Genomic DNA, 70,652 nt, shown 5'->3' with positions numbered 1-70,652 from the left:
ACCACCCAGCCCACCCCCAAGTCCTGGGAACCAGCCTCCTTGAAGGAACAGCCTCCTTAGGCCTCAGAGGCCGGTCGGGGCTCCAGCCTCAGTCGCCTGGACACTTTCTTGCTGAGTGAGCCCAAGAGGAAGGGCTCCCAAACGGGGACACTGGCCCTGCGGTTCTCAGCGGCTGGGGTGGGGGTGGAGTGGGGTGGGGTGGTAGTGGTGGAGATGGGGGTGGGGATGGGGGTGAGGTGGAGGTGGGGATGGGAGTGGGGGTGGAGTGGGGTGAGGGATGGGAGTGGGGGTGGAGTAGGGGTGGGGATGGGAGTGGGGGTGGAGTGGGGTGGGGGTGGGGTGGGGTCAGGGATGGGGTGGGGAGGGCAGTACCGAGCTCTAGGGGGTGCTCTGAAGATGTGAGAGAGGTGCGTGGGCTCAGCCACTGCGGGGGGCCCTAGTGGCACCTGGCGCCTGGGGACGCGATGCTAAAGCTGCCCGGCGCCGCGCAGACACCAGCCGCCCGGGGCACGCCCTCCCGGCGCGCATGCGCGAGCCTGGTCCCTAACTCCTGCCGGGGCTGCTAGGGCCTCTGCCCAGCCCTGCGGTCGCGCGTGGGTCGGAGGGGCCGGGGGGGGCTCCACGAGCTGTCCCACTCTGTGGAAGTCACTTCACCTCGCTGGAGTCTGTCCTTCCTCTTTTTTTTTTTTCTTTAAAGCTTTTATTTATCTGTTAGAGGGAGAGAGAGCGTGCAGGAGGGGGGCGGGGTGGGGTGCAGCCTCCCGCTGAGCTCACAGCCCTGCGCGGGGCTCCTCGCAGGGCCCCGGGATCATGACCTGAGTGGAGAGCAGATGCTTAACCCACTGACCCCCCGGGCGCCCCTACTGCCTCTTTTATTAAAAAGGCACAACAGTGTCTCCTCCTCGGCGAGAGCAACGGGGAGAGAGGGGGAAAAGGTTTAAAGTAGGGGGGGCGCAGTAGGGGACGTGAGGGTTAGTGACCTGGGGGTTAGTGACCCTTCTCCCCGCCCAGTTTGCGCGGCCAAGGCGATCCTAACCGGTCCCTGCTCACCAGTGGGGGACTCATCAGGTCACAGGTCGGTTAACCCTGCTTGCCCTGGACCGTAGCTTCGCCGCCAGAGAACGGCCTTCGCTGCACCTGCCAAATAGCAGAACCGGAGGCGACTTGAGACAATCTCAAATGTTATGAGGCGGCCCGGTGCTAGAGGTCCTGCGGGTCCTCGCCCTGTCCAGCCGGCCAGAGCAACCTGCCTTCTCCCCCCTCCCCCGCCTCGGCCCCCTCCTCCGTTAGGTGAGGGCAGGGCCATTGACTCGCCTCCCCCAAAATGTATTTGCGTGCGCGCACCGCCCCCCCATGACCTAGAAGTTCTTCTAAAGAATTAGGGGAGTGTCTGTGCGTCTCACACAAAAAGAAGTCTCATTATGGAGAAGAAAGTGATGATTGCCCCTGAGACGAATTGGGGGGAGGAGAGGGGTAGTGGGGAATCAATAAAAGAGCCTGTTCCTGTCTGCCTGAGTTTGGGGATAGGAAGGAATTCGGGGGGGGGAGGCTGGGGGGCTCTATGGGTATCTGCCTTCCGCTTGGGTCAGGACCCCCGAGGTCCTGGGATGCACATTGGGCTCCCTGCTCAGCAGGGAATTTGCTCCTCCCTCTCCCTCTGCTCCTCCACCTGCTCAGGTTCGTTCTCTCTCTCTCTCTCAAATAAATACAATCTTTTTCTCCTAAGTCACTTAAATAAACAAAATCTAAGGAGGGAGAGGAAGAGGAGGGGGAGGGGAAGGTGGCTTGTGAGTCCTGGGAGGACTGGTGAGGATTCCAGGCCCTCTGGACCCAGGAAGCAGAATAAGTAGGACCTTCCCTTCCCTCCATTTTCCCCTAAGAAGGAGTAAACCATCATTTAAAGCATTAACTGGGGGGATCCCTGGGTGGCTCAGCAGTTTGGCACCGCCTTTGGCCCAAGGCGTGATCCTGGAGACCCGGGATCAGGTCCCACATCAGGCTCCCTGTGTGGAGCCTGCTTCTCCCTCTGCCTGTGTCTCTGCCTCTCTCTCTCTCTCTGTGTCTCTCAAGAATAAATAAATAAAACCTTTTAAAAAAATAAAGCATTAACTGTATAAATAATAATAGTAAAGCATTAACTGTAGGGGCGCCTGGCTGGCTCAGTCAAAGAATGAGTGACTCTTGATCTTGGGGTCATTAGTTTGAGCCCCACATTCCGTGTACAGATTTCTAAAAATAAATAAGTCTAAATTTTTTTAAAAAAATTTAGAGCATTAACTGCAAAAGTGTACCAGGAGGCAGACACCAGCTATCATTTCTCCCTCCCCCTTCCATTCCAATGGCAAGCTCCCCCTCTTCTCTGCTCAGAGCCACTTAGCCCCAGGTGGGCTGGTGGGGATGTTCCCTAACTTACAGAACCCTTTCTGAGTGCAGATGAGCCTGTTTCTCGGGCAAGGAGTGTGAAACCTCACTTCTTCCTGCCCAGGGTTTGAGGGGGAAGGTGAGAATGCAGAATAGTTTGTGGGGTCCTACCAGCAATGGAACCCACATAAAGTAACTTCTGTTTATTCACCTGTAAAATGGGAAAATAGAGAAATGGCCCCTCGGAAGGCCTGAAAGACACCCATGCCCCTCGTCTGCTCTTTATCTCTACCTTATTCCCACCCGCTTCTCTGTCCCACCCCCACTCCCATCTCCCCTCCTTCCCACCCTGTTCCCCAGCTCCTTCATTCACAAATATTCCACTTCCAGGAATCCTAAAAGTAGAACCTCCCATGGAAAGTATTCCCAACGTTGATGAATAAAAGCAACCTTCACTTTTCTTTTTAAAAGTTACTAATCAGATGAAAAAAATAAAAATAAATAAAAAGTTACTAATCACAAACGATAAAGGTGACCATTTCAGTAGACTTCATTACAATGAATTTCAAAACAGCATAAAAGGGACACCTGGGTGTCAGCGGTTGAGCATCTGCCTTTGGCTCAGGGTGTGATCCTGGTCCCTGCACGGAGCCTGCTTCTCCCTCTGCCTGTGTCTCTGCCTCCCTCTGTGTCTCCCACGAATAAATAAATAAAACCTTAAAAAAAAAGGTCAGCTTCTGAAATAACATTTGCTTCTAGAAAGGGTGAAAAATCACAGCAAGGCCAATTAACAACAACAACAAAAAAAAAAACCACAACACATTGGCCTGTAACAATTTTGCAATTTATAAAGCAATTTCAAGAGCACTTTTTTATACTTATAATAATCCTGTAAAGTAGATGATACTTGCTTTCTTACCCCCTTCTAACAGATGTGGGAGCTGAGGCTCCAAAAAATTAAATGACTTCGTCTCTTGGTCACAGGGCTAATGAGCTTGAGAACAGAATGGAAAGCTAGTTTTCTAAGGGCCACAGGGAAGAGGAGGGGAACAGAGATGGGAAGGCCCGAGGGGCATGCTCGATGTGAATGGGATGAAACCAGATACCACCGAGTAAGCGGGGTGGGAAAAATACACTCAGGACAGGATGCTAATGGCATTTGGGCGTGGAGACATGCACCTGCATGTTCTAGATGGAGCTTGTGTTGGGCTCTTGTGGGGCCAAATTCAGTCGACACCAAGCAGGCCCTTTTGAGGGACTTGTAGGCTCCCGTGATGATACCCAACGACCCTGGTACAGAAGCCCTCTTTCCAGAGGACTGGCTTCTGGGGTGCCCAGGCTGCACCCATTACTACCCCATATGCCACCAAACCATGAAGGTGCTGGGTGCACCGCAGACAGAGGTATGCCTGGTGCACAGACGAGTGGGGTATTTTACCGACCGTAATACATGCCCCAGCATCCCAGGAAGTGATGTGATGCCAAACTGTTGAGAGTAAACATTTGTGACAGTTGTACAGACAAAGCCCCTTTCTGCACCGCAGTTGCTGGCTCAGAAGGATTCCTCTGTCTTTGGGGCAGTGGCCTGCTTCTGAACCCTCCAGGCCCAGGGCCTGGCTCCCCAGGGCGAGGCCCTTTCCCTGTTCCTACAATGCCCTTCCCCTCACCTTCTTTCACCCATTCTCCAGGTTGACACCAGCTCCTCTGTGAACTCTTTCTTGATCGGCCCTTACCTCCCTCATTGCGCTTTCCACCCCAGATACAATCAGTCTTTCCATTCTCCACGTTCCCAAATCTGATCTCCGGAACACTCAGTCGATAAAGAGGATCTATGGAAAAAGGGTTCCCTGCTCAAATAGGTTTGAGAAGCCCTTTTCATACAGCGCTCTCCTCTCAGGAACTCACCAGACATGCGGGCACAGTAAAGGCCCTGAGGAGTCCTGCAGTAGAGGAGAAGAGGTCCAGTTTGCATGGTTATGGCCGGTGTTCCCCAGGCCCCTGTGATCTCGGAAATCTTTTACTTCCTGTCTATTATTCTGGAAAGTGCTTCCATAGCCCTGTGTACACAGTCCTATTAGCACTTGTCACACTGCACTCTGATTACTTATGTCTGGGCCTGCCTCCCTGGAGAGACTGTGACATCCCTGCGGCCGGGACTGTCTCTGCTGCACCTGAGTCCCCAGTGCCTAGCGGAGCCTGGTGCCTGGTAGACAGCAACAAATATTTGTTCAATGCAGGGATTTCCTGTCTGGGACTAAGCTTCCGGGCAGTGCCTGGGAGGAGGTCTCTGGTGACAGTGGTGATGGGAGCAGGGTGACACAGATTCGCTTGCAGACTGTGGGGTTCTAGGCCTTCTGGGGATATGATCCGTCCTGAGGGGTCTGGGACAGAGGGTGTCCAGCATCTCTGGGGGTTCAAGCCCCACAAGTGGCCTCTGGGGCTGCGGTGGCCCAGGAAGGGCAGGACCCTGTCCCCGCGGTGTGGGTAAGGCAGGGCCAGCTTGGGGGGGGGGCTCCCTGACTCAGCCACTGCCCTGTGTAGCTCCCTGGACCCCGGGGCGCTGAGGGCTGGTTCTGTGAGGAGCGAGGCCAGGCGGGCGATTTCATTCCTTCTCCTGAGAGGAATCAAAATCCCCGTGAGGGCTCTTGAGGGAGGTGTTTGTGGACCAACCGGGAACCTGCAGCCCAGCAGGCGCTGGGGAAGATGGGCCAGAGGGAAGCAGGGAAGGCCTGGCCTGGGGAGTCAGCGGAGAGCTGCGGGGGGGGGGGGGGGGGGGGGGGGGAGCCCAGCAGGAGGGCCTGGGGAGGCCCTGGAGAGGAGGACCCATGCTGAAGGTGGGGAGGGGGGCGGGGGGGCAGGAGTGGGGGGGAGCCCAGAGGAGGGGCTGGGGAGGAGGGAGCGCGGCATCTGGTGACCCAGGGCCCAGGGTGGCTGGTGGGACGAGGTGGGCTCAGCTTGGGGCTGTGGGGGGGGCTGGGTCCTGCGCACCTGGGGGGCGGGGCCTGAGGACGCGAGGCCCGGAGGGCGGCGCGGGGTCACCGGGAGGGGCCCCGGGGGAGGTGGAGAGCCCAGGTGCTGGGGGTTGGGGGGGCGCCAGGGGCCGGGCCACCCCCGTGTTCTCACCTCCGCGCCCCAGCGGGGAGCCCCGCCCGCCGCGCCGCCGGGGTTAATCCAGCAGCTTAGGGGCGCTGCCCCCGCCGGCAGGGGCGCGGGGAGGGGCGGGGGGGACACGGGGGCGGGGCGGGGGCGGCAGCTGTCCCGCGGGGCCACGACAAAGGGCCTGCTGGCTGCAGCCGAGCCATTTTCATGCCTGTTGGGATTAGGCGCCGGTCCTGCCTCCCCCCCGCCCTTTGTGCTGGGGGCGGGCTGGGGAGGGTGCCAGGTGTCGGGCCACCAGCCGTCTCTACCCCACTGCTCGCATCCCATGGCCCCAGCCCTCCCCCCTCCCCGGTGGGGGGGTGCAGGCATCCGGGTAGCCCTGACCCTATAGTGGGACGAACCCCCTTTCTTGTAGCGGTTAGAGGGCCCTAAGCCCGAGCCCGGCGCAGGGGTGAGGTGGGCGGGAGAAGCCCCCAGGCCCTGAAGAGAAGAAGACCCCCTGGGAGGGCACCTCTCCCAGGCCGGGCACCCTCTTTCCCCTGAGAGGGGGGAGCACGCATGCAAGGTCTGTGGCCAGAAGTGTGCATTTGTGAACGTGAGCGGGTTTGTGTGTGTGTGTGTGTGTGTGTGTGTGTGTGTGTGCTCGTGCATAGGTGTGCGCCTCTGGCCTCTGTCTGGGGGCCGCCTGGGAGGTGTGCTCTTGTGTATGAGTGTGGGTTTGAGGTCTGGCTCAGACCCCAGAGCACCCCCATCCCCTGCTCCTCTGCTCACGGCCATTCATTAAACTCCCGGGGTCTGGGATTCCAGGCCCTTCAGCAACACTTTTCATAGACAGCGCATGGCCCAGCGGCTCCTGCTACCTCATGCCCATCCTCTCCAGCTCAGGAGCAGCTCCCAGTGGGTGGGCTGCTAAGGGCTCAGGTGTGAGCCCTTTCCATGTGTAAACTCGTTTATCTCTCACACGATCCTGTGAAAGTACAAATTATCCCCATTTGAGACCTGACAAAAGTGAGGCACAGCTAGTAAGGGAGGATCCGAGACAAATGGGTCCAGTCTGCACTAGACATCACCATCCTCTGTGGCTCCAAACTTTTACTCTTTCTCTAGGCCCTTCTTCCTCCAGGGAGCCTTCCTGGATCAGGGGTTCACAGATTTCATGGCTTCCTGGTTCTGTCACCTATTCACAGCGAGATTAGGAGCTGCCAAAGGCTTATGGGGCCCGGAGACAGGTCCCAGGCTGCCACCAGGGGGGTGTTGGGCCTCCAGAGCCCCGCGGGGGGGGGGCGCCCCCAGCACATGCTGCAGCCTCCTTATGCCCCCAACTCCTTAGGCTCCTCCCTGGTGCACGCTTCCGTCCCTGCACCCCAGTCTCTCACCGCATCTGCCACACGTAAGGTAAGGGCAACAACCTATTAGAAGACATTGCGGTCACGGAGCTGGGCCTCTGTCTCTCCCCGAGCACCCAGGCCGGACTTTCTCCCCACCGGACCCTTCCACACCTCACCCTGTCCCTGGGGCCTGCTCAGGGGCGGCCGTGGCCCTGCCCCTGTGGGTCTGGGGGGTGCACCCCCAGCTCGTCCCTCCTTCCTCCTACCAAGCAAGACTCCTCAGGGAGCCCCAGAAACCCGGTTAGAGGTCCCTGCTCCTGGTCATGGGACTGGCTCCCTGGCGGGCGCGGGTGACTAACTGGCTAACTCGGTCCCTAGAGCACAAGCCTTCCCTCCTGTCACAGTCCCAGGGACTAATCTCCACCCAATGACTTTAAAACAACCTCCCAAGGAAAGAAGCTTCTGGCAGAGATCTGCACAGGGGCCCGCTTCCCCTTCCGAGGCCCAGGGAGGCTTGCGTCACCCCTGGGGTGTTAGGCTCCTCTGTGCGCTCAGGCTAGGCCTGCTCAAGGGTGCAGCGGGCTCCACAGGCCCTGGTGTCTTCTAATGCCCACGAAGCACCTCCAGGTTCATTTCCTCATTACAGTTGGCACTGTGAAGAGTCCGAGGCAGCCTAGAAGGCCTCTGGACCCTGTCTGCCCCACACCAGAAGTAGAGCAGAGGCGCCAGCACTTCCCGCCATCGGGCCTCCAGCCTACCTGCTGGATGATGGCATCCACTGGGGTCCTGCCTCAGTTTCTCTGCCCCACACTCTGCTGGCCTGGCTGCGGCTCTAACTCCCTGCTCTCGGTCCATTTTCTCCTCTCACTTCCCCCCCACACCAGGGGCTGGACCGACAGGGGCCCCATACAATTCACCACACTGGTTCCTTGGTCTGGCTTTATCTTTTTCTTGGTTCAGACAGCTTTTTTATGGAAAGGAATACTAGGCAGCTTTATTTTTAAAAAAGCCTTTATTTTTTTAAAGATGCCTTTCAAATTTTAGACTCCAACTCCATAAGGAAAAATTTGATTTCTGTAAAAGAAACATTTAAGTGTGCATCACAAAAGCACTATTTATAACAACTCTCATTAATGCGGTTTACTATGTGCCAAGTAGAGTTCTGAGTGTTTTGCATATTATATATTCATTTAATCCTTGCAGCAACCCAATGAGGTAGCTGCTACTATTGTCCCCATTTTAAGATGAGGAAACTGAGGCACAGAGAAGTTAATTCACTTGCCCAGGGTCACAGAGACAGAAAGCAACGGTGCCAGCATCCAAATCCAGGGCCTGTGCTCTTAACCCCTGCCTGTGCTCATGAAGAGCCTTCATACATTGAAGAAAGACCCCCTTCTAGAAATTCACTATCTTGTGCTCTGAGAGCTTGACGCTGTCTCCTTGTTTAGAATCTCCACGGTTAAAGTTGTTAACCTTAAAAATAAAACTGTCAGTTATTTTCCCCAGAAAGATGGGCCTATTTGACAACAGCAAAGAATTGCCATTCAGAATAAACAAGCTTCAGCAAACCGTAGACAAGTTCGGAGACCCAAGGAGAAGAATGCTCCTTTATAGAGGAAAGGGGGGAGTTGGGTCAAGACCTGTTAGAAACAAACAATCCATTGGCCTCACTCTGAAGGTTGAAGTGCAGTGGCGGCCACTGGGTGAGCAGTGACAGTCTCTCACTGGCTGGGCTGTTGCCAGGCAAGGAGAAAACCTTTCTTCCTTCTGCTTGGGCAGCAAAGTATAGGCTTCTTCCTGTTGGGAAAGCCCCGGTAGATCCTTCCTGTTGGTGATGGAATGGACTAGGAGAGATGGGGGGAGCTCCCCCTTCTGGCCTCCCTCCTCCATTTTATTTATTTATTTATTTATTTATTTATTTATTTATCTATCTATTTATTTATTTATTTAATATTTTATTTATTTATTCATGAGAGAGAAGCAGAGAAGCAGGCTCCACGCAGGGAGCCCGACATGGGACTCCAGGATCACATCCTGGGCCAAAGGCAGGTGCTAAACCGCTGAGCCACCCAGGGATCCCCGCCCTCCTACAGTTTAAATGAGGTTTCCTTTATTTTTATTTTTATTTTTTTAAAGATTTTACTTATTTATTTATTCATGAGAGAGAGAGAGAGGCAGAGACACAGGCAGAGGGAGAAGCAGAGAAGCAGGCTCCATGCAGGGAGCCTGACATGGGACTCCAGGATTACATCCTGGGCCAAAGGCAGGCACTAAACCGCTGAGCCACCCAGGGATCCTCACCGTCCAACAGTTTAAATGAGGTTTCCCTTATTTTTATTTTTTTAAATATTTTATTTATTTATTTATTCATGAGAGACACTCAGAGAAAAACGCAGAAACACAGGCAGAGAGAGAAGCAGGCCTCCATGCAGGAAGCCGGATGTGGGACTAGATTTCGGGACTCCAGGATCACGCCCTGGGCTGAAGGCAGGCACTAAACCACTGAACCATCCAGGAATCCCCAAGGTTTCCTTTAATTAATTTTCAATTATTTCTGGATGGCTGGGTGCCTCAGTGGTTAAGCGTCTGCTTTTGGCTCAGGGAGTGATCCTGGGGTCCTGGGATCAAGTCCCACATTGGGCTTCCTGTGGGGAGCCTGCTTCTCTCTCTGCCTGTGTCTCTGCCTCTCTCTCTGTGTCTCTCATGAATAAATAAATAAAATCTTAAAAAAAATTTTTTTCAGTTATTTGAATTTAGCTATAGCTCTCTGCTGGAACAACATCCCTCAATAAGTGAGATTTGTTAAAATTGGTTCAATAATTTTGTTTAAATGGCAAATGTCAAGGTGACAAGAATTATTAAGAGTTATTAATACCTTGGGGCTCCTGGGTGACTCATTCTGTCGGTCGGCCAACTCTTGATTTCAGCTCAGGTCATAATCTCAGGGTCCTGGGACCAAGCCCCCATCAGGCTCTGCACTCGGAATGGAATTTGTCTAATATTCTCTCTCCCTTTCCCTCCTACTCTCTCTCTCAAATGGATAAATAAAATCTTTAAGAACAACAACAACAACAAAAAATACCTCGAGTCATTGTTTCAGTGAAAAGTACACTTTGTGAGGTTTATTTATTTATTTATTTATTTATTTATTTATTTATTTTTCTTTGTGAGGTTTAAAATACATGTATCTTGTTGGGGAGAAGTATAGGGGAACATTAGATTTCTCTGAAATGTTTCAGTTTACATAAGTAGAACATAATTTTTATTTGTGTAATTAAAAAGCAATAAAATGTGCCTCTATTTAATCAATCAAAAAATGCCTTCATGGGATCCTTGGGTGGCGCAGCGGTTTGGTGCCTGCCTTTGGCCCAGGGTGCGATCCTGAAGACCCAGGATCGAATCCCACATCAGGCTCCCGGTGCATGGAGCCTGCTTCTCCCTCTGCCTGTGTCTCTGCCTCTCTCTCTCTCTGTGTGTGACTATCATAAATAAATTTTTTTAAAAAATGCCTTCTGTGGTAGGCAGCCTCAGTAATTGCCTCCTGGCGATTACAGCCTTATAGACTGTAATCCCTTTGAGTAACTTGCTTTTTTTAAAAAAAAAATTATTTAATTATCTGAGAGAGAGAGAGAGAGAGAGAGAGAGAGCAAGATCATGTGAACAAACGTGGGTGAGTGTGAGGGAGGAGGGCCCGAGCGAGAGAATTTCAAGTAGACTCCCTGCTGAGCACGGTACCCACGTGGGGCCCCATTCCATGACCCATGAGCTCATGACCTGAGCTGAAATCCCGAGTTGGATGCTTAACCAACTGAGCCACCCAGCCACCCCTTGAGTATCTTGCTTTTAACCAATAGAATATGACGACATTGAGAGGTCATCCCTTCCATGAGTAGGTTGCAGAAAATCCTGACCTCTGCTTGCTGTTGCTCCATCACCTTCTTGACTTGCACGCTTTGGTGGGCGAGCTGCTATATTGGAAGAACCCATGTGGCAAGGAACTGAAAGTGACTTCCCTTGGAGAACTGAATGCTCCAACAAATAAGACCCCAGACCCTAGGCTGACACTTTGGCTGCAGCCTTATGAGAGATTCCTACAGAAATTGTGAGATAACAAATGTGTATTATTTTATGTCCCTAAGTTATGGGGTAATTTGTTATGCAGCAAGAGATACTTTATACAGATGAATTTTTGAGAAGCTAATTAATAAATCATCATACAAACCAATGTAAGACAGAAGGTCAGGTCTAGATTGGCACAGTGAGTCTCGGAAATCATACGCATGTACCTAACCCCATCTGTCAGAACCATCTGAGGACCCTAACTCAGTCTTTTGCAGTCAGGGCACCCTTCAGGAAGTGGTGGCTCTAGGGCAGGGTTGAGTAGGATTGTGGTGGGGAGGGAGGGAGCATATGAATCCCTCACCATCGATGCCTACCGCCCCCTATCTTCAGGCCCAAAGGTGCCTTAGGACAAGGGTAATCCCGTAAGGTGCTGTCAGGCTGAGGCCAAGTCTCCCCCGTCAGACTGAGAGGTCTCTGAGGAGAAACTCTTTGCCACCCCCATCAGCCACAGCAGGCTGGATTCCTCCTCCCCGGTGACTCCCCCTCCATCGGTCTCCTCACTCCCAGCCCAGAACCCTGCTCATAAGTGCAATTCAGATGGTATCGAAAAGGGGCCACCACACACTGGGTGCAACAGAGACACAAACTCAAGAAATGCATTTTGCTGCCCCAGTTTATTGATCCTGGTTTGGCCCAGAGACCAGGTTCATACACAACATGCAAGGGTGAGACACAGAAGTCCCTAGGACCATTGCTTCAGCCTCAGTCCCAATACCCTTCACCCCCTCACACCTGTCAGGGATAGAACTCCTGAGAGGCAAGAAGAGTACCCACATTTTGCAGACAGGGAGACTCAGCATCATGCTTCTGCTCATCCACCAGGATCCTGCATCCTCATGGCTCCCAAAAGCAAAGCAGAGGCCCCGGCTGCTTTAGTCCTTGGTTGTCCCCAGAATTCACCCACTCTCCATTTCATGGGAGCCTGTCAACCCCCGCTGAAAGGGCCATGCAGTGACCGAAGGGTGATGACCCAGTATCCTGAGAGTTTCCAGGGGCTGCGCTGATGCCGGCACCCCTGCGCGCCCTGGAAGGCCGACCACGGCTCCTCTGGGCCCAGGCAGCCCGACCGCAGGAAAACAGGCCAACGGAATCTGACCTCCCGCGTCGCTAAAGCTGGAGGGGGACAGCAAGTAGAGGCACAGAGACGAAAGGGAGCTTTCCTTCCCCGGCAGTCTTGGAACCCCTTGTCCGGCCCTCACAGGCACGTCAGCACATTCGCTCTCATCAGAAGCTTCAATCGATATGACCTGCAACAGCTCCTTGGACGTGGAGAACATGGAGAAGCTGGTTTGTCTCCAGGTGGTAGTTTAGAATCCGCATTCTCCTAGTCCTCACAGGGTCTGTGGCTGTCATCTCCCCTCCCCATCTCCCCCCCCAACTCCCCCGTGCCCTGAGGCAGAGTCCAAGGGGGACAGTCCTTCATCTTCTCTGATCCCCATCCCCCCCGTCCCTGCCTCAGTGGCCATCACCACCCCCAGCACCCCTCCCTCATCCTAAGTCTCTACCAGTTGCCAAAACTGTGGCCAAAAAGCCGTGGCAGGCCGGAGCAGCCCCCACACCTCCCACAGCGACTCTACCATCGGGGGACAATGGCCCTAGTAGAGCGAAGTCAGGGGGAGAGAGCAGGGGGTGGCCTGGGAAACCTCAGGGGCCTGGGTCATCCACACCTGCACATGACTGCAGGCGCCCCTCCTCTGGACCGATGGGACCCTGTGGAGAAAAGAAGGCTGGGGTTGGCGATGGGAAACACAGGGTGGGGAGGCCCCAGAGAAGCAACTGAGTACGAATCTGTAGACACCTGCTTAGGAGTTGGCCTGCAAACACACGTGCTCCAACTATACACTTCCTGGGCCTGGCCCTGCACACGCAAAGGCACTTTCACATACACCCACCACAAGCCCACACACTCAAACTCACTCATCTGTACACACACCTTTTGCATATATATCCTCGCTCATGTACACATATGCACACGCATACCTGTTCACGCCTACGTATACACACTCACACCTTCCTACACATGTGCTGTACACACATGTGTATGCATTCACAAGTAGGCCTGCACCTAAGCTGGCTTTGTGGACACACGGTACACAGGTGCTGATTCACACAGGCCTGCCTGCACATTAGCACATACATCCTCACTTTTGCTTACCTGCACTCATGCCAGCCAAGGATCATGTACTTACTTGTGCGCAACCCCACACATGCCTGCAAATATATCCATGTACCCCTGCCCCCCTGTGGAGGCACACCCTTAGCCCTGATCCTGGGGCCTGGATGGGGCCGCCCTCTGTTGGAGGCAGCGGATGAGCTCCTTCCGGTTGTCTAGGATGGTGTCAAAGCTCTCTTGCAGACGGGTCTGCTGGTCAACCAGCTGGTGCTGCAGGCCACGGATCCACTGCAGCAGGGCCAGGCGACGGTACATCACCAAGTGCACATGGTGCTTCTCCTTCTCCTGCTCTTTGTAGCGCTCCTGAGCCTGCAGCAGCCGCACCGCCTGGGCCACGGAGGGCAGAAGGGGATCCTGAGGGCCCGGGTCCTGAGGGGTGCCGCAGGCGGGCTCAGGACTGCTGCCACGGCTGCCGGTGCTCAGGGAGCTGCTGGCGTAGCCGTTGTCCTCCAGGGGGGAGCAGACGGTGCTGGCCCCACTCATCTTCTCGAGCTCGGCCCTGGGGATCTCCGCCCCCTCTGGTGGGCTGCGCACCTCCCCCTCGGCGAGTCCAGGGGCCTGGAAGGCCTGGTTGTCAGAGGGCAGCTCGGAAGAGCTCCTCATCAGCACGGGCTCCCCTTGGCCTGGCATCCCATGCCAATTCTCATTGGCGTCTTTGGCACTCGCCAAGAAGTTCGAGTTGCTGTCTGGCTGGAGCTCAGGCTGACATCCTCCAGGCGGGGCCCCGAGGAACTGGGCCCCCTCGGCTACCCCTGGCCGGATGGCAAACATCTGGTCTGCAAAGGGGAAGCAGGAGAATGAGTTAGAGTAGGACGGGGTCGGGGGTGGCGAATGGGGTGCCCCAAGTCGTGGCAACCTAGCTGCCGGGGTGCAGGGGCAAGGCCGCAGGTGGGGGCCAGAGGCTCCACTTCAGTCCCTTTCCCTCTGACAACACCTGCCCTTGTGGCTCTCCTCCCCTCCCCTCTCTCTGTTGGCTCCATCTCCAGTAGAGGCTCTTCTCAGCCCCCTGAGGCAGGTTGTCTGCCCAGGACCTCATCTTCTGCTAGAGCTTTAAGGACCATCAGGTGTTGGCGACTCTCAGATGTGTCTCTAAGCCCCGATCCAACTGCTATCCGACTCTGCAACCAACCACAGGCTCCCCAAATTCTGCGTGTCCCAACCAGCTCTCCCTCTCCAGTGTCCTCAGCAAAATGGCCCACCCTCCATTCAGTCACCCTAGCCAGAAACCTATGTGCATCCTGGGCTCCTCACTCAGCTGCCTTCCCCCATCTCACTGGCCACCAAATGCTGACAATTCTTCCTCTAAAAACCTGTGTGTCATGGCCAACATGCACATGACAAAATGCTCCATGTGGCTTGGCATCAGGGAAATACACATCAAAACCACAACGAGATCCCACCTCACACCGGTGAGAATGGCTAGAATGAACAAGACAGGAAACCACAAATGTTGGAGAGGATGTGGAGAAGGGGGGACCCTCTTGCTCTGTTGGTGGGAATGGAACTGGTGCAGCCACTCTGGAAAACTATGTGGAGGGTCCTCAAGAAGTTACAAATAGAGCCACCCTACAACCCAGCAATTGCACTGCTGGGGATTTACACCAAAGATAGTGATGTAGTGAAACTAAGGGACACCTGCAGCCCGATGTTTATAGCAGCAATGTCCACAGTAGCCACATTGTGGGAGGAGCCACGATGTCCATCAACAGACGATGGCTAAAGAAGACGCGGTATGCAGACGACGGAATATGGCTTAGCCATCAGAAAGGATGAATACCCGCCATTTACATCGACGTGGATGGAACTGGAGGATGTTGTGCTAAGTGACATAAGTCAACCGGAGAAAGACAATCATCATATGGTTTCACTTGTATGCAGGGACCATAAGGGAAGGGGAGGAGACTGAGTGGGGAAGATTTAGGGAGGGAGACAAGCCATGAGAGAGACTCCTGACCCTGGGAAACACACAAAGGGGTGCGGAAGGGGAGGTGTGGGGGCATGGGGTCACTGGGTGACAGGCACTTGATGGGATGAGCACTGGGTGTTATACTTTATGTTGGCAAACAATTTAAATAAAATAAACAAAAATAAAAAATTGTATGTGTTCGCAGAGGTCAACCCTCACTTTCTCTTGGTTCAGGCCATTTCTTACCCGGACCTACTGGCTGCCACAGCCTTTTCACTGATTTCTCTGCCTCCAGTGAAAAATGTAAACGTGGTTTGTCGTAGCTCCGAGCGCACTCTCTAAACTGCTAACCGTCCAGGTGGCCTACGGGCTGCGCTTCTAGGCCCTTGCTCACCCCTCCAGACCAGCCCCTTCCACTCTGCCCCCCTCACCACCCAGACTGCTCCGAATAGGCCGTCATCCGAATAGGCCGTCATCCGCTTCGCAGGATTCCCTGGCCTCTGGTACCCCACCCTTCCCTTCCCCTGTAAGCTCTTCCCTTGTCCACCCAGCAAATTCCTTTCTGCACCTGAAAGCCTGGCCCTCCTCCCCGCCCCTCTCCAGGCTGCAGGGTCAGCCTCCCCCACCGCTCCAGCAAACAGAGACAAGCCCAGTTAGCCAGCTCCCCCCCCTCCCCAGGGGGTCCCCGCTGCACCCGAACACAGGGCTTGGTTTCGTGTCCCTGGAACATCGTTGATGGTCAGTTAACTGCCTCTATTTAGTTGTCTCAGTTTTGGACAATCTGGAGCTAGCAGCCCGAGCGCGAGGCCCCCGGACACATGGGTTCTTCTATGTGCCATTGTCCCGGGAGCCAGAGAAGGGGTACCAAGCAGGTGTCCTCGCACAGCTGCAGAGGGACTCAATGGGGGAGGAGGACTGCAGCCAGAAGAGGGAGCCAGCTGAGCAGGAGTCTCCAGCCCCCACCCCCATTGCCAAAAGCCTCTCTCCTGACCTTGTGCACGTCCCTCCACCTGTACTATCTTGTGACCCCTCCAGCTCGCCCCATCCCAAGGCCCCAGAGGGAGGGCCTATCACCCCACTCTTTCCTCCCCAATAACCACTTTTACCAAAATTAGGGTTTCAATTGACAAGAGGTTTCTGTCCACCGCGAATTGGCTGAATTGGTGAGGATTAGAAAGCTAGAGGATGATGGGCAGCCCAGGGCCTGACCCTGGAGACCCGGGGTGGAGTCCCACGTCAGGCTGCGTGGAGCCTGCTTCTAACCTCTGCCTGTGTTTCTACCTCTCTCTCTAACAATGAATAAATAAAAAATTAAAAAAAAAAAGGATGAGTGAGAATGAGGGCCAGTGTAAGTACAGAGGGTACGAGGAGGTCTGTGTGGGTGGCAGGGCCCTCCTTACACCCCGGGGGTGTAGGATGGTGCCTGTGACCTAGCCCCTGCTCCCAGCAGTCTTGGAGATCTTCCCCGCCCCAAGGTTTTCTCTTTTCCTGGGCTGGGCAGGACCACGGGGGAGGCTGAGAGGCGGTGGCTGCGGTGCTAAGGCTCCCGGAGTTCTCAGAGATGGCAAGATGGGAACCCAGACACCCCAGGATCAGGCTTCCCTCCAAGCTAATCTGCCAGTAGGCGAGTGTGGGGGGGAGATAGGGGTGGGGGGACAGGCGCTGGGCTGGGGGGGCCTCCCTTCCTGCCTCGCCCTGCGGGAGAGGGCCTCTCCGGGAGTCTGAGGACAGAGACCACCCTTCCCGAAGCTTCCCGCGGGAGGCAGCCTGGTGGAGGCTGCGACACCGCCCCCTGGGGCTGGGCCCCCAGCCTCCCCTCCCCGCCCCTCTTACCCCCTCCCTCTCCCTCCCTCCCCTATCCCCCCTCCTGCAGCTGGGCCCCAGCCTCCCCTCCCCGCCGTCTCCCTCCCCACCCTGGGGCTGGACCCCCAGCCTCCCCTTCCCTCCCTGACCCCCCCACCCTGGGGCTGGACCCCCAGCCTCCCCTCCCCGCCCTCTCCCTCCCCACCCCGGGGCTGGGTCCCCAGCCTCCCCTCCCCGCCCCCGCCCTCCCCTCCTCCCTCCTCCCCTCCTCCTCCTCCCACTCCCTCTCCATCCCTCCTCTCCCCCACTCCCTGCATCCCCTTTCCCCCCACCCCGGGGCTGGGCCCCCAGTCTCCCCTCCCCTCCCCCAGACTCACCGCCTGGACGAGCGGCCGGCGCTGCTGGCTGTGCTCCCGGGCCGGGCGGCGGAGCTCGTCCCTCGGGGCTGGGGGCGCGGCGGGGGGCGGGGGTCCGGGGTCGGACCTGGGGGCCCGCGGGGCCGGACGCGGGGTGCGGGGCTCCGGGGCGGCGCGGCGGCGGCCCAGGCCGGGACTCGGGAGGCGGGGGGGCGGGGGGCGGCGGCGTCAGCGCGGCGGGGCGGGGCGGCTCGGCCCACGTGGGCGGTTCGGGGTTCGGGGTTCGGCCGAGCAGCCCGCGCCCCGGAACCCACTCCCGCGCCGCCGCAGCCGGGCCAGGCCTCCCGCGCGGTGATGCATATGGGCTGACTGCGCCCCCGGGTCCCTCCGTCGCTGGCGTCACCGCAGATACAGGGACATCTTTCAAAAGGACGATGGGGTCACGTCAGCAGCCTCCCCGCAAAGCCGGTCAGACCCGGTACACCGAGGCGCAGCTCGGGCGGGCGGCAGGTGCGCGCCCCGTTCCCTCTGCCTCGACCTCTCGTCCCCTCCCCACGTGCGCAGCCCTCTCCAGATAGACCCCTCTGACCTCCTGGGCCGCAGCTTGGGCCTCCTGGACCTCCTTCCTTTTTTTTTTTTTTTTTTAATTTTTTAAGTTGGATTTTTTTTTTTTAACATTTTACTTATTTATTCATGAGAGACACAGAGAAAGAGAGGCAGAGACACAGGCAGAGGGAGAAGCAGGCTCTGTGCCCTGAGCTCTTCCCGGCTTCCACCTGCTAAGGCCTGCACCCCCTCACTCCCCTCATCCTAGGAGGCCACGGGAAGGGTTGGGACCTGGTTTCCAATCCGAGAGGGTGGAGCTGGATGGAGTCGGTGCTGACTCTAATGATGAGAAAGCACTAGCAGGTGTTGGGGAAGTTCCAGCTCCTCAAAATAAGTCCTGGGACACATTTCGGCCTCTGGGCATCCACATGAGATTCTAGGGGGTCCCTTCCATACCCCACTTTACCGAGCAAAGCAAGCAACTGGCTACACTTCCTTCATGTCCTCCCCCATTAAAAACAAAATAAAACTAATATAGATTCATCTTTGAATCCTAATACCTTTTAAAATACTCTTGTCTTTCCCTCATCTCTATGACTCCCCCCCCACCGCCCCTCCATCGTTTGCTATTTTTCAGACCTCAGCCGCATTTCTACATTAGGTGCTGAAGCCTAACTAGTCTTGTTTTTTCCCTCACTCACTGCAAGCTCCCCTTGCCTTTAGCCAGGTGACCAAGGGGTCCTCGCTCCTAAAGCCACTCTGGGCCTCGGCGGTCTGGAGTCATGTGGGTCTTCCCGCACCATACAGCTGTGTCAGGTAGATAGTTGTTCCGTGGGCCCAGAGCCACTCCCCCTGGCCTCTCCCGTGGACTCCATCTCTCCCAGATCTAACCGTGTGGCTCCAATGGAAGCCTGATGAGCCCAGGGATGGGACTCCCACTCCAGGTGGGTTAGTGTCCCTCTCTGGGACTTTCTGAAATAAAAGGAAGAAGAAGCGGGGAAAACATGAGGGCAGGGCTGCAGCAATCACAGTCCCTGCGTGGGAGTCAGTGGGCAGTAGGAGAAAATGATGCTTGCACACGGAAGTGGAGACAAAAGGTGGAAGTCCTGGTGATGTTCCGGTCCCTGCTTCCTGAGGCCTTTCTATATATTCCCATAAGGTCCCTCTTTTGCCAAGCCTAACTTGAGTGGAATTTCCTTCACTTGGCAATCAAAGAATCCTGAGTAACACAAGAGCACACGGTGCTCAAGGGGGTGCCCCGTGGGTCCCTCTCATAGACCTCTCAGCCCTCATTCCAGGGTAGCCACTCTGCTTCCCCACGGAGCCCTTATCAACCCAGCTTACACTGGGACCTCCTTTGAAATGCAATGGAATCATGGGGGTGTCCTGTCCTTAGAGACATTTCCCCCAAGCCACTGAAACCTCCTGGTCTGTAGGGCCTACAATGGTGGAGGCAGGAAGCAAACTCCTGGAAAAAGTCATCAGGTACAACCACACGTACCTCTGCCTTTTCATACAGACTCTGGCTCCAGATGACCAAGAAGTCTACGCTGATTGTTGACGTAGAGTCTACTGTACTCTGTGGGGCAGCACACGGCCTGGCTCAGCTGACGCAGCCATTGGCCTTTGCGGTGTTCTAGAAAGCTACTCCTTCCTAGAGAACACGATCTCTGCACAGTCGGGTGAATTCCAAGGGCATCGGATTGTGGTCTCTCTCCTTAGTCAAGGGTAAAGCTGTGGGACAGGCCAGCACCGTGTAGTTAGGGCCACAGGTGCTCAGTGGTCCTGGGCAGTCCATTGTTTACAAAAGCCAGGAGCCTTGAGAACCAAAACCCCCAGGAAGGCAGGGCAGCCACGTCTGCGGGATCACAGACAAGCAGATGTACACATGTGTGTGATTCATTCACCAGAAGATTCCACAGTCAGGATGCCAAGGCATCAGTCATTCGATGTTAAAAGCGAGCATCTGTGGCTGTGTCCCCTCGGCTACATAGATGGCAGGGGGCTTGATGGGCAGGGATACAGAAATCCCCAGAGATGGCCAGCAGCGGCCCGAATAAGCCAGCCCTGGGCAGTGGGGACAGGTCCTGGACAGGCAGGCAGATGTCAGAGCCAAGAGAGGCTAGCAGGGGGTAAGTAGCCAGATCCAGGTTCCAAGGGCCTAGAGTGTCAGGCAAGGGTGGGGAGGAGTATTTCTACCCCTGGAAATAGGATGGCCTAAGAGCTCCTCCTGTGGAGGGTGAGGGTAGGATTAAAGGGTTTCAACCTCCAGGACTTCACTCCTCTTGTCCATTCACCCCCTGTAGCAGGGTGCTCACCTTTGTGCAGGGTGAGGGTGGGGGGCTGTGCTGAGGGGGGACTGGGAACAGAATCAGAACTGGCAGGTCCCCCACAGCTCCAGGCAAAAGGAGGGAAGGAAAGGCTCCACAGAGGGCCTGCTTGAGCCAGGCTTTGAAGGATAAGCAGAAGCTCCCAAAGAGAGAGCGGCCAAGGCCCGGGAGACCACGTGGTGTGTACACCCGGAGTGTGGCCAGGGTGGCCCCGGCGGGAGGGACGTGGGGGGAGGACGTGAGGCTACAGTGGGCCCAGGTGTGAGGGGCCTGGCCCCCTGTTCCTGCGGGCAGCAGTGGAATACCCCACAAGGCCGCAAGGCTTTGGCGTCACAGCAAAGGACAGGCATCTGTGGGGCGGGAAGCTGTTGCTTCCTGCCTTGTCCTGTTTCCCTGGGCCCCCATCACCCCCTAGCCGCCCCGGGGATTCGGCAAATCAAAGCATTTTCAACTTTGCAGATTAAATCAAGACGATGTGCCTTGGACACGGTAAAAGCACTGTGATGTGAACATTGCCCCTTGCACTCCCGGGCTAGGCCCGGCCAGGAGGACCCGCTGGACCATCGATGTACCGGGCAGTTGGGAAGGCACATGAGAAGGAAGCTCTCAGTCCCCCAATTAGCTCTTCCTGGGACAGAGGCCCACAGCGCTGGTGACCTCCTTGTTCATGCATCTCTCTGCTGCTTCTTAAAGCTACAGTGCTGCTCTCGTGTCAGGAAGCCGCTGTGTGATCACTTTAGGGAACTCGCGGCCACCTCCCTAACAAGGCTGTTTTCTCAGCTGTCAAGTGAGGGGCAGGTACCTCAGATCTGAAGTCTTAGGGTGCTTTTTTTTAAGCCTTGGAATCCACCCCACCACCCAGAAAATCTATGCAGTAAACCCAGACGGAGATCTTGTCCCCTCCCTGAACCTTCCACCCTAAATGGCTCCTGAGGAGGCTCCCCGAAAGCTTCTTTTTTTTTTTTTAATTTTTATTTATTTATGATAGTCAGGGGGGGGGGGCAGAGACACAGGCAGAGGGAGAAGCAGGCTCCATGCACCGGGAGCCCGACATGGGATTTGATCCCGGGTCTCCAGGATCGTGCCCTGGGCCAAAGGCAGGCGCTAAACCGCTGTGCCACCCAGGATCCCTCCCCAAAAGCTTCTAAAGCTCCCTGGGGCACAATTTCAGATGCCCGGGCCCACAGGAACCAGGAGACCCGGCGCTCACCACCCCTGCCTCCCCTGGGGCTGGGTAGTGGACACTCTCTTTAGGGCACCCCAGGGCTGACCGGCCTCTTGGGAACCCTGCTTCTGCGGGGGGGAGGGGGGCGCGGGGGGCAGCCGGCCGCATCCGAGAGCCCCGCGGCTGTGGGGATTTAATCCCAGAGCCCACGCAGAGGGGGCGAGCTGGAGAGGAGGGGAGGGCTGGGAGCGCTGGGAGGACTGGGTGCGCGCTCCACGCCTCCCAGCAGCTGTGCGGGGCCCTAACCCCGGGCCTCCCCCATTCATCAGCCTCACTGCAGCCGGGTCTCGCAGGGCCTCTGGGGGCGGGGGGCGTGCAGCCACTTAGGCCCCTGCACAAAGGGCCGGGCTGGGTGCGCTGGGCGCCAGCGGCCTGCGGAGGGGAGGGGGCTCAGGATTGGGGAGGGGGGCGGCCGGAAGCGCTCCGCTCCAGCAGCGCTCAATGCGGGAGCCCGAGTTAGGCGTGGGGCAGCGGCAGCTGCATCTCCCCCTCCCCCGCCCCACAATGATTCTTCACGCTGCGGGCACACACCGGAGGACCTGCGGGGGACGTGGCCCCGCTAGTCACTGAGTCGCGGCGCCCGCAGCAGCTCAGAGAGCCCCTCCGACTCCTCGCCCGGTGCTCCCGCCGGACCCCCTCCAACTCCGCGCAGTGCTCCTGCCGGCTCCCCTCTGACTCCTCGCGCAGTGCTCCCTCCAGCTCCTCGAGCAGTGCTCCCTCTGACTCCTCGTGTAGTGCTCCCGCCGGCCCTCCTCTTCCCCGCCTGCCAGCAGGTCCAGGGCCCTGCGACCTCGAGAGGCCTGAGGTTCAGGGGCGTGCTCTTTGAATTGGCTCCACCCAATGTCAGCTGCTCTCCCTCTGAAACCGTCCTGTTCAGGTTTTGTTCAAACCCATTGCACAGGCAGAGAAACTGACGCAGAAAAATAAATAAATAAATAAACAAACAAATAAATAAATAAATAAATAAAGGCGCGCAGCTTGACCGCCGGAGGACTGCCCCAGGGCAAGGGCTGGAGAAGAAGCTGGGCTTGGGGTTCAGCCTGGAGCCAGCTGACCGATGAGGGGCCGCCCTGAAGTCTCACGTGGTGAGCTAAGGGCCACTAACCAAAGGGGTCCTACTTGCTGTCCAAGCTGCTCCCCTTAGCGCCGTCCTCCAGTCACATCTGGCTGACTCCTGGAATGATCTGAGGGAGAAATTGGGGATCAGAGAGAATGAAGACAGCTAAGTAGAGGTGCTAAAACCACTAGGTTAAAAAACGTGTTGGGGGCTCCTGACTCAGGGTAGAGCCCACAACCCTTGATCTTGGGGTCATGCATTCAAGCCCCACGTTGCGGGGGGGGGGTAGATTGTACTTAAAAAAAAAATCTTTAAAAAAAGGGTGGTGGGTTCTGAGAAGCTAAATTGTGCCAAGAATAAATTTGTTTTTGCCTTCTGGCCTCCACACCTCCTGTCGCCAAAGCCAGATCAAAAAAAATCATAATAAATAAAACTAAAAATCAATAATGCTAGCAGAACAGGGAGAAGCAGATTGAAGTGACCATCCTCAGACGGCCCCGGGCCTCCTGGCCCCGAGCTCATAATTACCCTGTCACCCAGAAAACAAATCTATTGTGGGTGTTAAACGTGGAGAGGCGGGGGTCCTGGGTGAGGAGCTGGCCCCACTGGAGGGGAAGGGAGTAGGTGGGAAGACAGGTTGGCCTTGGGTGCTGGGGGGGACGGGGAGGGGGGATGCTAACCAAAAGTAAGGCCTTGAAAGTTTCCGAAAGTTTTTTTCAGACGGGAGGGTAGACACCTTGAGGGAGGTGACGCTGCCTCTTAGGGGACAGTAGTGGTGGGAAAGCAGAGGTCCCCAGCCCTCTCCCAGGCCCACAGGTCGGCCTGCTGTGCTGCCCCCTGGTGGACCCGAGCCACAGCAGCAACCCCTCCAATGCCGGAAACCTTCTGGAAACTCCGGGGAAGTCTGTCCTTTCCCAGGCTGAGGCCTAGGCCGCCAGGACTAGCAGTCCCCAGGGAGCGGACGCTGAGGCGGTTTACAGGCAGGACGCTCGCTGAGAAGTGCCCTGGGGTCAGGGGGGCTCAGTCGCTTGAGTGTCCGACTCTTGATTCCGGCTCAGGTCAGGGTCTCAGGGTTGTGGGATCGAGCCCCACGTGGGGCTCTGTGTCCAGAGCGGAGGCTTCTTGTCCCTCTCCTTATGCTCCTTCCTCCACTCTTCTCTCAAATAAATAACATTTTACAAAGGGGGGGGGGATAACCTGGGTGGCTCAGTGGTTTGGCACCGCCTTTGACCTAGGGTGTGATCCTGGAGACCTGGGATCAAGTCCCAAGTCTGGCTCGCTGCAGGGAGCCTGCTTCTCCCTCTGCCTGTGTCTCTGCCTCTCTCTTTCTGTGTCTCTCAAGAATAAATAAATAAAATCTTTAAAAAAATAAATAAAAAATAAGAGATAGAGAGAGGGCCCTTGGGATCAACATTGGTGGAAGGGCTGGGAAAGAAGCTAAACAGCCATTCAGGGCCCCCCGATAGTCTCGGACAAGCCCTCCGGGAGCTCTGAAGTTGGACGGCCCCTCAGGATGGTCCCAGAAGGAGCAGACAGGGCCAGCCCTTCATCCCCCTGTCAGTGGACGGGAGGCCATGCCGCAAGGGCCCTGACCTCAAGCAAGGGGCTGCAGAGGCGGCACCCCCAGGGGCCGGCCCTGAAGTCTGTCTGCAGACGGTGCTCCCAGAAACTAGGTCAATGAGGTCTTCCTGGAAGGGTGATGGGGCAGCGCACCGCACACAGCACTGATGCTCATTAAAGACATGTTAAATGAGCCGCCGGGTTAGACCGTGCGTCAGGTTCCCGGGCACAGCCTGCGAGTCCATGATTCAAGCAAGTGGCCTTGGGAAACGGTCAAAGGAGCCTTGATGCTCGAGCCCATGGAGCCACTCGCTCAACCAACACTCGTGGGCTTTACGGCGTGCCAGGCCTGGAGGGAGGTGCTTTACCCACGTTTTTCTTATTTAATGCAACTGTGGGGCTACTATGAACTTAGATTATTCACATGAGATCAAGTTGTTCAGTGCCTCCCACGGGGCAATAACACTTTCAAAAACAACACAATGGGGGACGCGTGGGTGGCTCCACGGTTGAGCATCTGCCGTTTGCCCAGGGCTGACCCTGAGGTCCTGGGATTGAGTCCCATGTCGGGCTCCCTCCATCGAGCCTGCTTCTCCCTCTGCCTGCGTCTCTGCCTCTGTGTGTGTGTATCTCATGAATAAATAAAATCTTTAAAAAAATAAATAAACAACACAATGGAACACGTGCTCTTGCTGCTGTCAAAGGTCCTTCAGACCACAAAGGAGTCTTGGCTTTGTTGTGTGTGTGTGTGTGTGTGTGCGCGCGTGCGCGCGCTCGCGCGCGCGCAGAAAGGACTCTGCCTCCAGCCAGATGCTTCCTCCCCCACAGGCAAGAGTCACGCCTCCGTGGCTTCTTGCTCCAATTCCTTTCTTTCTTCTTTTTTTTATTTTTTTTTATTTTTATTTATTTATGATAGTCACAGAGAGAGAGAGAGAGGCAGAGACACAGGCAGAGGGAGAAGCAGGCTCCATGCACCAGGAGCCCGACGTGGGATTCGATCCCGGGTCTCCAGGATCGCGCCCTGGGCCAAAGGCAGGCGCCAAACCGCTGCGCCACCCAGGGATCCCTCTTTCTTCTTTTTTTTAATAGCAGAAATGTTTATTTCTCATTTTTTTTTAAATTTTTTTTAATTTTTTTTTAAATTTATTTATGATAGTCACAGAGAGAGAGAGAGGCAGAGACATAGGCAGAGGGAGAAGCAGGCTCCATGCACCGGGAGCCCGATGTGGGACTCGATTCCGGGTCTCCAGGATCGCGCCCTGGGCCAAAGGCAGGCGCCAAACCTCTGCGCCACCCAGGGATCCCTTCCCTGAGTATTTAAAGAACACTCTTCACCCCCTGCTCTTCGGCCATCGGATCATTAGAAAGTCATGAAAGGATGAGTCCGCCCCTTGATGTCCAATGTCCCCTTGTACATGGTCATCTGGGGATCACTTTGATGGGACGGGTGGCGGAGGTTTCTGCTCCAGAAACTTCTCTGCACCCCGTACCTCTCACTAAGCCGGCTCTGTGGGAGGCGAGGGCTGGAGGGAGAGGGCAAGGCCCTGAGCCTGCTCTCTAACAACCCTCCGCCTTCTGTCCTTGGCCCATCGAGGCTCCCAGCCGCCAACATACACATGTTAGTTTTCTCATTTAGATTCCAGTCGTAAGGAACTTGAAGGAAAAAGAGTTGCGTGTGTGTGTGTGTGAAGGGGGAAGCTTGGATGTCATGGGGCAATCTCTGGGTCTGACCACAGTGTCCTCAATATTTCTCACCCCCCCACACACGCACATGCACGTGCACACACAGGCCTTTCCTCCTGGGCCCCAGAACCTAATTTTTCACATTGGAAAACCCAGATGATTTTTGCCTGGGTCCATCTGGTTTTCCAAATAACCTGTCTTTTTGATAAATAACATAAGTTAAGTTAGACAAGACAGAGAGAGGGGTCGGGCAGTGTGCAGTTTCCCCTTCCATCAGCCTCAGAGAGCAAAACCTTGGCCGTGCCCCCCCCCCCCCCCCCGCCAGGCCTGCCCCAGCGCTTGGCAGCCGTGGAACGGGCCCAGAGGTCCCCTAGGCCGAGCAGGCCCCCCGCCAGCCACGGAGACTGCCCGGCGGGGCCGCTTGTTCCCAAGGAAGGGGGGCCAGGCGCTCCACCCGGGCTGCCCCCATTCCCGGCCACAGCCAGCACCAGGCGCCGATCAATAAGCTGAAAATGAAACCGTTGAGGTGAGAGGAGAGGACCGAGGAGATGGGGACGCGCGACTCAGACGGATGTGGCCCTTCCGGGGACGGAGACTCAAAGGCGACCCAGCCTGCTCGAAGCCAGGCCCGCCCGCTCGGCCCCCAGGCCTGGCCCAGCTGCTTCCAGCCGCAGGCCCGGCCAGGCTGGGGCGGGGGAGCGCCCACTCCACGCGTGCCCCACACCGTACCTCTGATCCCAAGTGCAACCCTGTGAGCCAACCTCCTCCTTTCGCTCAGGGCTCCTTTTGGTGACAAAGTTCAGAGAGTGGCTTCTCCGAGGTCGTGCCACTTGTAGGCTGCAGAACGGGGACGGAAGGCTGCACACCGCTGCCGCTTCTATGTCCAGCCCACCCTGCAGAGCTTCCTCGTGGGCACTTCCGCTCCAAGCTTTTTCCTTCTTTAAAAGATTTTATTTACTCATGAGAGACACACACACAGAGGCAGAGACAGAGGCGGAGGGAGAAGCAGGCTCCCTGCGGGGAGCCCAATGCAGGACTCGATTCTGGGACCCCAGGGTCACACCCTGGGCCGAAGGCAGACGCTCCACCCCTGAGCCACCTGGGCCCCCCAACTCCAAGCTTTTCACCATTAGTTCTTCCAGGCTTCAAATCAATCACTCCTTGCTCAGTAAGTATTTATTGATTCTATGTGCCAGGTATGCTGCTACCTATAGTTTTGTTTTATATTTTTTTAAAAATAAGACTATATTTTCATAATCTTATATTTTTTTATATTTTAAAATATAATTTTATATTTTTATTTTTCTCTATATCCAACATGGGGCTCAAATTCACAACTCTAAGAGCCACATGTTCTATGGACTGAGCCAGCCAGGCACCCCTTTATGGTTTTTTTTTTTTTTTTTTAACAAAACAGATATGGTCAGTGGATCCGCTGACTGCACCAGCCAGGCCCCTCCCAAAGAAGATCACATTTTTTTTTTTAATTTATTTATGATAGTCACACAGAATGAGAGAGAGAGGCAGAGACACAGGCAGAGGGAGAAGCAGGCTCCATGCACCGGGAGCCCGACGTGGGACTCGATCCTGGGTCTCCAGGATCGTGCCCTGGGCCAAAGGCAGGCGCCAAACCGCTGCGCCACCGAGGGATCCCAGAAGATCACATTTTTAAGATGTTTTTAAGATCTCACATTTGAGACACATAGGAGAGTATGCGCCTTTTAAGGAGTTGTTCACAAAGCATGATACAGTTGGGACGGTGGCGACTTCTTACGCTTGTGGAGCAACACTTGACATAATGCATTCATGTTCATTTTCCAACTGAAGCCTCAGAGCAACCCCGAGACAGGCATGAATTACGGTCCTCATTTTATTTTTATTTATTTTTTTAAAGATTTTATTTATTTACTCATGAGAGACAGGGAGAGAGAGAGAGAGAGAGAGAGAGAGAGAGAGAGAGAGAGGCAGAGACACAGGCAGAGGGAGAAGCAGGCTCCATGCAGGGAGCCCGACGTGGGACTTGATCCCAGCTCTCCAGGATCAGGCCCTGGGCCGAAGGTGGCTCCAAACTGCTGAGCCACCCGGGCTGCCCACGGTCCTCATTTTATAGCTATAAATGGAGGCTCGGAAAGGTGTGGTGTTATCTATTCAGTCTTCACTAGGCAACACTACCTTCCAGGCTGCCTATCAAGGAGTGAGTAGAGGGGGCACCTGACTGGCTCAATCGGTACAGCGTGCAACTCTTGATTTTGGGGTTGTAAGTTTGAGCCCCACAGCAGGGCATAGAGAATACTTAAAAATAATATATAAAAAAACCCAAGACAAATGGGTAGACTACAAGGCAGAAACAGAATGGCATCTCAAGTGTGCTATGATCGGATGGTATCATGACACTCCTCCCAGAAACGCGCTCCGCATCCTCAGGCGAACGAGTCTTACGACAGGAAGCTTCAAGAGTTATTAAACACGTATAGGAGATAAAGAGCAAACATGCCCAGTGTGAAGCACGGGAGATTCTCAGAGGGTACAGTTGTGGAGAAGCAGTTGAGATGAGGGATTGCAAGGGAGCTGAGCAGCTTGTCCCCATGGCTGCTTTGATGAACAGAACCTAATGCTTTATGCAACAGGCCGTAGGACGGTTTGTACAACTGTGGACTGAATTAATGAGATCAGAGACCTGTTCGCATGAAGTAAATACACGTGTCCCTACCCTGCGGCGTGGAGCTAGGAGGGGGTGAAAGGGCTGGCACGGAGCGAATCTATCTCACAGGCCACGAGCTCTTACCCCTCCGGGTACATCGGTTCCAAGCTGGCAGAGCTAAGCCCTAGCAGGAGCCGCAGCAGCGGGCCCCGGGGCCTATTTCATCAAAACGCAGCTGAAGCCGATGGCTCAACGTTTTGGGCGCAGGCATCTGGGTCAGGAGGCGACTCTCCATGTCAGTCCTGTTAGCAAGGTCAAGGCTCAGCTTGCTGTCTGACAGCTATACCGGTGAGGGGAAAAGTGACCCAGAGCTCAAGACCCAACTTCTCTTTCTCCAAAGACTGCTTTCTTTCCAGAGCCTAGAGCCTAGGACAGAAACCATTTGTTCCCTGGAATTTCTTTTGCATTGCATTTCTTTTTTTAAAAAGATTTTATTTATGAGAGACAAGAGAGAGAGAGGCAGAGACACAGGCAGAGGGAGAAGTAGGCTCCCTGTGGGGGGCCCGATGTGGACTCAATTCCTGAACCCTGGGGTCACGACCCGAGCCAAAGGCAGCTGCCTAACCGCTGAGCCACCGAGGCGCCCCCCTCGCACTGCTTTTCTTATCCTCGATGGTCAATTCCAACCATCTTCTCCCTCTCTCCCCCCAGAAGGGATTTGGGAAAGCAAGAGGGGAGAAATATGTCACCCTCCTTCCCAGTTCTGTGTAGCAAAGGCTGCCCACCTGGTACACCGTTTAGAGGGCTCCGGGGGAGGGGCGAAGCCCTTACCTTGGACCCAAGGCTGCTGATCAAAGAGCTCTGACAACAGGTACCGTTCATGTAAACTTCCCGCTGAGAGGCCAGGGAGGGACAACTGCAGCAGGAGGCTTCCCTGGGGGGGGGGGGGTGTGCAACCTGAACATGAGGCTCCTCAACGTCAGACAGGCAATGACCTAAGAACGACCACCTGATCTGGACGGCAAACCCTGCCTTCAGGCCTGGAGATGTATTGAAACACTACATATAGGGGATCCCTGGGTGGCGCAGCGGTTTGGCGCCTGCCTTTGGCCCAGGGCGCGATCCTGGAGACCCGGGATCGAATCTCACATCGGGCTCCCGGTGCTTGGAGCCTGCTTCTCCCTCTACCTATGTCTCTGCCTCTCTCTCTCTGTGACTATCATTAAAAAAAAAAAAAAAAAAAAAAAAACTACATACATATTAAAACATCTTTATATACATTTTCCCCTTTCCAAGATTACAAATATACAAATCCAAAGCATCTTGTGTATTAGAAACAATTGTAGAGAACCTACACCCTAACTGCAGCAATTACACTGGCATTCCCCGTCTGCCAATAAAAAGTTGGCATGATTCGCCCAATTTCTCAAGTCCAGCTCCTGACGGCAAAACCACAGGATTCACATGGAACGTGTTTCCAAAGCAGCAGTGACACTCCGTTTGGGGCGTGGGGGGATGGAATCGGTCTAGAATTCTGAAAGCTTCATGATTGTTTGGAGAAAACGGGGACTGAGGGCAATTCTCTTCAACAATGTTTTGATCATCAACTCAATAGTGGTCTTCTTTCTAAATAAGTCATGAAGTATTGTGCTCGGACTGGTCAGGGCAATAGACCCAGGTGAATGCAATAAATAATGGTTATATTTCTGTCAGGAGAAGGGAGTCCTTGAGCAACACTGCTGCAGTGAAAATTTAGTTCCAGAAGAGAGCTCTCCCTGCCCCATGGAATATGTACTTTGGACAGGCACCGGTGGGTGTAAACCCTTGTCTTCATCCTCATCTTCCAGAAAATCCGGGCCACGGTCTTTCTGCCTTGAGTACCAACGTGAGCCCTTACTCTCCGGGAAGCAAAGGTCAACCGGCAAGCTGCGTCTGCCTTGGCAATAGGGAAACAGAAGGGGCAAGACAAATATAACGGCCTGTCTCTTGGTTCCGAGGTCCTCCAAGACACTCTCTTCCACAGAGTCCAGGTCATCGTGGGGCACATCTTCGGGTGTGAAGGATTCATTCCGGTATCGACATCCCTTGGGTTCTCTCATTTCCATAACGCCACACTTTTTCCTCCTCCTCCTCCTCCAACCACCCCTTTCACAAAAAGTCTATCAATCCAGGAGGCTGCTAGGATAAAATGTCAAATATATAACGGAGGACGTGAGCCTTCATTTAAGCATCTGTGCATTGATTTTGTAAACGCTGCAGAATTAAGGTTAGTGGCCAACCCAGGAAATAATACTAGGAAAGGAAAAAGATGTCCAGAGCCATGCAGTGGGAAGAGCTGGATGGAATCTCTGTCCGTAACCTTAATGCGCGGACTATAAAGGAAGGGGAGGAGGGGAGATCAATCATCCCCACGGACATCGATTCCAGCCTTCAACACTACAAACTTCTCAAAGTAGTCTCAACAGGTGCCAGCACCCTCGACGATGTTAACTTTCCAAGTATCTGAAGATGCTTTGCTTCAATCCTGAAGTGCTATCATCTGTCTTGAGGCGCTTAGGTGAAGAGGATGTCTTTAAAGATGGACCCCTTCTCCTTACCTGGAAAGCAGAGAAAGAGTCAGGACCAGCTCAAGACTCCCACACAAGTACTTAGGTTCAGTTAGCTCTTAAGGCACTCATAGTCAAATCACGGACATTTAGGAAAAAAAGAAATACGAACTTTTTAGGAAGCTTTCAACGCTGATGACCTCCTGGGGGTAGCAGTCCTCTTATATTTTATTGGGGAGTGCAAGAGTGAACACCACACCCTAAGCCTTTAAGCCAGAATCCTCTATCTATCTAATTTTTTTAAGATTTTATTTATTTATTCATGAGAGACACAGAGAGAGAGAGACAGAGACAGAGGGATAAACAGTCTCCATGAAGGGAACCCGATGTGGGACTTGATCCCAGGATGGCAGGATCACACCCTGAGCCAAAGACACACACTCAATCGCTGAGCCACCCAGGTGTCCCTAATTTTTTTTTTTTTTTTTGAAAATCAATCCATCAATCTTGCTGGGGACGGCCACATCAGTTCTCAAATTCCCTACCTGAGGTTTAGACGGTTCCTTCACTGCCTCAGCCTTGACAGGAGAAAGTGTATGAAAGACAAAGTTTCTTAAATTTCGAGGTGCATTGGGGTTCGGGTCAGAGAGGGCAGCCAGTTTCTGAAGCACAGCTTTGGGCTGGTTTAGCAGGGAGCCTGTTTTCAGCTGAAGAGAGAAGAGTCATCAAATCCCAAGTGCCAAGGGAAGAATGAGAAGTCCGTCCCTCCCTGGCACCCCCAGATCCTGAGGGGACATATTCCTGCCCCACTCAAGCAGAAAGCAATAGCAGGTGCCCTTGACACCTACTGTCTCCTGTAGCCGCCTCCTCCCCCTAACGACAAAGTAACTCCTCCCTTAGCCTGACCTGGGCCGATGTAACCTCGCAGATCCTGACATCAGGCTATCCATGTCCCCAACCAACCTGGTGGGCACTCTCTGGCCTGATGGCTTCAAAGGGATTTCTGAGTAAAGACTTTGGTTCTTGAATAACCACGGTGCGATTGGCTGAAAAGACAAGAAAGGGAGGTTTGTTCTGGGCAGAGCTGGATAGAATTACCTTTAAATCTAACAAGCTAAGAAGCCTCTAACTAAACCAATAAACTAAGGCTTAAGAACCCGGATTATTTTATCATGGTGACTTGAAACTCTTGTAAGGAGTGGCAGGAAGATAGACAACCAGCTTGAATGTTGACCATTAACAGTAGTAAGCAAAAGCAAGCGTGGTAGGCTGAACACAGATGGTGTCTAAGAGCCCCATTCTGGAATTAGCGCCGGGTTCAATGTCCAGCTCTAACACAGTCTTGGGCAACCAAATAAAGAAGCTAAAATTCCTACTCTGAGTTGCCTTAGAACCATCTACGTCTACTCACAAGTACAACGTCCACTGCCCAAAAGTCTAACATCCAAGAACACTGTCCTTTCCCATCTCGGAGGGGCCTCTTTAGCACAATATGAGACCAAGGCCCCGGCCTACAGGGCAACAGTCCCTGAGGCTGGAGTCACTTCCAAGGCTCCTGCATGAACCATCCAGGGGACTGGGCCCGGAGGAGGACGAGAGCTCACCATTTTTCTGTAGTGCTTTGGCTGTAACTTTCTTGGCCAGCATCATAAACTGACTGTCTTCTCCGATGTCTTCCTCTTCAGCTGCAATTTTCCCCTGCTCTGCCTGAAAATAAAAATCAGACCGCATTAACATCAGTCTACTGCGCCCCCAAATGGTTAGCATGGCCTGGGTTGTAAAGCTAAGGTACCTGGGATAGCCTTGGTTTTCCCTTCTGCAACCTTTGTTGCTACAGACCAAAAAAAAAAGGATCTTGGACAAACAAACATGAATTGAACTGCCCGTCGTAATCTTCTCAGAACACAAAAGAAAATTCAAGGATTAAAAGGGACAGCAATATGCTGCCCAGGATCTTGAGACTATCCTGACAGGTGAGGTGAGTGGGTCCCCTCCTCCTCAGCAGCCAGGAACACAAAAGAGGACTTCCTACCTGGTCCCGAAGCCACTGTTCTCGTTCAATTCGCTCCTTCCTCCAACGGGCTTCCGTTTCATCAAGCTGCTCTTCCATCTGATCATCATCAGAGTCTCTGTGGAACAAGTCCATCTGGGAAGCATCATCTAAAGCAAAGAGTCAAGGCCATGAGCATTCTGCAATCTCCTAGGAGAAGGCGCTCGGACAGACGCAAGGGACTCATCATTCATCACACACCGACACAAGCTTTTCCGTTCACTAACATAAAGTCACAGTTACAGCCAGGTCCTCCTCAGTAGCCTGCTGCAGTTTGGATTTCCACTCGTCGTCTTAGACGGGACACACACGTACAACGTACCATCTGTTTCTGAAAGCAATGACCAAGATACCTATGTTTTTCCATCGGAATTTCCTCATTCGGCCAGGACCGTCACTGTGCAGATCCCCATCGGCGAGGTACCTCTCTTGGTATAAACGTAGCTGTCGCTTATCATCATCCAACATCGTTTTCCTGCAGGAAAGATACAGGGTTCAAAGCCAGGACCACTCTGGCTGGTTTTGGAAACGTCCCATCACTCAGAAGGGCCTGCTGGGATACTGACATGTGTATTTTCTTGATTTGATTCTGTAGCTCCTCATCAGAAGGGAGTACTTCATCAATTTCGTCCTGTTCATATTCGTCGATATCTTCCCCATCATACTCATCTTCACTTCCCACATCACTCCCCGACACCTCTGCCTCATCCTCCAGGTACTTCTTCAATCTCCTAGGAAAGAATTTTGAAGATTAGAAACGCAACAATGAATACAGACACAGACTATGGATGCAGTGAGAAAAGCAGAACACGGAGCCACTTAAATTTTAATGATACACTTCGGTAATACTTAAAGTCTATCATTTAGTACACACCGTATGCCAATACCTATGCTTCCCAGGCTTCATGGCATTATCTCAGGAGGGAGGACTATTATTTCCCTTCAATTTACAGTTGAATGACAGAGACTCAGAGAGTAAATAAATGACCCAAAGTCACACAGCTAGGAGGTCAATTAGGTTCTCTAAAGTCAGAACTCTCAATCTCCTCTGTACATCTGGGACATACCTGCTGGAAGGTTCAGATTATTTTGTTCCGTATTTAAGCTCACCAGGATCAGGAGACAGGTTAGAGATGGTATGGTAATGGAAGGTAATAGCCTGGGATTTCTTAGCAGCTGCCAAGTCTTGACCCTCAAGTTAGAGGCACACCTGAGGCTCAGAGTAACTGGTAGGTAAAACCACTACTTCCTAAGTTTTTGTGACCTCAGTTCCTACTGAGAACAAATCTGCTGTCACTTTGGGTTCAAAGTCCTGTCATCTATCATCACAAGTGGCAAAAGTTTGATGGCTTTCTGAAGGATGATTTTTATCAAAGACTTACATTATTTTTTAAAAAGCTGAGTTCCTCTAAATGCTAGGGATCCCAGGGAGTTCCTTCGAGGGCTAAAAGCCACTGAATTCTCTAATCTTCTCATTTACCCACTTGGAACAGCACAATTTTAGCTGTCATTCTTTCTAAGATTTCTTTTGGACAAAGGATTCTCCAGTTAAGTAAGGTTTAAGAACCACTACCTTAGAAAAATCTATAGATGACCCCAAGCTGTAAGAGACAGTTAATTTGACAGGTGACAGATTAGAACCCCAAACTGATCCTAATAGAATGGAATGACAGGCTAGAAACAATAATATAAAGCTAGTAGGGATCAATATGATGTCCTATATGTGAATTCCAAAAGTCATCCGTGTACAATATAATAATGAATACCTATTAAAATGGTCTTTATGAAACTTTTAATATCATGGGAAAATCATTATGGATATGCCAAGTGGGAAAAAAGCAAGACGCAAAAATATACATACGAAAAAAAATTGCACAGATCTCAACTATATGAAAACATATGCATAAAAGTGGTTATGGAGCAATCTACCATCCAAAGTTTCATTAGATACTTGGATGGTGAACACAGATGACTTTTTATTTGTAGCTTTGTCTTCTTTTAAATATTCTAAAATAAGTGGTTTACTTTCATGAGCAGAACAAAACATTAAAAAGGAATAAACGGGAGGTCATCTGCCTAAGACTAGGATGAGGGAAAACCTGAAATGACAGTAATCCATAGGAAAAAAGACCCTATTCCTTAAAAAAGGAATTTTTTTTTTTAAATTTTATGATAGTCACAGAGAGAGAGAGAGAGAGAGGCAGAGACATAGGCAGAGGGAGAAGCAGGCTCCATGCACCGGAAGCCCGATGTGGGATTCGATCTCGGGTCTCCAGGATCGCGCCCTGGGCCAAAGGCAGGCGCCAAACCGCTGCGCCACCCAGGGATCCCCAAAAAAGGAATTTTCATTGTCTACTAACTCCTCAAAATCTACAGCGACTCAGTTCTTAGGATCCCTGGTTACTTGACGAGTAGTATGCATCCAGAACAAGGACGTGGTTGTACCACCGTATACAGCAGGAGGTGGACCACACCTGAGGATGAAGAGAATATCTGGTACGTGAGGAGTCAGGAAGCAACGCCGTGTGAGAAATAGCTGAAGGAACCAGAGATATTTAATACAGAACTCACCTAAGGAGTATATAACCATTTTTGAACGCTCAAGAGATACCACATGAAGGGGTGTATTGGATTTGTGTTGACCACGAAAAGCAACAGAACCGGCAGACTGAGGTAAACGGTGGCAAGCTACAACTCAACTGTGAGAACTTTCTCCAGCAATGGGAGGAATGGACATAACACCTACATTTGCCTTCTCAACTTCTCGGACTGCTTCAGGACCTCTTCCTCGTCGTCATCTTCAGGGTCTTCCAATGCCAGATCTTCGTTATCAGAGTTACTGGGTTCATCCTGAAAAATCAGGGAGTATCACACACAAAGTTAAGCTGAACAAAATGTGTCCTCAACTAAGACAGGATTTATGAACTTCTGCCCAAACATCTCAATCTAGGAAATGGCTTCTGATAACATGCCAAACTTAGAATCCTTGCCCACTCAGATTAGGAAAAAGACAGGACGGCAGCAGCAGTACCTGGAGTTCAGTTAGGATTACTTTGTTCCCTTCAAGACTCACCTCATCGCTATCCAACTCATTATCTTTTGGAACAAGCCGAAAGTCTCCAAATTCCTCCTCTTCACCTTCTTCTTCCCTAAAGTACAAATCAAACCAATAGGTTGCTGAAACAAACTATGGGGAGTCAGCCAACTTACAAATTGAAAATATTTTACTAGCACCAACCATCTCTTCAAGAGATAGGAAACAAGAGACCTTGCCTTTAGAAAAAAATTGTGATAAAATATACATAACACAATCATGTTGTGCAGCCAACCTCCAGAACTCTTCTCATCTTGCAAAACTTTTTATTATTTATTATTTATTTTTTTAAGGCAGGGAGGGGCAGAGAGAGCATCTTAAGTACGCTCCATGCCCAGTGTGGAGCCCAACATAGGGCTTGATCTCACAACCCTGAAATCATGACTTGAGCTGAAATCAAGAGTCAGATACTTAACTGACTGAGCCACCCAGGTGCCCCAAAACTCTATACCCTTTATTTTTTATTTTTAAAAATATTTTATTTATTTATTCATGAGAGACACAGAGAGAGAGAGAGAGAGGCAGAGACACAGGCAGAGGGAGAAGCAGGATCCACGCAGGGAGCCCGATGCGGGACCTGATCCCGGTCTCCAGGATCACACCCCGGGCTGAAGCCGGCGCTAAATCGCTGGGCCACCGGGGCTGCCCAACTCTATACCCTTTAAACAATTCCCCACTTTTCCTTCCCCTCAGCTCCTGACAACTACCCTTCTACTTTCTCTATGAATTTGACTACTCTCAGTACCTCATCTAAGTGGAATCCTACAGTATTTGTATTTTGAGGACTGGCTTATTTCACCGAGCATAATGTCCTCAAGGCTCATCCATGTTGTTGCATGTGCCAGAATTTTGTTCCTTTCTAAGGCTGAATAATCCATTTGTGCGTGTGTGTGTCCACCATATTTTGTTTATCTACTTGGGATGCTTCCACCTTTTGATTATTATGAATCATGCTACTATGAACATGGGTTTACAAATATCTGAGACTCTGTTATCACTTCTTTTGTGAATATGCTTGAATCATATCATATTCTGTTTTTAATTTTTTGAGGAACTGCCATTACGATTTCTAGAGAAGCTTCCCACCAACAGTGGATAAGGGTTCCAATTTCTCCATATCCTCACAAAAACTTATTATTTTGTGTTTTTGTGGGTTTTAAAAAATTTTTTATGGTAGCCATCCTAATGGGTATGAGGTAGTATCTTACTGTGGTTTTGATTTGCATTTCCCTTGAACACTTTCATGTGCTTATTCTTTCCCTTAAAAGAGATAGAGAGATAGAGAGAGAGAGAGAGAGAGAGAGAGAGAGAGAGAGAGAAATGTTGTGTTTAATGGTGAAGCTTAGCACACTTTTAGCACCATATATGGCTTGAAGTTGAAGCAGCAGGGACAGGTAGGCGACTCCCATTAAGTCTCACATGGCAAAGAGGATGAGGAAGGCAACCAGCACACAGAAGAGCCCCGTGTCCTCAGGTCAAAGCCCAGAACGGCAGAGAAGAGCTGCTGCTTGAGACGGGTTCCTGGCACAGCCAATGATCAGGACGCCAAACACTATTCCAATGCCAGCCCCTGAACCAGCCACACCAATAAATGTGGCTGCTATGGCAATATCCCAGGAGACGACACTGGTCTGGAACTCCATCGGGCTACCTGGAGTTGGGGAGTTGCTCTAGGATGGCTGTGTAGATGGGATCGCTGGCCTACTCAAGGAGGCAGACATAGGCCTGATTGGGCCCCTGGTACAACCTGAGATCAAAGCCAAAGGAATGAGCAGTGCCCAGTGGGCTGCACTGTCTGCCTCCCAGCTTTAGCTCTAGGTCTCTATTCTTGGCTTTTTTTCCTTTTTCTAAAAGAATTTATTTATTTGAGAGAGAGAGAGAGAGAGAGAGAAAGCATGAGTGGGGGCAGAGGCAGAGGGAGCAGCCTCCCCACTGAGCAGGGAGCCCGACGTGGGGCTCGATCTCAGGACCCTGGGATCATGACAGACCCAAAGTCAGACACTTAACCGACTGAGCCACCGAGGCTCCCCACCTTCTTTCTTTCTTTAACCCTGTTTTCCACCGACTAAAGGAAAGCATTATAATTTCCTTACTTTGCAAACAAGACTCCAACGTATCGCAAGACTCCCAGACAGGATATGAAGCCCCTAAAATGGCTCATTATTGTGGACCTCAGGATTTTATCAGAAGACGAGGTCTTCCTAAGTTCCCTTCAATCACTGAGACTCACCTGTCTGTGGGGAAAGATCCCGAGCAAAGAGCAAGTGCTTCTTCCATGGGATCACCCAAGCTGCTCTCCTTCTCCAGCTTATTTAACTCTGATGGAGCCAGAGTGGAGGCATCTATATCACAACAAAGAAAAAGATTTGTCACCAAGAAATAACAGCTTTATCCTCTCTCCCCAGCCATCTATAGACACTCCAGCTCAATACAGTTCTAAGGTAAGCTTGCCAAAAAGAGCTTACCATCCATTCATTTCAACAAATCCTTATTTAGTGCTTACTATGTGCCAGGCACCAGGGATACAGTAGTGAGCAAAACAAAAATCCCAGCTCCCACAGAGCTGACATTCTAGCCATCGGGGAGACAGGAACATGCAGATGGAAATAAGTAGGCATTTATAGGAAATTTACTATTACAAGAGCACTCTTTAAGCTCTGCATACATATTAACCATAAATGAGAAATCGCATGGCAAAAACAGAAGCTTAAGTTGACATTTTACCACCTTAAGAAAGCAAAGGCTCTAAACATCAGGAAGCTAAGAATTCAACCTACACACAAGAATATGTCACACCCTTGTTTTCTGTGAACTTTTCACCCAAGGGTAACAGGCTTCTTCTCAAGGACACTGACAAGATATTTGGTTGTGGCGAGCCTGACACTCTCTGTTGGCTATTTACCCTGAGAAGTGAATTTTCCTGAACAAAGATTCAGAAGTTCCTCCAGGTTTTCTTTCTTGTCATTCTTCCTGGGCAGAGTCTTTTCAGTTTGAGATGTGAACTTTCCAGTACATAAATCCAGTAGCTCATCCATGTTAGCATCCATGGCATTCTCATCCATACTGGCCAATGGCAATCCAGGCTTCAAAGCTTGGTACTGATTTCTGTGGTTTCTAACATTTAAGAACCTACAAATGCAATGAAGAATATAAGAAATTCTCTAGGAGAAACAACAAAGTAGTGGCTAAAACATTTTAAAGAGTTTTTTTTTTTCTTTTTTTTAAGAAAGAGTGGGGGAAGGGGCAGAGGGAGGAGAGAGAAAATCTTAGGCAGGCTCCACACCCAAGACAGAGCCAAAGGCAGGGCTCTATCTCATGACCCTGACATCATGACCTGAGACAAAACCAAGAGTTGGACATTTAATCGACTGAGACACCCAGGCACTCTGGTATTTCTAATAAAACCAAACTTAAAAGCTGAATCTCAGGGGCACCTGGGTGGTTCAGTTGGTGAGGCGTCTGCCTTCAGCTCTGGTCACGATCTTGGGGTCCTGGGATCGGGCTACTTGCTTGGAGGGGAGTCTGCTTCTCCTTCTCCCTCTGCCCCTCCCCACTGCTCATATTCTCTCCCTCTCTCAAATAAATAAATAAAATCTTAAAAAAAAAAAAAGGCTGAATCTCAAACCAGCAAAGGATCCAAACTGCAGCCTTGTGATAATCTAAAGAGGGACGGAGTTTAATAAAAAAATAAGTGCTATTTGAAAGGTAAAGGGCAAAGGATCATTTCTGCTTTCAGACAGTGTCAGTGTTATGGCTGTGCAACGTGCCACGGGTCTGTCAATCCCCAATCCACACAACAAGCCTAACACAGCAGGACAGGTCATCCGATGTCCTTACACGAGCTGTGCATTTCAAGTAAAGCAGAGATCAAAGGATCAGAATGCCAGGAAAGACTATTTACGTTTTACTTTCTGGAGAGCTTTTGTTCAAACTTGCAGAATGTAATCCTAATGGTCTGTACACCTTCTCTTTCTCAGAAGAGAGAGCACAGATGGAGTAACAGAAGCTCACTTTATTTTTAAACAAAATTAAGCAGTACCCAGCACCATCCCACCCACAGAAACATAAAACTACCTACCCATCTGCATCCAACAGTTGGCTCTGAGTGTCATCTTCTAAACAGAACTGGAAGTCTCCTGCTCCTAGGAAAAGTGTCTTAGGCTCTGGGGAGGCGTTATACAGATCCTGGGAATCCTCTATGGGAAGTGAAGGCTCAGACAGCTTTCCTGAACTCTGGCACCAAAACAAAACCAAACAAAAACAAAACATTTTATAATTGTCATTCACTGTCATGACAACAACAGAAGTTGCTATTTCCAAGATTTTATCTACTCTCAGGCAATTGCAGCTGAGGAGGACAATGCATAGCCAAGAGAAGGATAAAGAAAAATATCTTCAGGAAAGTAAGAACACTGGATGAGGCTTGTTTTTAATACACAAAGGGGGTGGTTTCTTTAAACTGAGCACACATAACGTGGTGGGAGTTGGTTGGCTCAGATGCATTTTATTTAGCAGTGTGGGAAGTAAAAGGGGGAGGAGATTAGAAGACCATTACCATCTTACCTTCGAAGCTGAGCTGACCAAACTGGCTCGAAATAGCCCAGGGGAGGGAGATCTGAATCCTCCCACTGCAGGGAAAAAACTGGTCCCACGGCCTGTCTGTCTGTTGCAAGGCTGATAGGATGGAATCGTGGAGCCAATCAGCTCAAAGCTGCTATTGTGGCTGCTTTCCTTTGTTAGCAACGAGCATGAATCATCTTCATCTAAAGAAAGAGAAATAACTTTTAAGTGTATGATTCCAGAAATAAGGTGGATCTGTTTAGGAAAAAGAATGGAGAATGCAACTGTCAGGTAACATTCATAGGCAAACCCCTCAAGTTATGTGTCTAAAACATGAAGTTGAAGGTAAATTACAGTAGCAAGAGAGCATTATACAGTCAGGGTTTATCATTCTGAGCTACGTGACACCTGAAAGTTCCCAACTTTCTCTCACCCTGCCTAATGCCTATGATCACTCTCCCCATCATCCAATCATGTCTACATCTTCTTTTTATCTACTGTAACATAAATGTTCTCACGGCTCAGTTAATCAACACACACTACTAAGGACATATTATATGTCCATGTTTAACTGTGAAGAAACGCAATACAAAATTTCAACACCAGACCCGAGAAAAATCTTCTAATTTGTTAATTCCTTTCAGAAAAATTTTCTAACTCATAAATTCCTTTCATTGCCACAGGGAAGACGGAGAAAAGTCTCCTGAGTTCAAAAAAACGCAAATCTTATGGAATTGTAGGCCTTCAGTACCAAAGCTAGAGGAGCTAAGAAAAGTCAAGTTCTGCATAAGAGTCATGACTTACCCAGTTTGCTAGACCTTTTGCCTGAGATTTCATCTGTTTCTGATTTTTCTTCATTAGGAAAGTAACTATGAAACAAGAAAGAAAATTGTTTACCTGTTTCTGCTACTTATTTTTTTTTAAAGATTTATTTATTTGAGAGAGAGAGAGAGAAAGAGAGAGAGAATGCACACAAGTGAGGGAAGAGGCAGAGGAAGAGGAAGATTCTCAAACAGAATCTCCACTGAGCCTGGAGCGAGATGTAGGCCTCGATCTCACCACCCATGAAGTCATGACCTGAGCTGCAGTCAAGAGTTGGACGCTTAACTGACTGAGCCACCCAGCCACCCCATGTCTCTGCTTCTTATGAGAGAGCCAAACCCAAGGGAGTCTTATCTTTCCCTTGAGAGAATTACTTACCCCATCTTGGAAGAGTTGTCCTTAAATAGAAGCAAGGTAGAATCAGATGACAGAGGCTTGGGGACAGAGAGGCCAATGGACTTGCTAATGTCACTACTGCCATCACTATTGTCTTTATCCATTTCTTTCTCTTCTTTGGTTTCTATTTCTTCACCACTGAGAAGGAATTCTGCATTCTTCATCAATCACATTGCCCAAAAACAGAAAGTCAAAAAATTTAAAAGCAAATAGGCTGTTAGCCTGACATATAGCTGCTTGGTTACAGTTCACATCTTAAAGCTCAAACGGTAGACCTGAAGGAAGCTTGGTGTAATCATTGTCAGTAACATAATTTTCCCTGACACTCCAGGAGCTCTTTTGTACTTATTTTACCTTTTACCCTCCTCAAATTGCTAAGAGATTGTGAAAGAAGACTGGGTTATCACTTTACCAAGGCAATGAGAGGTTAAACAAGTAGCCTGAGATTGCAGGACAACTAGTGGCCTCAGACCAAAAACAGGCTGTGACATGCTGCCCAGTTCAGCCCCTGCTTTCTTGCTATACCCAGGGATAAACGTGAACCAACTCTTACAGTGACTGCAGAGTTCCAACAAAGGGGCTTTTCTGTTTCATTATTATTATTTGTTTTTCTTGGTGGCTTTTTTCTTTTTATTAATACCCCAAACCCTACCATTATCTATCTTACCTAGGCAGAAAACAACACGATGGAACAAGGGCAAGAGGCCCTTTTACAAATACCCTTCTCAGTGAAAAAAGAAAGAGACTCAGGAAGGTCTCAGCCTGCCTGAGAACTTATTCCAGACCTCAACCTGACCTAGGTTAAGACTGCTGTTCATTCTGAATAGAGAAAACTACATAAACAACGAAGATAAAAGTATCTATTAATATAAAGCCACTTCCATTTTAGCCTTAGATTTCAATAAGTAGACTAACAGAGCCAAAGGTAGGGCTCCGTGAACTGCAGGTAGCCAAAGGTGCTGACGGAACTGAATGCATTTGGACTTTGGTACATATGAGCTAGTTACGCAATCTCTGCCCCTGAAATCTCCTACACAATTGAACATACTTACTTTACTCTCATTCAAATCTGATTTTCTCTTTCCCTTATCTACCTTGACCAAGTAACAAAATTAAATAATTGTCAGAACCTCCTGATTGCCTTCTTCCTCCTCTTCTTCCTCTAAATCTCCCTCTTCCTCCTTTTCTTCCTCTAAATCTCCATCTTCCTCCTCTTCTCCATCTTCCTCCGATTCATCCGTCATTTCTTCCTCCTCCTCCTCCTCTTCTTCAAATCCATCCTCATTATCTAATTTAAATAAGGCTTGGCGCTTTTGGCGTTCCTCATGCCTACGGAGTTTCATCGCTTCCTGCAGTTTGGCTTTCAGCACCTGAAGCTTTTCACCTGAACAAAAATATGAAGAAACACGTCAGACATAATGACCGATTACCTACTGCAATCATGGAAGTGTGCATTTCAGGGAACTCCAGAAGTGTTGCAGTCACATCTTCAAAGGAAAAATCAGAGACCTTAGTACTCTAAGCTTTTGTTATCTTAACAAATAAGATTATGAACTAAAGTGTAAAAGAGAACTTCCATAGTGATGTCCTACACCCTGGGTCAATAAACTGTACAGAAATTATAAAGTTATTAAAGAAGGCAAAAAAGGGGAGGAAGAGTAGGACTCTGAAAATCTCTGGCTCAGAAGCCATGAAGGACAACACTGATAAACTTGCCTATATTAAAGAAAAGAAGAAACAATTCGAGAGTAAAATGGGCAAAGGTTATGTTCAAAGAAGAAACGAGCATATGTGGTTAATAAACAAAAGTAATGCTTAACCTCATTTCTTTCTTAAGATTTTATTTTTAAGTAATCTTTATACCCAACATGGCACTTGAACTCACAACTGCAAGATCAAGAGTCACATGTTTCACCAACTGAGCCAGTTGGGCATCCCTCACTTCAGTTCTAATTAAAGAGATACAAATCAAAATAAGAGATCGCATTTTTTACATATCTGGCAAAAATTAGGTTTGATAATATCTCTTACTAAGAGGAAACTGGAACTCTTTTACACTGTGATTCAGCGGGTAAGTTGGTGCAGCTATTTTGGAGGACAAAGGGATGCTATCTATCAAAATCTGACTCAATGATTCCACTGTAAGTAACTCTGCATCCACTACACCAATGTGTACCTGATACTGAGGTGCAACACTGTATGAAATGCCAAACACTGGAATAAACAAGATGCCCAGTAACAGCAGTATGGTCAAACAAATCCTGTTACAGTAGCACAGGGGAATATTATGCGGCTATTTTTAAAAAACCCTCAAAAGCAAAATAATGTGTATCTGAGCTCTGAAGTTAGGTACTATGGATGAGGCTGCTGGTTCTACTACTTACGAACTGTTTAATCTTGAGCAAGTTGTTTAAATGCTTTGCCTATCAGTTTCCTCATATATAAAATAAAGATACTAATATTATTTACAGTAAAGCACCTAGAGCAGTGCCTGGCGGAGAGTAAGTATCCAATGTCTATCCGTCTGTCTCTCCCTCTCTCTCTCTCTCTCTCTCTCTCTCTCTCACACACACACACACACACACAACGGTGTATGCATATTAATTTTCTTCCTAGGACACAAGAAATTGTTAACAGCTGCCTTTAGGAAGACTTATGTTCCATTTCATACATTTTCCTCAGTGTCTCAATTTTTTCTATGTGACCTATTTATTGTACTTTCAAAGTGGGAGTGGGGACAACAGACATTGTTAAAACAAAAAAGCAGATTAGAAAGCAGAATGCATAATATGATCAATATTATTGTTTGTTTCTAAAAACATATATAGGGCAGCCTGGTGGCTCAGCGGTTTAGCGCTGCCTTTGGCCCAGGGCGTGATCCTGGAGACCCGGGATCGAGTCCCATGTTGGGCTCCCTGCATGGAGCCTGCTTCTCCCTCTGCCTTTATCTCTGCCTCTCTCTTTCTCTCTCTTTCATGAATAAATAAAATCTTTAAAAAATAAAAAAATTTTTAAAAAAACATATATATACATACATGCAAAGAGTTTTTTTTTTTAAAGATCTTATTTATTTATTCATGAGAGACAGAGAGAGAGAGAGAGAGAGGGAGAGAGAGAGGCAGAGACATGGGCAGAGGAGGAAGCAGGCTCCATGTAGGGAGCCTGACGTGGGACTTGATCCCAGGTCTCCACGATCACACACTGGGCCAAAGGCAGGTGCTAAACTGCTGAGCCACCAGGATTTTTTTTTAAGACTTTATTTATTTATTCAAGATAAACAGAGAGGCTGCCTGGGAGCCTGATGTGGGGACTCAATCCCGGGACCCTGGGATCATGACCTGAGTCAAAAGCAGACCCTCAACCACTGAGCCACCCAGGGGCCCTGCAGAAAGAGATTAAAAGGATACACAATAGGGATGCCTGGGTGGCTCAGTCGGTGAAGTGATAGACTCTTGATTTCAGCTCAGGTCATGATCTCACAATCATGGGATCGAGCCCCGTGTGGGGCTCTGTGCTCAGCAGGAAGTCTGCTTGACATTCTCTCTCTTTGTCTCTGCCCCTCCCGCTGCTTGCATCCATGCTCTCTCTCAAATAAACAAATAAATAAAATTTAAAAAAAAAAGGATACATAATTATAGGTGTCCGTGATAGAGGATAGTAGAGTTTTTTCTTTATTCTTTCTTTGTATTTTCTACAATGTTTATAGTTTTTTATCTTTTAATTAATTTTTAAAAATTATTTATTTTTATTTTTTTTAAACAATCTTATTTATTTGAGAGAGATAGAGCAGGGAGCCCGATGAGGGATTTGTTCCCAGGACCCCAGGATCATGACCTGAGCTGAAGGCAGACGCTCAACCACTGAGCCACCCAGGGGTCCCCACTATAGTGTCTTCAGTAGCCACAAAGACCATCAGTGTACAAAGCATAAAGCAATCAAATAAACAAAAACATGAACCCAAATACCTGGCTTTGTGTGGCTTGTTCCATCCAGCTTCTCAGATGCCAAAGTCACAGGCACCACATCTGCCTTCAGCTCTTCCTTCCCATCAGTGCCCAAGCCTTTCACTATGATGTTCACATTCACCTTCTGACCAGCCCTGGGTTTGACTGCTGGATTCGCATGCTTCCAGAAACGCTGCTTCAAGGCTTCCAGTTCTAGATCCAAACACCAACCAGTATGTCAGTTTGCCACGCTTAAACTCTTTCCTTTAAGATTCCAGTTAAGACTCATAGGTTAAGTTTTTAAGATCAACAAAGTTGTAGGCGGAAAAAAACATCCAAAGACACCAAAAACTCCTTTGCTACTAACACCTCTGTCAAATTCATGTAAGTTAACCCAGACTAATGAAATGTTGCAACTGTTCTTCCTCAAAAATCATTTTAGGGTAGAAATTTATAACTGATGTTTCTAAATGTATGCAATTCTTTTTTTTTTTTTTTTAAAGACTTTTAAGGACAGCCTGGGTGGCTCAGCAGTTTAAGGGACGCCTTCAGCCCAGGGCCTGATCCTGGAGACCTGGGATTGAGTCCCACATCAGGCTCCCTGCGTGGAGCCTGCCTCTCCCTCTGCCTGTGTCTCTGCCTCTCTCTCTCTCTCTCTCTGTCTCTCATGAATGAATAAATGAATGAATGAATAAATAAATAAATCTTAAAAAAAAGACTTTTAATTATTTATTTGATATAGAGAGAGGGAGCGTGAGCACGCACAAGCAGTGGGGGAATGGCAGCCAGAGGGAGAGGGAGAAGCAGGCTTCCTGTAGAGCAGGGAGCTTGATGTGGGGCTCGATCCCAGGACTCCAAGATCATGATCTGAGCTGAAGGCAGATGCTTAACTGACTGAACCACCCCAAGCACCCTAAATGTATGCAATTCTTGAAAAAAAAATATTAAACTGGTAGGACCATTAATAATACCATAATTATTAATCATCCAATGGCTTAATTTTTCATAAGTTCCAGCCTTTTAAAAAAAATTCCCTATTCTGAACATTTCACTATTTATTAGCAATCTTACTAAACACAGGGAAGGTCAATTAAAAAAAAGGGGGGGGAGCAGCCCCGGTGGCGCAGCGGTTTAGCACCGCCTGCAGCCCAGGGCATGATCCTGGAGTCCCGGGATCGAGTCCCACGTCAGGCTCTCTGCATGGAGCCTGCTTCTCCCTCTACCTGTGTCTCTGCCTCTCTCTCTCTCTCTGCATCTCTATGAATAAATAAATAAAATCTTAAAAAAAAATTAAGAAAATATATATATCATATATAAAAAATGACAATTCATCCAGTGATGTAACCTAGCAACAGGACTAGAAAAGTCTGTTGGTGAGACTGTTAAACTTGTACAATCAATATAATCAGAAAGGAAATTCTATTTACAGGTGGCCTTTATACCACACTTATCTTACGGAGGGGACTATATATACTGGGAGCAGTAGGTTCAGTGGTCCAACGGCAATAGTGCCTCTCCTCACTTCCCCATTGCTGTAATAGCTCAGAATTTCTTTCTCCTTTCTCCCTCAGCTAGCTGCTATCTGGCACCATCACCTGCTGCCTCTGTGGGAGACATCATATCACTGGGGGCTGTTTTAAGAGAGCTGACAGTTACAAAGAGAAAAGATTCCTTTGGGGTCGAGGGATGCTGGATATTTTCACAAGCTTTCTCTTCTATATAAGATGTCCAGAACACTCCACGTTTGGTTCTTTTTCTAAAATGCACTCGAATTGTATTTTAGTGGTTTTACAGTTACCAGCTAGATGTGGTTCTTCCTTCCTTAAAAGGGAACAGAAGAAATGGAAGGAAACCTTTTCTTTCTGAGTTCCTAGTATAATCAAGTAGCAAAAATCCAGCTCCAAAGGATGATATGTTTACCTAACAAACAAAAGTGTAAGGAGAGAAGATGTGAGTTTGCACCCGCATGGTGGTTCAGTGAGGCTGGAAGCAATGGCGGGATGGAAGTGGAAAGCCAACAGAAATAGGCAGGTCGTTATTGGCACCAAAAGAATAAAACAAATGGATGTGGAGCAAGACTTGCTTGGGACCTAAAGTAATAATGAGGCAGAGGAGTTGCCTTCATTCTTCTAGAGAAAGCCAGGGTCCTTAGAGCTCTTCCTCTCCAACACATCAGGACACCTCCTTTCCTTGCCCCTTACTACATGACTCAACCATCTTCCTCCTTGCCCTAGAAATCCTGCTCAGGTTCCTCTCCGTCCACGAGTCTTTTTCCAGGATCCGTTCAGCTCCAGGATCCGAGCTGGGTCTCTGCTCCAGCTTAGGTTTCCACCAGCAGCATGAATCTAAAACTATGCTCATCCCCATTGTTCTTAGTCCAGAAAAACAGAGGAATTAAGGGCAGAGATGATCCTCTACACTATTGCAGGCAGCAGGAGTTACACATTTCTAGTACCCCGATGTTTAGATCTACACGCGTTTTCTCATGGAAACCCTACTCTATGTGAGGTTAAGGAAACTAAGCTGTTCGTACTACTTTTATTCTTAATTCCTTCCAATGTGTCCACCATACTTGCCACCAGATTGACCTCCCCAAAATGAGTATCTGATTGGGTCATTTCCTTTGCTAAAAGTTTTTCAGTGGCCCTCTACTAACAAAAGGCAAAAGTCCAAGCTCCCACCATGGCCTCAAAGCCCTGTATGATCTGGCCTCCAGTTACCCATCCTCAACGCCTTTGCAATCTTCACTCCAGCTCACCAGAACACCCTGTACTTTCTCTTGTCATTGTTGGATCTTTTGTGGGTCTCTTCCCTCCGCCAAGAATGCCCTCCCTCACTTCTCTGCCTTGGTATCTCTACTAGGCTTTCAGGACTCAGCTCTGGTATCAGTTCCTTTCGGAAATGTTCCTGACTCCCCAAGAGACATTCCAAGTGAGGTACCCTTCCTCCAGGATCAGAGAATACATGCATTTACTATCCAGTCGTGTAATGAATGCCCTGTTTGCCTGTCTGTCACTACTACCAGGCTTTAACTTCCTTGAGAGCAGGGACTATGTCTTGTATACAAAGCATCCGACACCATGCTAAATAAAGGTTTATTGCACAGATAAATAAAAGTTGATCCTAACTTCAGAAATATGGAACTGGCTGGTATGGAAATCCAACTTTGATGTCAAATACTATTTCTGAAGGAAAACATATTCTGACCTAAAAATAAATGCCTACTATGTGCCAGGCACTGTGCTAGTTCCCTATATAAGCCAAGTAATGTTGGAAAAATTACCCAGCCTCTCCAAGTCTCCGTCTCTTCACCGCAAAATAATACCTGGGGCTACGAGAATTAATAACAATAATAGAGAATCTATCAGTGTCTAATGTAGTAGGTACTCATGAAAAAGTTTTCTTCCCTTTCCTGTCTCAGTCCAGAACTGTTTAGAGAGCTTCAAGTCCCAAATAAAAAAAAAATCTCACAGTGTCTAGTATTGTTAAGTACTCAAGAAATGTTGCTTCCCCCTCTCTTACTCTGGAGCTGTTTAGATAACTCCCACACCACAAAACTTTCCCTCCATATTCCAGGCAACAGCTTATTTCCCTGCTTCTCTGCTAATGGAGCTATGTTAGTTCTGTTACACAAACCTTTCACTCCACGTCCTGCTCTGGTTAAAATGACTCACACATCCTCCCAATATGCACCATGCAGAGCTCTTCTTGTCCCTTCCAAGAGTGTCCTTCTCTCCACTTCCAAAAAGCCCACTCATTCAATCAACAGAATCTCTGGGCATAATTTACACACCAGATACTGTCGATGACAGAGCACCTGCCAACCATAAGCTGTTATGGTTATGATGTAAATAATTTCACTAATAATAGAAGTAGGAGCCACTATTTGAGTGCTTCTTTATGCATTTCTATGCCTTATTTCAACAAATCTTCACTATATATAGTCCTGTGAACTGGATTTTCTTTTTTCTTTCTTTCTTTTTTCCTTAAGTTGCCTCAGAAAGGTCAAATGGCACACTCAAGGTTAAACAATGAATAGCACAGTCTAGATTCAAACGTTGGTCTTGCTACAGAGTCTAAGCTCTTATCACGCCATATGGCCTCAATGCAGAGGAGGGAACACCCAATTCCGCCTACTAATCAGGAAGTCTACCTAATATGGTAATATTTAAACTCTGTCTTAAAAAAAAATAAAAAATAAACTCTGTCTTGAAGGAGCATTTATTCATTCACTCATCCAATATAAACGCCTATAATATGTCATCCACTATGGAAGCACTGGTGATAGAGTAAGGAACAAGCTAGAAGATCCCTATTCAAAGTATAAAAGGAAAGGCAGTGAACAAGTAATTACACCCACCTACTCTTCAAGCCTTCTTCTTACCCACCTATTGGAAGAAACTAATCCTTCCTCTAAACTGCCCCAGCACTTTATTCTAAATGTTTCTTTTGGCAAAGACTACTTTTCCCTTTTGTTCATTTAATTTTTTCAATTATCAGTGACACATGTTCATTATAGATGTCACTTTCCACCTTCTTTCTGGTATTACTGTTACTTGCATACTTATCTCCTGTACGAGAGTGTAAGTAGCTTAAATGTACAATAAATGTCAGATTTCTCTTGGTATGCCCTACAACACCTTGCATGTCATGGATAATTTAATATTTGTTAAATAGTAGGGGAAAAAATAAGCTTTTTGCAAACAATTTACCAAACTAAAAGGTCTCCCTTTAATGGTGAAAACAATGAATAATGCTTTTTTGAATGTCATGCCATAACACAACAGCCAATGCATCTCTTTTGTGTACTAACCTATCAACAAGCTTCCTGTTTTAAACAAGGTTGAGAACATTCTGATGGCCTGCCAGATTTATCTAAATAGAATTTTACCAATATCTGGTACAACTACAGCATAAGATCACGTGTGGTTATCATTTCCTCCTGCGTTCCCTAGACTCCACAGGAGCAAATACTAGAAAGCTGCCAGAATAAATTACTCTGGAGGCTCCCCCACAATTCAAAGGATTACCTCTGTTGGTTTCAGGTTCTTCAAGTATCACAAAGGAATCTTCATCAGCACCCAGCCGAGGTTTAATGGAAACATCTACTCCCAGTTGCTTAAGTCTATCCAGCGTGAACCTCCTCACTTTTTCAGGTTGCATAATTATGGATTTAGTTTGCTGCCTGGGCTCTTCCACCTTCTCATCTGCTTCTTCTGTTTTCTTCAGGCCTTCTCCCTCCAGAGAATGAGGTTCAGGTGCCACAAGTCCTCCGGCCTGATACTCTTCATTGTCCTCATTCCCGAGGGAGCTGGATTCCTGCTGAGCCACGTAGCTGTCCTCAGGTGAAGGTCTGTCGTCACTCTGCTTCTGTTTCTCCTGAATTTCTTGCTCTTCACTTCCCATCACATCCTTACTGCAAGACTCCTCTGATCCAGTAGTAATCTGGGCTTCATTTGAAGCTGCAGGGAGTGCATTAATGTCCATTTCATATCCCGCACCTGTTGTCTGCTCAGAATCTTTGCTTTGGTGGTCATTATTCTTCTCACTTGTATTTGCGGCATCTATGGATTCTTTGTGATGGCCTGACTGATACTTAGATGACCTAGAGAAGAGAAAATGAGCTGACGTTGAAAATTATCCTAAGTGGGAAACTCTCATCTCAGTATATATAATGATATTCAGCTAAATCAGTTTGAGGAGTGAGGAATCTGAACTTTTTACACCAGATGTTTGTTACAAAACTGAGTATTTGCAAAAATTATAATCACAAGGAAAGAGAGTTCTTACTTCAGTAGTGCCATGGCATTCCCCTGGCAAGTGGGTCGGGGTTTACGTTTGAAGAAATCATGAATGGTTTTATTCTCAGGCATATGATATGGAAGATTAAGTGCAGACTCTATAAAATCAAACAAAAGAAGCAAATACATTTACTGTATATTCTGAAATGTCACTTCATATCCAGTTAACTTAACAGTACAGTGAAAGCCATCACCAGAAATAGAAAACAATCCTGGCTTTAATAAAGACAGGGTTTTTTTTTTTTTTAAGATTTTATTTATTTATTCATGAGACACACACACACACACACACGGGGGGGGGGGGGCAGAGACACAGGCAGAAGGAGAAGCAGGCTCCATGCAGGGAGCCCGACATGGGACTCGATCCCGGGTCTCCAGGATCATGCCCTGGGCCAAAGGCAGGCGCCAAACCACTGAGCCACCAGGGCTGCCCTAATAAAGACAGGATCTAAGTACAAAAGAATTCCCTGAAGACCGGTGGCTTTTAAATCTGGTTGTGAAATCAAACTGATCGTGGGTGGCTCACTTGGTTAAGCATCTACCTTGGGCTCAGGTCATGATCTCAGGGTCCTGGGATCAAGCCCTGTGTTGGGCTCCCTGTTCAGTGGAGAGTCTGCTTCTCCCTCCACCCCAACTCTGCCATTTGTGCACTCGCGCTCTAACAAAATCTTTAAAAAAATATTTTACCACGGCCAAGTTGAGCCTACAAAGAAATATTGTGATTTGCCTCAAAGTTACTGTACTGGCTTACGTTACCTCGAATAAGGCGCTGAGTCTCACTATGCAGTTTTTTTAATGCTTCCTTACTTAATCGGGCTGCCTTCCTTTCCTTAAAGAAAACAAAAAATGAGACTACATTAATGCTATTATTCAGAAAGATATTCATCCTTCAAGAGTTTGCCCTTTCCAAGAAAAAGGATGGAGAGGGAAAAGCAAGCGCTAATAGATTCAGTACAATATAAACTCAAAGATATCATTTATTTGTAGATCACATAGAATTAATTCAATACAGTCCATATTTGTGTCCCTACCATGTACAAAGCAATATCTTGGGCACCAGGAAACTGTGACAGATTTGATAAAATATTTATCCCTCAGAAATTCACCATCTCCTGGAGAAAGAAAATCAACATGACAATTGTACAGAGCTCTATCTCACCTTCCTTATGGTGCCTTTGGATAGCTCAGTCTCTTCTTCAAATGGATAGACTCCACTCTCCAAAGACAGTTCCTTTTCCTAAAAGAGAAGATTACAAGCTAAAAAATATGGACAAAAATTAAACCTAAGGGGCACCTGGGTGGCTCAGTCGGTTAAGCGACCAAGTCATGATTTTAGCTCAGGTCATGATCTCGTGGGTTATGGGATTCAGCCTTTGTGGGGCTCTGTGTTGAGCACGGAGTCTGCTTGGCATTCTCTCTCTCTCCCCTGTCTCTCTCCCTACTCGCTTGCTCTCTCAAGGAAATAAATCTTTAAAAACATTAAAAAAAATTAAGCTGAAATAAGAGGAAATTGCCTACTCAAAAGATTGCTTTTGTATCCCAACATCACATCATGCTACATTAATAACAAATCAATAATTATTAAATAGAAAGTTTTAAACATATAGCATCCCGGGTTACCTGGCTCAGTGGTTGAGCATCTGCCATTAGCTCAGGTTGTGATCCTGAGGTCCTGGGATCGAGTCCCACATCAGGCTCTCCACAGGGAGCCTGCTTCTCCCTCTGCCTGTGTCTCTGCCTCTCTCGAGACATATTTAAAAATATTCATGCATTCATTCATTCATTTATTTATTTATTTTAGACAGAGAGAGAGAGAGAGAGAGAGAGAGAGAGAGAGGCAGAGACACAAGCAGAGGGAGAAGCAGGCTCCATGCCGGGAGCCCGATGTGGGAATCGATCCCAGGTCTCCAGGATAGCGCCCTGGGCCAAAGGCAGGCGCCAAACCGCTGAGTCACCCAGGGATCCCCATATTTAAAAATCTTTAAAAAAATAAACATATAGCAGCCCTATAAAGCTTAGAAAAAACTTTGCTGCCTCAAATGGAGCTTGAGCTCTCATTTCTTACACTCCTTTATTATCTTTCCCAATAACTCCCAGGGAGCTAAATATAATCTTAGCAAGAATAATTGTACTTCCAAACACTCAGGACAATGATGTTTCACTACTGATACCTTCCCAGAAACACTTTTTTTTTTTAAGATTTTATTTCTTTATTTGAGCACACGAGAGAGAACATGTGTGCACAAGCAAGGGGAGAGGCAGAGAGAAAGGGAGAAGCAGACTCCCCACTGAGCAAGGAGGACCATGTGGGACTGGATCCCAGGACCCTGAGATGATGACCTAAGCCAAAGGCAGGCAGTTAACCGACTGAACCACCCAGACGCCGCACCAGAAACACTTTAGGTTCATTTTTTAGAGGCCACAGGATAATAAAACTTATATCTCTGCCCCATTCATACCTGTTTCTTATACAATATACAGGCTCACTTTTTTCCCCCTGACATTCCTTTGAGGGTAGTCAAAATACTAGCTTCCACACAAGTTAGCATGTCTGTCACTTGTACTGCCTGATTCCAAAATTAACAGCCAGAAAACTTAAATCAATTGCCACATGTTTTTCTTCAGTTAAAAAAAAAAAAAAAAACTTCCAACAGTAAATCAGAAAATAAAGCAAAGGTTAGAAGCAGTGGGTTAGCTCTTACGCAATCATCTTTTACTTGCCTTGTGCTTTTTTACTTTGTTTTTCACAGCTGCCCTTATCGATTCCAAAGACTCTTCGTCCTCCAATGCAGAGTTAGTTTCCTCCTCCTCCAACCCAGTTTCAAAAAGGTCTTTATCCACGAGAAGACAGCCACTATCATTAAATGGCTGTTTCACATCATCTTCCTGGATAACGCATAAAGAAAAAAGCTAAATCCAATCACTCAAACTCCAATATTCCACAATAGAATAAGCTAATTTGGATCAGGCAAAGAAAAGCCCATAGTACATCAATTGACAAATATATGGCATTTTGCTTTTTATTTATTTTATTATTATTTTTTAATATATGGCATTTTAGAACAGTCTCCTGGGCCCCTACCCTCAGTCATCCTTTGAGGTCTATGCTGTGATTTTACTGCCCAAAACCAACTTAATAAACAGCATATATATTTTTTGCAAAATCAATTAAATACTTATTAAGCAACTACTTTATAAAACTTGAAGATGGTTTCTCTAGTCAGCAAACCAGACTTGACGTATGGATACCTAAAAAATTCTCCTCTGAAAGTTAATTTTCATCAAATCAGAAGCAACAGTTATTCCATACACTTGCAAAGAAAATCAGAAATCTACTTTATTTGGAAGTGTCCCCTATTTATCTAAAATGGAGAATGAGACCAGCAAATTTTAAATTCCATTATCTCAATACTTGCAACGCAAAACAATCAACTCGAAGCTATATTCTGGGTGCAGAAACCTCAAGAACTAAAAGCAACTTGCTCTAAGATGTTAAGTTCATACACCTTAGAAAGAACAAATTTGTTCTTTTAAACATACCTCACTTTTCGTTTCCTTCTTTTTTAGCCGCCTGATTTTTTCCATCTTTTTTTCCTCTTTCTCAAGTCTTCTCTTTGATTTTACTTTTGCTTTTCCTTCAATTCCTTCCTTATCACGTTTGGGTTTTTTGGAAATCTTTCTGTCGACTGTGAAGTCCACAGAGTTTTCAGATTGGAGACTCCGCTCTAAGCAAGGCATCACCTGGGTTTCAAGATTTTCCTGATACAAAGACTCCTCGATGTCACTTTCAGCACTGTCTGCCAGAGTTTTGTAAATCCTTCTGACTTTTCCATTTTTTCCGGCATATAAATTCTCTTTATTTTCCTCCTCAACACTGTCATAGAGAGTTTGCTCTGGGGAGGCATTTGTGTCCTCTCTCTCAGAATCACTGTCTTGTAGCACCTTCTTGCTTTTCAATTTCTTACTCGTGAATATCTCTTCATCTGAATCTGGAGAAAACAATTTTTTTTAGAGGTCTACTGTCATTCGGCCCTCCTCCTAGTCCCACTGCTCTTCAAAAATATCCAATTATCCAAGTGCTATGTCACCTTGTGAAATTATGTAACTACCACTAAGAACTGATTGTAGCAAAGCAAATCTAAAAATAGGTTTTGAAAAACATTTTCCCTGGAAAAATGTCTCTTACTGAGAAATGTAATTATATATATTTACAAAGTGTAAAGTTGTTCTAATTCTTCTGGCAGATGTTAAAAATCCTTTTATTAAAGGATGAATGCATGCAACAAGGCAATGTGGTAGCTTCTAGACATTTTATACATTTAATAACATAATAGAAATAGCTAATGTCAAAAGGCTACAAGCACTATTATTTTGTTTATATAATAAATAAGACAAATAATACAGTTAAGAATAATTTAACGAAACAAAAGGATAATGAAATTAATCCAGTCCACTTACAACCCAAGCTCCTACATTCTATTCTTAAAAATAAAATCACTATTACAAACCTCCATCACTCAAGGGCACAATTGTTTCACAGCTGCCTTGTCCACTGTCTGAAGGACTATTGGCTCCTTCCTGTGAAATGAGCTTTGGATCACTGATTTCTAGGTGAACCTAGAAAATGAGAACACACTTTGCATTAACCAGCTGATGACAAAAAGCTCTAAATATCTAATGATTCACAAATCATCATAGGACCATAAGACTCAAGTAAGGAAAACACCAATACAATGGTTCAAAGAAGGGATGACATTAAGAATTACTGCACAAGGGGTGTCTGGCTGGTTTGGTTCGGTTGAACATAGGACTCTCGATCTTGGAATTGTGGGTTCAATCCCCAGGATGAGTGTAGAGATTACTTAAAAATAAAACCTTAGGGGCAGCCTGGGTGGCTCAGTGGTTTAGAGCCACCTTCAGCCCAGGGCGTGACCCCGGAGACCCAGGATCGAGTCCCTGGGCCCTGCATGGAGCCTGCTTCTCCCTCTGCCTGTATCTCTGCGTCTCTATGATAAATAAATAAAATCTTTTAAAAAAAATAAAATAAGGGGATCCCTGGGTGTCTCAGCGGTTTGGCGCCTGCCTTCAGCCCAGGGCATGATCCTGGAGTCCCGGGATCAAGGCCCATGTCAGGCTCCCTGCACGGAGCCTGCTTCTCCCTCTGCTTGTGTCTCTGCCTCTCTCTCTCTGTGTCTCTCATGAATGAATGAATGAATGAATGAATGAATTGAATGAATGAATCTTTAAAATAAATAAATAAATAAATAAATAAATAAATAAATAAATAAAAATATTAAAAAAAAGGAATTATTGAACAAAAAAATTCATTATTCATCTTTGAAGAGTGCTACAGAATCAATGCTTTGAGTAAGGTACATAAACCAAAAGAATTAAGCATTTATTACACATTTTTTGTTTGAAATGTTTCTCAATATATCCAAATGACATGTTAAATAACATCACAGAGATGCAATCCAGATGTGAAAAACTCTGTAGTACAAACTGTGGATGTCCTTAACAGTAAACTGCAAGAAAAAAAGACAAATGGGGAGATCTATATGGAGTTAAGATACACACATCAACAATTACAATATGCAGACTTTGGGGATCCCTGGGTGGCGCAGCGGTTTGGCGCCTGCCTTTGGCCCAGGGCGCGATCCTGGAGACCCAGGATCGAATCCCACGTCGGGCTCCCGGTGCATGGAGCCTGCTTCTCCCTCTGCCTATGTCTCTGCCTCTCTCTCTCTCTCTCTGTGTGTAACTATAATAAATAAAAATTTAAAAAAATATATGCAACTTTGGATCCTGATTCAAGTAAACTGAAAGTATAAGTATATGTGACTCAAAGAAATCTGAACACTAACTAGATATTTAGTATTAAACAATTGTGAATTTTTTAGATGTAGTAATAATATTTGTGGTTATCTGTTTTGGGAAGTCCTTTATCGTAGAGATTAATAATGAAATATTTGTGGATGAAATGAGGTCTGAAATATGCTTCCAAATAATCCAATGAGGGGGAAAGTGGGTGAGACTATAAATGAAACAAAACTGGCATGATTTTGTAACTTGAAGTTAGGTGATAGGTTCTTTTTACCAACTTTGCTGTGTTCATGTAGGTTTCAAATTTCCCAAATAAAACCATTTTAAAAGTCACAAATAAAAAACGTGAGCAGGACGGTGTTAGGTGACTTGACTAGTTAGCGACCAGGCTGACCCTAGAGGCCAGATCTCCTACATCCTTGGCTTTCTTTTTTTTTTTTTTTTTTTAAGATTTTATTTATTTATTCATGAGAGACAGAGAGAGACAGAGAGAGACAGAGAGAGAGAGAGAGAGAGAGAGAGAGAGAGAGGCAGAGATACAGGCAGAGAGAGAAGCAGGCTCCATGCAGGGAGCCTGACGTGGGACTCGATCCCAGGTCTCCAGGGTCTTGCCCTAGGCTGAAGGTGGGCGCTAAACCCCTGAGCCACCGAGGCTGCCCATCCTTGGCTTTCTTAGGGCTCTGAATCCAATTAAGGGGGGTGAGGAGGGTGTGCATGTGTGTAAATATTAACATCTGTACTGTAGCCGGGCACTTCCCACCTTAATGATTTCTCAAACAACTATTAAATTGATTTAAATGTTTGGTACAGTTATTTGAATAATAACCAGGGTAACAGGCACTGAGGAGCCCCTGAGGATCATCACGCATGTGCTGATGGTTCTCCCAACAACCTAAACAGTTAAGATTCTTTGTGGGTGCAGAAACTGAGTTTGGGGAACCACATAACTCAGCACATGGTGATGCTCCTCATCATCGAATTCCGGGCAGTTTGTACCAATATCAGCAACAGCCACCGCCAGGAACACGGTGAGGACAAAGTCCAGTCTCAAAACCTCGGTCATCAAGATTAATACCTTAGTGCAATGTTTTTGTCTTTACTTATTTATTTTACAATACTTTTTTCTAAAAATAAATGGAACTGGCAAGCTATGGCTCACGAGGTCAGCCAACCACTTTTGCTAATAAATTTTTTTTTTTGCTAATAAAATTTTTATTGAAACCAGGGCCAGGATTTAGGGGGAGGTGCAGAGGTGCAGAAGCGCAAGCGCAGGCAGGGGCTGGCTTGCTTGCTTGCTGTATCTAAGATTTTAAAATACTGCATTAGGGATCCCTGGGTGGCGCACGGTTTGGCGCCTGCCTTTGGCCCAGGGCGCGATCCTGGAGACCCGGGATCGAATCCCAGGTCGGGCTCTCGGTGCATGGAGCCTGCTTCTCCCTCCGCCTGTGTCTCTGCCTCTCTCTCTCTCTCTGTGACTATCATAAATAACTAAAAAATAAAATAAAATAAAATAAAATAAAATAAAATAAAATAAAATAAAATAAAACACTGGATTAAAACATTATCTCGATTACGGAGTTTTGGGTAGCCCTCTTAAAGGTGCCCCCAAGGCTGGTGCCTCCCCTGGTCGCGGCCACAGGACCTCAGAGCCCCCGCGCAGACCCCGCCTCCCGGAGGCCACGCCTCCCACTTCCGGGGAACCGCCACCCCGCCCAGCAGCCCAGGTGCTTCTGCGCCTGCGCTGTCCTCTGTTGGGGGAGGGGAGCCAGACGAGGAAGAGCCCCCGCGGCAGGAAACGCGCCGCAGGGGCGGCCGGGCGGGCGGAGGAGCTGCGGGGAGGCTGGCTGCGCGCGCCGCAGGAGTCAGGAGCGACGCGGCCAGCCCGGCGCCCAGCGGGAGCGGAGAGCCGCGAGCCCGCGGGGCCGTGGGAGCCTCCCAGCAGCCTGAGCGCGCGCCGCCGCGGGGCACGCCGGGAGCTGTAGTCCTCTCCGCCTCCGCGCCCCGCTCGGGCCGGCTCGACCCTTCCCCATCCACGCCCCTGGGCGCCGGGCCTCGGCAGCCGCGGACGGCGGCCTGTGCACTAACTCACCTCAGAAACCACTTCGCCGGGCATGACTCCGGCCTCTCCCTCGCTTGGCTGTGATAGGGCAGGTCTCGCGTTCCTGTAGCGCGGGCGCAGCGGCTCCCGCGGTCTCCAGTCCCGCAACGCTGTTCGAGCTTTCGCGCCCAGCCAGCGCGGAGGCCCCGCCCCAACGACCTGCACCAATCCGGAAGCGGCTTTCTGCGCGAGGCCACGCCCCCGCTCTGTCCTACCAATCAGGAAGCGGCGCCGGCCAGACTCGCAAATAGAACCCGGGTCGGCTTGGCGGGTCCCGGCTGCTCCAGTCCCTCCGAGCTCAGGGCGGCCGGTACCCCGTCTGCGGGACGGTCGGGCCCTCTGGCCTTGCAAGGCCCTACCTGGGGAGCGGTGGCTTTGACCTTTGGCCCTTGCTGCAGCGCATATTGAGGAGTAAGCCCTTCAAGCGGGAAGATCCCTGGGCCACTTCTAGAAGACACCTGCGGGGGTTTTCTCCGGGACCTCCATCCCGGGAGCAGCTGCGTCCCACCTGCTCCTTGTACACGGAGCATTCACGCCCCTGAGCATCGACGAAAGTTCTATGGGCTTCTCAGATACTAAAGAATATCCTTGGATGGCCTTTACAATTTTATTTATTTTTTTAAAGATTTTATTTATTTATTTATTTATTTATTTATTTATTTATTTATTTATTTATTTATTTATTTATTCATGAAAGACACAGAGAGAGAGAGAGAGAGGCAGGATCCATGCAGGGAACCCGACGTGGGACTCAATCCCAGGTCTCAAGGATCATGCCCTGGGCCAAAGGCTGGTACTAAACCGCTGAGCCACCCAGGGATCCCCTATAATTTTATTTAAAGTTAATTTGAGCATGTAGGAAAATACCTACCCATCCACTCCTCGACTCCTCAGACAAGGCAGGAATGAAGAATAAAAGGTCTGGAGTCAGACTAATCCCAGACGATTCTAATTCCTTGTGACTATGCTGGTTACCGTCTTTTTGCCCCTCCAGGTCCATTCTCATTCCTTATCCTGCTCTGCCCAGGCCAGGCTGACCACTCCCGGCTGTACTACCCAAGCCCCTTGCCCTCTGGCTTCCGGTTGAGTCAAGTTCCTGGAAGGGACTTTACAAGTGACTGTAAGCAGGAAGTCAGAGGGCACCAAGAAGGAAAGGCCGCAGTAGTTACCATCCTTCCCTACTTCACTCTCATGATCTTATCCATTGATAGATAGGTGACCAACTCATCTGAATTTTCCCATGACTTTTCCAGTTTATTTTTTTTAAGATTTTATTTATTTATTCATGAGAAACACACAGAGGCAGAGACACAGGCAGAGGGAGAAGCAGGCTCCATGCAGGGAGCCTGACGTGGGACTCGATCCTGGGACTCCAGGATCACGCCCTGAGCCAAAGGTAGACGCTCAACCACTGAGCCACCCAGGCATCCCACTTTCCCAGTTTTAGCATTGAGAGTCCACCTCCCGAGAATCTCAGTCCCAGGCAAACCAGGATAGTTACCTTAACCCCTGGCTTCCTCTTCCAAGTTTCCAGCTTTAGCTGGATTCAGATAAAAATTCTCTTTCCTCATCTTTATTTCTTTACCTCCCCACCACTTCTCAACCCACTTTTTCTCCCCACATCAAGACCCCGCTATACATCCTCTTCTCTCCCATCAATCTAGCCACATTTCACCCACTTTGCTATTTCTACACTGATGATTTCCAAATATACATTTATAGTGCTCCTCCTTCATATCTACAGGGCTAACATTTATCGGAGGCTTACCCTGCGACAGAAACAGTTGCAAGAATTTTGCAAACATCTTATTTAGTCTTCAGAATAAGTTTGTAAGGTAAGTAATACTACTGTCTCTACTTTAGCGGGACAGTAAACCTTTAAAAGGCTAGTAACTAGCCTGATGGAGCCAATGTTCACACCCTGCTCAATCTGACTCCAGAGCTTATACTCTTCAGAGAGGCCTTGCCTGAGCCCCACTCTCCACTATCTCTCCATCCCCTGCTCTGTTTTCCCCAATAACAAGTCTGCCTAAAATTTTATTTTTATCTATTTGTATATTGTTGCTCCAGGAGGTCAAGTACTTTCCTTTACCACCATATCCTCACTATCTAGAATAGTTGGAGCATGATGAGAATGATCTGAAGAGCTGGTAACAAGGTTACTGAACCCCACTCACTCCCAGAGTTTCTGATTTAGTATGTCTGATGTGAGGCCCAAGAATCTTCTTTTTTTAAAATATTTTATTTATTCATAAGAGACAGAGAGAGGGAGAGAGAGGCAGAGACACAGGTAGAGGAAGAAGCAGGCTCCATGCAGGGAGCCCAACGTGGGGCTCGATCCTGGGTCTCCAGGATGGTGCCCTAGGCTGAAGGCGGCACTAAACTGCTGAGCCACCAGGGCTGCCCGAATTTTCTTTTTTTTTAAAGATTTTTTAAAAAATGTATTCATTTGAGAGAGAGAGAGCAAGAGAGCACAAGCTGCGGGGAAGGAGCAGAGGGAGAAGCAGGCTCCCTGGTGAGCAGGGATTTCCCCTATGCAGGGCTGGATCCCAGCACCCCAGGATCATGACCTGAACCCAAGGCAGGTTCTCAACCGACTGAGCCATGCAGGTGTCCCCAACACCCGAGAATTTCCATTTCCAACAAGTTTCCAGATGATGCTTATACTGCTGGTATGGAGACCACACTTTGAGAACCAAGTGCTTAGAACATACCTGGTTCATGATAGGGAAATCAATATTTCTTTTTTTTTTTAAGATAGATTTATTTATTTATTTATTTATTTATTTATTTATTTATTTATTTATTTATTTATGACAGAGAGAGAGAAAGAGAGGCAGACACAGGAGGAGGGAGAAGCAGGCTCCATGCCGGGAGCCCGATGTGGGACTCGATCCCGGGACTCCAGGATCGCGCCCTGGGCCAAAGGCTGGCACTAAACCGCTGAGCCACCCAGGGATCCCCGAAATCAATATTTCTTGAACTAATTTGGTCATGATAACTATATTATTCTTGAACACCCTTTGGAAGTGAGACAAGACTCTTGATATTAGCATTTTCAGAAGTAATTAGCATTTTTCGCTTTGAAGAACACCTATTCAGTCACCAGAAAAACAAAGAAAGAGAGCTCTGATTTGGATAATGAGCAGAATGGTGAGTTGGGAAGGGGAAATCTTTTATCCTATATATTAACTTGCGCTAATCTAAAGCGAGTTTGTATTTGGACTTAGTGATCTTTATTCTCAATTCTGATCTTTGGCACCATAATCCATCACTCACCAATTTAGAAACCTGGGAGTCACATTGACCCCTCTCTATCTCTTGACTCTCAAGGTGAGTCATCCAACAAACTCTGTTTATGAAGCTGATGGCAGTAAGAGAAGTCTCTGCAGTGTTCACTTCGCGGAGATTAGCCTGAACCTGTCCAGTAAAGGGTTTTGTAAACTTAGACAAGTCGTTTAGTTTCTCAGAGCCTTGTTTTTATTATTTATAAGTAGAAAACACTGGCTCCAGTCTAATCAGATCAGATGGATTCTCAAGTGGGCTAAATTGGCAGATCACCTGGACACTGGGTACAGGAAATATTTTGCAGTACTGACCACGCCTAATCTGGTCATAGGAATTAGGAAACGTTTTCACCACTAAAATCTATCCTTATGTCACACAAAATCAATATTAAAAAAAAAGAAATTCTGAGATTACATGTCTATGAAAAAATGCCACATTCCAAAGTTGTATTTATTTCTCACTGGAAGACAAAAGCAGACTCCAAAGGCATATGAAAGTTTGAAGGGAGAAAGTTAATTAAATTATATGTATTTTATTTTCACCTTTTCTACAAATTGAGAAAGCCTCCCATGTTAAAGTTTTAGTACTACTATTCCTCTGGAGTGTGAGAAATGGCTTGCTTTTCTCAAGTACTGGATGGCTGAATCTTTATTCCTGGAGAAGCACTGCCACCAAGTGGCAGGCCTTCATCCTGTCATTCCATCTATTGCCTGCAGCCACTCTATTAAAAAAAAAACTTTTTTTTTTTTCATTTTGAAATTATTCAAAGAGTTGTTTAAATTTTTTGGTGCAGTGAAATAATTACATCTCCCAGAATCTGCTTTCAAAATAATTTCATCCTGAAATTCCATACAGTTTAACCTTCTTCTGGGGAGGGCTGTGCTGTAAGGCCAGGGCTGTTTTTCTGGCTTAATTTAAGTCCCCCCCTGACCCTGAGAAAGGGCACAGGACCTGACACATGATGGGTGCTTACTAAATAATTGTTGAATGAATGATTAAAATACTGTGGCCTAAAAAACAACAACAACGACAACAACAACAACAAAAACCTATCAGGGCATTTTCCCAAGGCATGACAGCATACACACCATCAGCTATTTTGCATGCAGTGGCTCCTTGAGTGCAACTTTTGGCAAGCTCAAGTGTCTAGCAAATATTCATCTGCTCCTTGAACAGACCTTGAGCATCTATTTTGAGCCTATCCTAAACACAGAGAATATAAAAATAAATAAAATACAGTCTTGTTCTCAGAGAACTTCCCATTGTTGGTTGGAGGCAGGCAAATAAGCACACATGTGTAGTTGTAGAAGTGCATGAAAGAGGGACACCTGGGTGACACATTGGTTGAGCATCTGTCTACAGCCCAGGATGTGATCCTGGAGCCTGGGATCGAGTCCCACCCACATTGGGCTCCCGGCGAGGAACCCGCTTCTCCATCTATCTCTCTGCCTTTCTCTGTGTGTCTCTCATAAATCAATAAAAATCTTTTTTTTTAAAGTAGTGTGTATGAGTAGCTGTGGGGCCCCGAGAAAGGCCCCCGACTTCGCCTGGGGTAAGCCAGGGGGAGTTGACTACTGGACTGAGTTTCAAAGATGGATTGGGGTTCTCTAGGCTGGCATAGGGAGGAGAAGGCATTTCAGGTATGCGTAGGGGCTTGATAAAGCATGTTGTGTTTGGGGAACTGAAAGTAGGTCAGTATGACTAGAGCCCAGGGTATGTGCTAGGGGGCGGGGGAATGGCCAGGATGAAGGCTGAGAGTTAAACAGGGAATGAAAAAATCTGGAATGCTATGCTCCCAATTCAGTTTTTAGACAATATAAACTGGGCATCTGTGGGTGGGGGTGAGGGTTGCAAAGAAGGAGAGCAACGTGGTTAGATACATGTTTGAGAAAGATTATTCTGGCAGGGTACGAAGGCTGGATTGGAAGGGGATTAGAGGCAGGGAGACCAGTTGTCTAGGTGGGAGATTATAGAGGCCTGAAGTAGGTCAATGATAGTAACAACGGAGAGGAGATGGATTGGGAAAGAAGAGGCAATTAGGAGGAGGGCTTGTTGGATGATTCACTTTGAGGGGCGAGGGACAGTAGAATCAATATGCTCCACATAACTCCCAGGTTTTCAGATAGGTGGGTGACCAATTACGGGGCCATTCATCAAAAGTAAAAATATACATAACTAATTCCAAATAGAGGCTCACTTTACCTTGACCCCAAAGCTTGGTTAATATGTAGAGCAAAAGGTTTCCCCCTCTGTCCACACATCGTCCCAATTGGAGCTCTCTCTCTTAGCTTTCCTGGTGACTGAAGAAGTGCTCCCCAGGCACAGGTCCATCTCTCTGCTCCATTTCCAAATTGCTCTCCATGCACTACCCAGAACCTCAGCTCAGCAGCTTTTTGTTTCCTGCTCATATATTTTCTCTTTAATTTTCTTTCCTTTCTGGGGGGAATGTGTAAGAAAAATTCCTCTGCTCTGCCTTTTTTTTTTTTTCTGCTCTGCCTTATTATCCTTTTTCCTCAGGCTTTTGGCCTCCATTTTTGTAAAAACCAAATCTTTTCATGCCCCAACCCTTCCCTAAAGCCCTATAGACACTTAATGACTTGGTGGTATGAAGCGTTTATTAAGACATCAGTATCCTCAGCACTTGGTCAATTATATCTCAATCACATATTCCTCAACCAGCCTAGGGAGACTCTGCCCATATATGTATGTCCAGGGAAGGGGATTCCATCACAGAAGGACAGAGAGGATCTGCTCCACTCCTGCTTTCTTTAAACTTGAGCACCTGCTTACAGGTAGGCAAATACCAACTGCAAACATGTCAGATAATTTGACTATACCTAGGAATGTAGTAACTTATAGGAATGTAGTAACTCCTTCAAGCACAATATAGTTGGGGAAGAAACACTTCCTAAGACAAGAGGTGGTACTGGACAGACAAACAACATCGTTCCCACTATAGGCCCAAAGGAATGGTTTTATTAGTGGCTAAATGTCAGTGAGAAACCCCGAAATGAGCATAGAGGAAAATTATTTTATTTTATTTTTAAAAATATTTTATTTTTAGATAATCTCTACACCCAACATGGGGATCAAACTTTCAACCCTGAGAGCAAGACTCTCATGCTTTACTGACTAAGCCAGCCAGGTGCCCTGAAGGAGAATATTTTCGACAGGGAAGATGGAATGGGTAAGGGTGCTGAGATAGAAATGATGGTAAGATTTCCAGGGAATTGTTCCACCAGTGACTTCATGATGATGGAATGGAAGGTAGGGGGACACCTGGTTGGTTCAGGGGTTGAGCATCTGGCTTTTGCTCAGGGCCTGATCCCCGTCAGGGGATCAAGTCCCATATCGGGTATCCTGTGGGGGAGACTGCTTCTCCCTCTGCCTGTGTCTCAGCCTCTCTCTCTCTCTCTCTCTGTGTCTCTCATGAATAAATAAATAAAATCTTAAAAAAAAAAAAAGGAATGGAAGGTAGGGAATAGGATGAGATTGTTGAATTAAATTCAACTCAAGGGGATCGCTGGGTGACTCAGCAGTTTGGAGCCTCCCTTTGGCCCAGGTGAAGTCCTGGAGACCCCAGGTGGAGTCCCTGCATGGAGCTTGCTTCTCCCTCTGCCTGTGTCTCTGCCTCTCTCTCCCTCTGTGTCTCTCATAAATAAGTGAATAAAATCTACATAAATAAATAAGTAAACAAATAAATAAATAAATTCAACTCAAGAAGGATCTACAGAGTGTCTTTTTGGAGTCTGAATATCTGCAGGAAATATATGGAGAGAATGAGACAAGGTAACTTCCTTTGAGGATAAAGCACACAGAGCAGACTGTGATGAGTGCTGCAGGAAAGATAGGAACTCTGTGCCCCGGGAAGTGCCATCACAGGAGACCCCGAATATGAAGCATGGAACTTTAGACAGTCGTTGATTCATTCCACAAACCTTTACTGAGCATTGGGATGGATTACTAGAATAATCACAGCTCTTTGTGTCCTCTCCCTTCCCCGGTGTGATTTTGCTATCCCTCCCACCTAATTCTTGGTCTCTTAAATCTGGGCTACAGTGATGAACAAAATACAGTGACAGTAACACGATATATATAGCTTCTGAGGCTAAGCTTTAAAGAACTTTGCAGCTTTTATTTCCATAATCTTAGAACCCTGTGGCTACCATTTAAGAAACTCAAGGTATCTGGGCACCTGGGTGGCTCAGTGGTTGAGCATCTGCCTTTGGACCAGGTCGTGATCCTGGGGTCCTAGGACTGGGTCTTGAATCGGGCTCCCTACAGGGAGCCTGTTTCTCCCTCTGCCTGTGTCTCTGCCTCTCTCTCTGAGTCTTTCATGAATAAATAGTCTTTTAAAAAAACCCCAAACTCCTAAAAGAAAACACAGGTGGTAAGCTCCTTGACACTGTTCTTGAAGATTTTTTGGATCAGACACCAAAACCAAAGGCAACAAAGGAAAAAATAAAGAAGAGGGACTACATCAAGCTAAAAACCTTCTGCATAGGGATCCCTGGGTGGCGCAGAGGTTTGGCGCCTGCCTTTGGCCCAGGGCGCGATCCTGGAGACTCGGGATCGAATCCCACGTCGGGCTCCCAGTGCATGGAGCCTGCTTCTCTCTGCTTCTCTCTCTCTCTCTCTCTCTGTGTTACTATCATAAATAAAAACATTTAAAAAAAAAAAAACCTTCTGCATAGTAAAGGAAACCATCAGCAAAATGAAAAGGCATTCTACTGACTAGGAGAAAATATTTACAAATCATATATCTATAAGCGGTTAGTATCCAAAATATATAAATATTTCATACAACTCAATATAAAGGCAAAACAAAAAATCCGATTAAGAAATGAGCAGAGGGGCACCTGGGTGGCTCAGTTGGTTGAGTGTCCAACTCTTGATTTTGGCCCAGGTCATGGTTTCAGAGTGGTGGGATTGAGCTCTGTGACAGGCTCTGCTCTCAGCAAGGACTCTGCTTGAGATTCTCTCTCTCTCTCTCTCTCTCTCTCTTTCCCTCTGCCCCTTCCCCTGCTTATGCTCAATTAATTAATTAATTAAATCTTTTTTAAAAAATGAAAGAGGTTTCTACCTCTCTTTGTGTGTCTCTCGTGAATAAATAAGTAAAATCTTTTAAAAAATAAAAAATAAATAAAATAAAATAAAATAAAACAAATGAAAGAGGTGCCCCTGACTGGCTTAATCATTGGAGCATGCAACTTTTGATCTCTGGGCTGTGAGTTTGAGCCCCACATGAAGTATAGAGATTACTTTTAAAATAAATTAAAGATTTTCAAAAATGAGCAGAGAATCTGAATTGACATTCTTCCAGAGAAGACATATAGATGGCCAACAGGTACACGAAAAGGTGCTCAACATCACTCATCATCAGGGAAATGAAATTAAAACCACAATGAGATAAAACATCACACCTGTTAAAATGGCTCTCATCAGAAAGACAAGAAATAACAAGTGCTTGTGAGGATGTGGAGAAAAGGGAAACTGTGCACTGTTGGTGCAGCCTCTTCCTCAAAAAATTAAAAATAGAACTACCATAATAGAACTAGCAATTCTACTTCTGGGTATTTATCTGAAGAGAATGAAAGCACTGACTTGAAAAGATATATGCACCCCCAGGTTCATGGCAGCATTATTTAGAATAGCCAAGACATGGAAACTAAGTATTCACTGATGGATGGATTTTAAAAATGTGATACACACACACACACACAAACACACACACACTGGGATATTATTTGGCCTTAAAAAAAGAATGAAATGTTGCCATTTGCAACACAGGTGGATCTACAGGGCATTATCCCAGGTGAAAAAAGTCATACAGAGAAAAGCAAATACCATATTATCTCAGTTTTATGTGGATCTAAAAAACAAATTCACAGATCTCATAGATACAGGGAATATATTGGTGTTTGTCTGAGGTGGGGGTGGGAGAGTGGAGAGTGTGTAAAATAGGAGAAGAAAGTCAAAAAGTACAAACTTCCAGTTATAAAATAAACTTAGGGATATAATGTGCATCATTGCGAGTGCATCACAGTGAGGGTATTTACTAATCCTGTATTGCATAATTGAGAGCTGCTAAGAGAGTAGATCTTAAAAGTTCTCACCAAGAGAAAAAAAAAGTAACTATGCATAGTGACAGACTGTGGTGATCATTTCAAAATATATGGTTACTCCCTAACCATGTGGGGGATTAAGGGCACTGACCTCCCCATGCAGTCGAAAATCCATGTATGACTTTTGACTCCCCCCCAAACTTAACTACAAATAGTACTATTGACCAAAAGCCTCAGCAATAACATAAACAGTACATTAACACATATGTTGTATGGATTATATACTGTATTCTTCGAGATTTAATTAATGTATCTATTTGAGGGAGAAAGAGAGGTCAAGCAGGGAGAAGGGAAGAGGGAGAGACTCTTTTTTTTTTTTTTTTTTTGAAGGAGAGACTCTTGAGCAAGCTCTGCACTGAGCGTGGAGCTGGAGCCTGTATATACTGTATTCTTCCAATAAAGCTAAAGAAAAGAAAATGTTACCAAGAAAATCATTAAAGATAATACATTTACAGTACTCTAGTGTAAAAAATGCACGTATAGGTGGACCCACACCGTTCAAACTCATGTTGTTCAAGGGTCAACTGTATACAAATATTGAATCATAACACTCTACACCTGAAACAAATATAATGTTATATGTCAGTTATATCTCAGTTTTTAAAAGTTTATTAAAAAGAAGAAGTTAGAGCATGACAGGTGCTGTTGGGGGGGGATAAGGAGGAGAGCTGCTATTTTAGAAAAAATAAATCCTCTGTTTTGGGGTTTGTTTTTTTTTAGAAAAAGGGAGGGTGAGGGGAGAGAGGGGCCGAGGGAGAGGGAGAAAGGGAATCTTAAGCAGGCTCCACGCAGGACATGGTCGACACGGAGCTTGATCTCACAATCCTGAGATCATGAATTGAGTTGAAGTCAAGTCAGGTGCTTGACTGACTGAGCCACCCAGACACCCCAGAAAAATAAATTCTTTAAAGAAAATCTGAGAATGTTCTAGAAAAGAGGCTTTCATGCTGATGATCCTCTACCAACTATCAGTAGTCTTTTCATGATCCTAACCCAGATCCTTACAACTGCATTAAATTCCACTTAATAGATTCATGGAAGAAACATTAGAAGTCAGTTCATCCTCTCTCCTCATGTAAGTAAACTGAGCCCTAGAGGAGGTGTTACGTTGTAGTTTACTTACGCTAAATACCATACTATATTACAGAATATAGAACATGACATATGCTAATAGGTGTTAAAATATGTCAGACGAGAAAGTTTGATATACATGTGTATTTTTTTTAAGATTTTACTTATTTATTCATGAGAGACACAGAGAGAGAAGCAGAGACACAGGCAGAGGGAGAAGCAGGCTCCATGCTGGGAGCCCGACATGGGACTTGATCCCAGGACCCCGGGGTCATGCCCTGAGCCAAAGGCAGACGCTCAACCCCTGAGCCACCCAGCTGCCCCTGATATATATATATGTGTATCAACTAGTTTTGGTGTAAAACTTGGAAGCTGGTAGTTAACACTGAAGTACCCTAATAAGAAATATACTTTAGGAATGTTTAGTTAGTATCTGAGAAATGCTAGTGATGAGTCTATATTCCAGCAGCAGTTATAAGAACTCCACCCCCATCTCCAATCAGCACTAGAAAGCTGTTAAATACGGGTAGATGATAGATCTTGCTCTTCATGGGTGAAATGAATGGTGTCAAGAAACGGGATTTGGGTAGAAGTGTTGTACAAGCATTTCCCACTCTTGCCTAACCAAGATACAAGAATCCAGTGTGCCCAGCAACCAGATTCCTCTAGAGAGATTTTATGGGCTAGGACCTAATCAGTTCTTTTCTTCCCATTTGGTGGAGGATTGTGTTACCTGATTCGGACTAGCAGTTCAGATAAATCCTGCTACTAGAATATTTTCTTATTTACCCAAAGTAAACCTTTCATGCCAAGTGCTTGGCAAAGTGTCTAAAAAGATCAGAAG

The 70,652-nt window shown here is 48.0% G+C and overlaps 2 protein-coding genes across 3 annotated transcripts; both read right to left on the bottom strand.

Moving 5' to 3' along the window:
* Nucleotides 1–12,370: 12,370 nt before the first annotated feature.
* CUNH1orf216 (chromosome unknown C1orf216 homolog) lies at nucleotides 12,371–17,269 on the bottom strand. 2 transcript variants are annotated; one of them, XR_008666655.1, is made up of 3 exons: nucleotides 17,170–17,269; nucleotides 13,100–13,859; nucleotides 12,371–12,620 (listed from the first exon to the last, which is right to left on the bottom strand). XR_008666655.1 is itself a non-coding variant. In XM_055341910.1 (3 exons), exon 2 carries the CDS (start codon nucleotides 13,852–13,854, stop codon nucleotides 13,168–13,170), a length of 687 nt encoding a protein of 228 aa, XP_055197885.1. In that variant the 5' UTR covers nucleotides 13,855–13,859; nucleotides 17,170–17,269; the 3' UTR covers nucleotides 12,371–12,620; nucleotides 13,166–13,167. The 2 variants fall into 2 exon arrangements, 1 of the variants encoding a protein (XP_055197885.1); XM_055341910.1 differs by having other exon boundaries at nucleotides 13,166–13,859.
* Nucleotides 17,270–29,444: 12,175 nt separating this feature from the next.
* Nucleotides 29,445–59,431, bottom strand: CLSPN (claspin). The gene is made up of 25 exons (XM_055342150.1): nucleotides 59,316–59,431; nucleotides 55,912–56,020; nucleotides 54,944–55,392; nucleotides 54,125–54,289; nucleotides 52,563–52,640; nucleotides 52,160–52,232; nucleotides 51,393–51,501; nucleotides 50,633–51,207; nucleotides 45,624–45,815; nucleotides 42,789–43,042; nucleotides 41,641–41,816; nucleotides 41,245–41,309; nucleotides 40,444–40,643; nucleotides 39,959–40,113; nucleotides 38,783–39,009; nucleotides 38,111–38,222; nucleotides 35,860–35,935; nucleotides 35,533–35,636; nucleotides 33,353–33,517; nucleotides 33,140–33,261; nucleotides 32,769–32,896; nucleotides 32,341–32,443; nucleotides 31,700–31,782; nucleotides 31,282–31,443; nucleotides 29,445–30,787 (listed from the first exon to the last, which is right to left on the bottom strand). The coding sequence occupies exons 1-25, from the start codon at nucleotides 59,337–59,339 to the stop codon at nucleotides 30,677–30,679; spliced, it is 4,017 nt and encodes a 1,338-aa protein (XP_055198125.1). The 5' UTR covers nucleotides 59,340–59,431; the 3' UTR covers nucleotides 29,445–30,676.
* Between the last annotated feature and the right edge of the window lie 11,221 nt (nucleotides 59,432–70,652).

The sequence above is a fragment of the Nyctereutes procyonoides genome, unplaced genomic scaffold (assembly GCF_905146905.1).
Source record: "Nyctereutes procyonoides isolate TBG_1078 unplaced genomic scaffold, NYPRO_anot_genome, whole genome shotgun sequence".
NCBI lineage: Eukaryota > Metazoa > Chordata > Mammalia > Carnivora > Canidae > Nyctereutes > Nyctereutes procyonoides.
Note: the sequence above shows the minus strand (reverse complement) of the source record. Positions and strands in the feature narration are given on the sequence as shown.

Excerpts from the sequence above, each read along its gene's own strand:
- CLSPN (XM_055342150.1), bottom strand. The coding sequence starts at position 59,339 with ATGCCCGGCGAAGTGGTTTCTGAG. Across the intron at positions 43,043-45,623 it reads AACAAGCCACACAAAGCCAG|GTGAAAAGCTTCAGGTGCTG; the intron begins GTATTTGGGTTC and ends ATTTTTGTTCAG. Across the intron at positions 31,444-31,699 it reads GGCCAGAGAGTGCCCACCAG|CTGAAAACAGGCTCCCTGCT; the intron begins GTTGGTTGGGGA and ends TTCTCTCTTCAG.
- CUNH1orf216 (XM_055341910.1), bottom strand. The coding sequence starts at position 13,854 with ATGTTTGCCATCCGGCCAGGGGTAGCCGAGGGGGCCCAGTTCCTCGGG.